Here is a 72,089-nt window from a genome sequence, read left to right on the forward strand (position 1 = left end):
CACTTCCTCTGCAGCTAAAGGGGGTAGTGGTTGAGGGACGGTGACATTTTTGGCTCAACCATAAGGTTTTACCTAACTTATGTGTGAGTGTCATGGTCTTACCTCTCTCCTGTCTCCTTCGTTTGACATGTGCTGGCGGCCATCTTGGTTTCTAGGTCTCTTGTAGCCTCCCACCCTGCGGCTCCTCCTTCCCACTGGGAGGAGCTGGATGCCTGGCTCACATATTAGGAGGTCTGTGGCTCCAGTTCCTTGCTTGGTCCTCCTGTGTTCACATGCTTCTAAGACTGCTGCTGCTGCTTCTGGTTCTGATCCTGGCTTCGTCTGACTTCCCTGCTGGTTCCTGTTCCTGGCTTAGTCTGACTACCCTTCTGGTTCCTGACCTCTGGTTTCACCATCCGTTTGGACTTTTGCTTTACAGCTTGATTTTCAATAAAGCCTTCTTATTTTCACTTATCTCTTGTTGTACGTCTGGTTCATGGTTCCGTAACAGTGAGGCTGGCTAATAGTGCAGCCAGTCACAGTGGGGTTGATTTACTAAAACCTGAGAATGCAAAATCTGGTCCTTTTTTTGTCAAAGCTTAATTGAACAAGCTGGAGTTAGAAGCTGATTGGCTACCATGCACAGCTGCACCAGATTTTTCACTCCCCAGTTTTAATAAATCAACCCTGTTCTGACTCAACTACAAGACCATATTTTATTCGATAATCTAGCGCTTTCTTGCTTATGTCATTGTCCTTGTGCTATAGAAATCTGAGGTAGTCTCTGTTGTCTTCTCTGACAATGAAACAGTGAAACATTTGTTGAATGTCAGCCATTACTGCTACGGACTCTTGTCTGAACTCAATCAAGACTCCTATTAGACTGTTATTCAAGGCCCAACGCTGGATTGGTCTGGTTTGTGTGGGTGAAACATGCCAAAGGATAGAAGGCATCAGCATTCTTCTCCCTCTTTTAGTGGGGTGCAGGCTCTGCATGATCTCTGTCAAATATATTTTGCATAAAGTCCACAAAGTGCCTTTGCATCTCTGGTTTTCTGCTTAAGTTGCGCTTTGAAGGGATTGTAAAGCCAGAAGGTGTTTTATCCTAATGCATTTTATGCATTAAGATAAAACACCTTCTGTGTGCAGCAGCCCCCTTCAGCCTCCCTAACACTTACCTGAGGTCCCTCTCTGTCCAGCGATGTCCACAAGTGCCTCAATCGTCCGAGATTATCCTTCCTGATTGGCTAAGACACAGCAGCAGCGCCATTGGCTCCCACTGCCATCAATCTAAGTCAGCTAGTCAATCAGGTGAGAGAGAGGGCAGGACCTGATCGGGCTCCGTGTCTGAAAAGACACACAGAGCTGTGACTCAGCTCGGGTGCCTCCATAGGAACACCTTTAGGTATTCTGGAGGCATGAATTACACATCTAATTTCCTGACTATGCATCACATTTTTGGAGGCCATGGAGCACCAGGCCAGTGGAAACACCTACAAAATGACATTTTTTTGGAGAGTAAACACCACAGTGTATTTTCTAAGTGGCATGGTGAGTTTTGTTTTGCCAAAAGTTTTTGGAAAATGAGAAAAGAAAAACATACTTCTCTTTTAAGGATGCAGCGGCAGGTTTCCTGGCCCCCTCCTTGTCAACCAGCTATATACAGTGTGTTTGAAGAGGGGAAAAAAAGAAAACATAAAACCAAAATGCATGGAAACTGCATGGATTTTTTTTTATTAAAAACGAGGGTTCGATAGATGTGAACCTAGACTTAAAGCTAAATTGCTTGTTGTGGCTTACTGTACAGCATTCCACTCTTTCACTAAATTAAATGCAATAATTCGCCAAGCAAATTTTCTGCACAGATGACTGTAAGTTGTTTTGTGCAATGTTGGCAAATGTGAATATTCAATAAAAACTAATTTGGCTAAATAAGTAACTCATGTTAGAAATATTTCCAACAATTACATTTAGAAAAATGATTTAATTAGTCGTAGCTTAAAGATGATGGGTAAGAAAACTGTTTTTGTTTGGAAAATATCATAATACTTGAATGTATTTATGTATCTTCTACGAAGCCTTGAATGTAGTAGAAGTAAAATTATTATTATTATTATACACAATTTATATAGTGCCATCAGTTTACGCAGCGCTTTGCAATGTAGAGGGGGGACAGCACAATTACAGTACAATTCAATACAGAAGGTACAGCAGGACCCTGCTCATAGAGCTTACATTCTAAAGGGAGGGGGTGGTGGTACAAAAGGTAATAGCTGCAGAGAATGATTTAATGGGGGTGGCTTGGGGACAGTTGTTAGGTGGGTGTTGGATAGGCTTCCCTGAATAAATGAGTTTTCAGGGGTCTCCTAAAGGTGGACAGGGTAGGGGCTGATCGGACATACCAGGGCAGGGAGTTCCAGAGGATGGGAGAGGCTCTGGAGAAGTCCTGAGGAGGTAACAAGGGAGCTAGAGAGCAGGAGGATGATATGGGCGATATCTGCAGATGAGGTTGGTGATGTAGATGGGGGAGATGTTGTGAATGGCCTTGTATGTTGTGGTTAGCATTTTGAATTTTATACAGTGGGGTAGGGGAAGCAAGTGAAGGGATTGGCAGATGAAGCAATACAAAATTGTGTACCTGAAGGATAAAGTTTTTAATAGTTTACATAAACATTTTAATGTGAGGAGCAGGAATTTAAAAAAAAATCATTCTGTACATATTTCTTACCTACCTTCTGCAGCATCAAGCCAATGATGTAGCTGTCCTCTGTATATCCTCCTACCCATGCATGTAAGTCTTGTATTGCATTACATTTCAGCAGAGACCAGTCTACAGGTCTTGTCAACTTGCCCCCCATTAATGCAGTTCGTGGCATGTGAGGGGCACAGCTATGACTGGCTATATATTGATTTAGGTAACCACTAGATATTTGACAATCATGTCACAATTAATGTGCTTGTTACAGACTGCTATAGTAACAATCTGCTGTATTGTTTGCTGCTGTAAAAGAATGGCATAGTTTTCAGTGGAGGCTTATAGCGCCATCAAAAATCCCTAGGCTTCCTGCACACGGGATGCCCAATATTGTGTAATGTAAATTCTGATGTACCGTATTTATCGGCGTATACCGCGCACTTTTTTCCCCTTAAAATAAGGGGAAAATCGTGGGTGCGCGATATACGCTGATACCCACTTCCCGCACTGTGTTTGAACCTTGCCGCCGACATATACCGAGCGCAGTACACTCGGGTACACTCGGCCAGGCTTGGCTCCCCTCGCGGTCACGCGGTCACGCAGTCACGCCCTGTGCCGCCTCCTATGCGAGAGGAACCGAGCGTGGCCGAGCGTGCCCGAGTGTACTGTGCTCGGTATATGTCGGCGGCGGTGTTCAAACACAGCGCGGGAAGCGGGGATCGGCTCAGAAACAGAGCGGGAGAAGCAGGGAGGACACCGCCGAGGCCGCAGACGGATGACAAGGCCGCCGATGGACGCCGATGGACGCCAGGCAAGACACTGACGAGGGGCATTCAAACTGTAACTATTTTCTGTTTTCCTCAAATTTCCCTTCTAGGTTGGGGGTGCGCGCTATACGGCGGTGTGCGCTTTACCCCGATTAAATGCAGTATTTCCCCCACTCAGGCCCACCCATGGACATGAAAATGCATCCGCCTAAACATTCATGTTCAAAAAAGGGGAAGAAATTAACTTTATCCTGCCCAGACATGTTGTAATGTAGTTTAAATTCTTATTAACAACTATGTCTAATTCATGCTGAGTTTTTTTGTCTTTCACACATTTTTGGTAATATAAACAATTGAATATTTTATCTTTAAAAATTTTAAAAAAGAGGAGGTGTAAATTACTTGCAGTAATTTATCAATTTTAGTATTGTTAATGGACATAATTGTTATTAAAAATATATCCTTTCTTAGGTGATTTGTCATGGTTCAATTGACTGAGTGTCACTAATATATAGCGGTGAAAAATGTGTGACCAAAGGGATATGTTAATCATTAGAGACCTTTCTTCTCAGTTTTAATGAATTGTTGGATAATAAAGTGGTATACGTTTGCACTGAACAGAGTGTGCAGTATTTCCTGGAACTGCCCCCTAAATTCTGGTCACACATATATAGAGAGTGATAAGTAAGAGTAGACGATCAAAGAGACATAATGCACTGTAAAAGAGGATAGGGAGGATAGATAGATAAATAGAAACAATGGGCAAATTAACTGGCACCATGAGTATTCTTTTGTTGTGTGCGATCATCTGCAAAATTCTAATTTACGGTAAGAAATTTCGCTTTTTTTTATTTAAAGTTGTGTGAGTAGGCATGATGCATGAAAACTGAACACATGAGCATATTTTGTATAGACACATTCATGCCTTAGCGAAAACTTATGGTCACCATAATCAACTGATTATTGCACTTCACATCTGAATATTTTATTGCCTGACTATACATACACAGGAATACATCTAAATTGGGTAATTTGACATTCTGGCTAAAATAACAAATTTAGAACACCAAGAATGTGGTAACCTAATATAGTACAACAGCAAATATATTAGGTTTATGAGATTGTCTACAAAACTGCTAATGTCATGGAGGCCAGTACTTGCCAAGTGTGCCAAGTCCTATCTCAGGAGTCCCTTGAGACAGGGAATTTTAGGCCTCGGGGGGACATGGTAGACTTATGTGGGCTAAATTAAAATATGTCATGGTGATTTATTTACTGTATTGTATCGGTGTGTACAATGAAAGGCAAGTGTTCCTAAAGGTCTCGGTTTATTGAATACCTTGCCACATTGGCTGCTTTTGTAGCTCTCCACATTTGGAATCATGATATTTTAGCAACTCAAGGAAGACTTTTGTCTACCAGACACTGTGATTGGAAATCTGAATGAGGTAGCTATGTAATGTTCAGCATGTGTCACTGACTGTGGGTCTCATTTTGATCGATGTTTAAACAGTGATGTATCTTCTTCCAGGGTCGCCCACCCTTTTACTCCCAGCTCAGTCCTCCTCTCGTGCTCATGTAGCATCCTCCGAGGTAGGTGCTAGGATTAGTGTACTGTATTATAGTTTTTGTGTTCTCTGCTTAACAGAGAGACAGCTAGGTAAATGTATTTGCTGTTTGCTTACCAGTGAACAGTGTTCAGCTAGTGTGGTCTGCTCGGTGTGCTCTGGTGCTGTTCATGCTGTCTTGAAGTTTCACACTGTCCTAGCAACTATGGAAAGTGCTTAACGGTAGGCAGAAACCATGTTGATGGGAGCATGCATATTCATACAACCCTGGCCAATTAGAAAAGGAGGTGCCCTTAGGCATGCTGTGTGCCTGTATTTATGTTCCAGGAGCACATTGGCTCTTGATCACTCCTAACAGAGGATTGCACCAGGCTGGAGGAGAGGCTTTGTCTCTCCCAAGACTTGCTGCCATGTGGCTTCAGGTGGGCGACCTGAGGGCCTGAATTGCTGAAATATAGCCTCATGTGGGAGACCCAAAGGCCTGAAGTCTGTGTGGCAACCCTTGTCCTATCATAGCTGACAGAGGCAGAGTCTACCAGTGCATCTGGTCTCGGGTATCGCAGAGAGAGAAGACTACCGGTGCAGGAGCCTTGTGAGTACAGACCCCCTAAGGATCCTTAGATAGTTATACCCTCTTGTGCTCTAATTCAGCAGAGGGCCCTCACAAAGAAGAACGATGGCTAGTGTTCTTAGAGCTTTATTCAGAACTGTCCACTACTTTACTAAGGGACACTACTCTGTTCTGCAATCTGTTTGTAGTTGCTGTGAAGAAGTCTGCATCCACTTGGCAAAGACTTCAGTCAATTTTCAATAGGAAAGGAAGATAGTCCTCAGTGTGAACAGTTCAATTTGGAAGTACCCCACTATATCTCTTACCCTATCCAAGTTCTCCAATAAAATAACAAAAACAAAACCCCTACACTGGTTATTGGAATAACAAGCATAAGTGTGTGTGTGCACCTGGCTGTGGAAATTTACCTTGTGCCTGGCTGTGGAGTAAAAGTGGGAAAGACCCAGGCAAAAACACCAGCGGCTCCCTCGTGGGTAGCGTTACACTCACATTTATACTGTCAGAAGATATTATCAATATTTCCTAACCATACCTATTGTTTTTATAGCTCATGATAGTTTTCTTATATGTTTAAGTGTAACTAAACCCACATTAAAAAAAAACTATCAATAAATGCTGTATTACATACTGCTCATACTCAGTCACAATAAGATTTGTTTTCTGTATACTGTAAAAAGCCTGGTTGATCCTGCTGTTCTCTATCTCCCCCTTCTGTTAAAGTCCCCAATTCAGCTAGGGATTTTGCAGCTATAGTGACAACTCTGCACATACTCAATTTTTAGTGAGTTTATATGCTGAGCACTCACCCTCTATCACATCTGAGCAGCCCAGCCTATAGTGTCACACATGTGGGTGCATACACAGTGGTGGGAGGGATATTACATCTTGATTGATAGAGGCTTCACCTCCCTGTTATTCTAAGACGTAGGCTGGAGGGGAGTAACACAACCTGTGATTGGCAGAAATCCACCTACACCATGTTATTGTCAGGAACGTTACTTACCGAGGCCGAGATGCTGAGGGCGGCTCACCTTTGCGACCCTGTGCAGACCACTCCCTGGAGTTAGAACAGAGGAGGGACGGCACAAGGAGGCACCTGTGCCGGGAACTGGTAGGCAGACTTGGTGCAGCTGACGAAAACAGGGCAGGTGCAGAGGACTGGAGACAGTCGTTGATCAGGCAGGAACAGGCAGGTAAGTCCAGAAGGGATCAACAGGAAACAAGGCAAATCTGGGTCACAGGCCGTGGGTCAGGAGTTGGAGAGATCAGAGGAAGTCCGTGAGAGCAAGCCAAGGTCAAGGGGCAGGAGACAACAGCAAATCCGATAAGCAGGCAGGGGTCAAGTGTAGGAGACGGCAGAGAACAGTCAAGGTCCAATCCGGGTCAAACAGGTCAGGGTATTCAGGTTACAAGGTTCTCTCACAGGGTAAAGCTGACAACGAACCAGCAATTAGCAAAGAGGAAGAGGCTGGCTTAAATAGGCCGCACTGGTCACTGATTGGTCCACAGAAGTACAGGTTTCAGAACCAGGCTCCAATGGACAGCACACAGAATAGAACTGAGCAGTGGCTCAGAGACAAAAGAGCTGGACCTTCAATGGAGAGATCCTGGGTTCGATTCCACCCAGGACCAACTAGGGAAAGAGACCGTAAAAGGTCTGTGCCCTGACAGTGCCCCCCCCCTAGGGGCGGACTCCGGACGCCCAAACTGTCCATTAGTTCCGGATGCTCCTGATGGAAGCTCGGATAGAACAGAGAGCATGTAGATCTTTACTTTTTCTTTTTGGGCTTAGTTGATCCTGAAGTTCTGGTAGGGGGTGCCCTCCTTGCTTGTAAAGCTCGTTCCAATATCTCCAGATCCTGTTTACGGACCATAGTACCATTTGAGGCATATGTGCAGTCTGGAGGGAGAACTTCAACTGGGGACACAGGAACTGGAACTGAGGACATAAGAACTGGAACTGGGGACACAGGAACTGGGGACACAGGAACTGAAGACACAGGAACTGAAGACACAGGAACTGAAGACACAGGAACTGAAGACACAGGAACTGAAGACACTGGAACGGAAGACACTGGAACGGAAGACACTGGAACGGAAGACACTGGAACGGAAGACACTGGAACGGAAGACACTGGAATGGATGACACTGCAACGGAAGACACTGGAACTGAAGACACTGGAACTGGGGACACAGGAACCGAAGACACTGGAACTGGGGACACAGGAACCGAAGACACTGGAACTGGGGACACAGGAACCGAAGACACTGGAAAGGTAGGTACAGATTCTGAGGCATAGAAGAAACTCCCAATAGTACCCACCTGAAGAAGCTTTGGCCGAGGTGGGCGAGTTGGGCAAAGCGATATAAGGTGCCCGCTAGCACCACAATAAAAGCAAAGTCCATGGCCTCTCCTCCGCTCTCTTTCTTCCTCAGATAGGCTGGACCGGATGGCCCCGATCTGCATGGGTTCCTCCTCCTCCAAGGTAGGCGTGTGTGCATCCACAGGAGCGTCAAGGCTTGGTGGTGTGGGAACTTCATGGCTGGGCACATACAGAGTTTCATAATTTGGCACACACTGGGTTGGCTGGATGTCATAACTGTACTGGGGCTTCCTGTCCCTGGGTACCCGTAGGCCCCGTGGAGTAAGAGCAGACCTGGGAGTGCTGGTCCTCTTGGAAGCAGGAATATATGAGTCCAGAGCAGACATGAACGTCTCCCAGCTGTCCAAGACTGGACTTTTTTCCTGCAGCAGCAGGTGAGCCCACGATTTGACCTGCCCTGTAAGCAAGTTGATGGAGGCTCTAACCTTAATATAGTCTGTGGCATAGGTCCTAGGTTTAAGGGTGAACAATAGCTCACAGTCGGTTTTAAAGCACCAGAAGGATGCACGGCTACCATCAAATTTTTCTGGCATGACAACAAATGGTTCATAACATGCTGGTTCCGGGGCTGGGCGTGCTGTCCCTTTAAATATTTGAACTTCTTGTTGAAGTTCCAGAATGGTATGGTTCAGGCTAGAGACTTGCAGAGCCAAGGAAGTGAGCATTTTGAACAAGTCTGCGGACTCCATGTTATCGGTCAGTCCATTATGTAAGGGCTTACTTTCTTGGAGTCTTTGAACGGCATTCGTCAAAACAGACACCTGTTGACACAGGTTTTCAAGGGGTGAGCATGCCCTGTCGGCCTCAGACATAATGGCTGGTTCGTACTGTCAGGAACGTTACTTACCGAGGCCGAGATGCTGAGGGCGGCTCACCTTTGCGACCCTGTGCAGACCACTCCCTGGAGTTAGAACAGAGGAGGGACGGCACAAGGAGGCACCTGTGCCGGGAACTGGTAGGCAGACTTGGTGCAGCTGACGAAAACAGGGCAGGTGCAGAGGACTGGAGACAGTCGTTGATCAGGCAGGAACAGGCAGGTAAGTCCAGAAGGGATCAACAGGAAACAAGGCAAATCTGGGTCACAGGCCGTGGGTCAGGAGTTGGAGAGATCAGAGGAAGTCCGTGAGAGCAAGCCAAGGTCAAGGGGCAGGAGACAACAGCAAATCCGATAAGCAGGCAGGGGTCAAGTGTAGGAGACGGCAGAGAACAGTCAAGGTCCAATCCGGGTCAAACAGGTCAGGGTATTCAGGTTACAAGGTTCTCTCACAGGGTAAAGCTTACAACGAACCAGCAATTAGCAAAGAGGAAGAGGCTGGCTTAAATAGGCCGCACTGGTCACTGATTGGTCCACAGAAGTACAGGTTTCAGAACCAGGCTCCAATGGACAGCACACAGAATAGAACTGAGCAGTGGCTCAGAGACAAAAGAGCTGGACCTTCAATGGAGAGATCCTGGGTTCGATTCCACCCAGGACCAACTAGGGAAAGAGACCGTAAAAGGTCTGTGCCCTGACAGTTATTTCCTCAAAATAATTAAGATCTGAAAAAATATCCAGTGGTTTTTAGACGCTGTAACTTTTGCGCAAACCAATCAGTATACACTTAGAGGGTATATATGCAGGAATCATAAGTACAAAAGAGTTTTTATAAAAATACCACATTTTAATAATACATCGTTAAAAATAGTTTAACATTAAAATTGAAGGTTAACAAATTGTCTCTTTAGCAGATCACAGAAGATATTTTCCAAAAGTCGTGACAATGTGATATTTTATCCTGACATATTTCACCACTAAGGTCTTCCTCAGGGGATATATATTAAATAGTCAGTGTTCAAAAGAGACAAAGTATAAGATGATAGTATAGAATAATAAAAATGTTATTATAAGAAAAGAACAATAGCAAAGATCAGATTAATTATTATATATATATTCGCCATGTCCAACCATTCAGTATTGGGGGCATTCTCTGGCCCAGCATCCTCTTTAAAACAAAATCCTGTACCCTCCCATTGTTAAGTAACAATCCAAATATATGGGCCTTTGTCCAACAAATTACTAAAGAAATTGAAAAGACTGCTTTGTATAATTATAGATCTGGTAATCTCTCCAGTTCCCAAAGAAGGGCCTAGACACCATTACAAATTAATTACCAAATAGTTATCAAACCTGCAGGCAAGGGTGCCAACCTTGTCATTGTGGACATTAAGCAGTATGAAGACATGTGCCTACAGATCTTGAAAAATAGAAACTTGTATAGATCCATTTCCAAAACCGTTATAGATCACTAATTGGCTGAATATTACTATATAATTTTGAAAGCTTAACAACAGGGCACTATTAATAAAAATACTTGGAACTTTCTTCATAAGGAACCTAAAATCCCTACATTCTATGCACTTCCCAAGATACGCAAGGCCATGACCCAACCACCTAATAGACCCATCATATCTGGATGTAACTGCTTGACAGAGAATGCAAGCAGCCTTGTTGATTATCCGTGATCTGCTAAAATGAAAAGTTGCTAACTTTTAATTTCGATGTATCATTAAAATGTGTTATGTTTTTAAAAACTCTTGATTATGGCACTATTAAAATCCCACTAAAAACCTTCCTGTTTATGTATTATATCCAAGGATGTTGGTGCCTATTTGAATTTGTCACCAGCCCACATCACTATCTCTACTTGGTACGTTTATTGGTATTTTTTTTTACCAAAAATATGTAGTATAATACAAATTGATAAAGAAATTAGATTTTTCAATTTTTTTATTGGATGTGTTTTACAGCAGAAAGTAAAACAGTTTTTTTGTCACAATTGTCTTTTTTTGTTTAAAGCAAAAGATAAAAAACACAGAGGTGATCAAATATCACCAAAAGAAAGCTCTATTTGGGGGGGAAGACATACCATTTATATGGGTACAGCATTTTACGACAACTGTCAGTTAAAATAACACGGTACCATCTAACAAAAAATGGCCTGTTCATGGGGGGGGGGGAAATCTTTTGGAGGTCAAGTGGTTAAACAGTGTGTGCTTAGTATCACGTTAATTGCTTTAAGAGTTAAACACCCAACTAATATTTATAATTTATGGAGAATTAAAGGAGAAGCATCAAACCCTCTCAAACTTACGCCCTGATTGAGAACCTACTGTATGCTTTTGGATAATAAGCAGAACACTGACATTTACATTATTTGTGATTTAGCTCTGTAATGCAAAACTGTTTTTGGTCTGGAGTCTTTGGAAAGGCACCCCAAAGGTTTGTAAGTTGGTAGGTACTGAATACACTAGAAATATATTCTATATTTAAAGTGGTTGTAAATCTGAACTAAGCAAATATATTTGTAGTGTTTAGTTGTCTCTCTCCAAAGCTCTCGGTACTGTTTCTCTCTGGTGCTTCGTCCTTCTGTTACAGTGCCTTGAAAATGTACACCCCCTTCGTACACAGCAAAACTGTGTTCTGAATAGACAAGCTATGTGTTGAGCTCTCCTCTCTGATACAAATTGTATCCTGAGTCTGGAAGTGACTATGCTTATACAGTGCCTTGAAAAAGTATCCATACCCCTTGAAATTTTCCACATTTTGTCATGTTACAACCAAAAATGTATCCAATCTGACAGAACCTGAGCTATTTTGCAAAGAAGAATGGGCAAAAATGTCACTGTCTAGAAGTGCAAAGCTGGTAGAGACATCCCCAAAAAAGACTTGCAGCTGTAATTACAGTGAAAGGTGGTTCTACAAAGTATTGATTCAGGGGGGTGGAATACAAATGCACACCACATTTTTCACACATCAATTTGTAAAAATAAATTGAAAACCATTTATCCTTCCACTTCACAATTATGTGCCACTTTGTGTTGGTCTATCACATAAAATACCAATAAAATGTATTTATGTTTTTGGTTGTAACATGACAAAATGTGGGAAATTTCAAGGGGTATGGATACTTTTTCAAGGCACTGTATAATCATTAGTCACTTCTGATAAATGTTATCTTGAGTCTGAAAAACTTATGTCGTAGAGGAGAGCTCAGCACACAGCTTGTCTATTCAGAACACAGTTCTGCTGTGTGTGAAGGGGGTGTGCTCTTTTCCCCCAATCAGCTCTCACACAGTGTCTCAAATCTATAACTGCAGCTCTCCACCCCCTCTTCTGTGATACTGGAAAAGGCAGAAGGATTTCATCTAAAATCAGCACTTTTGAAGGGAAGTACAAAAGAGAAGACTGCAGATAAACAAGTAAAACTTATGTAGGAGTATTTGTTTCAACACTGTGTATCATCTGAGACTCTTCACTTCATTGGGTATATGAGAGGGTTTATAACAACCTTAAGGTAAAATAAGGAAACACTGGGTAAAAAAGGCAAAGTGCTATAGAATATATGCCCATTAGGAGATTTATTTTGTGAAATCATAGAAATGCAATCATTTACTGTATGTTTGATTTTTTTTTATCTTCTGTTGTAGCTATATCAGAAAGTGCTGAGCTGCAATGTACAGGGTCTGAATCTGGGCCTTCTTATGAATCCCTGCAAAGTGTGTTTGATAAGAAGTCATTTCGTCCAACTCTGAATTACAGCCGACCAACTAGTGTGAATATATCATTTACAATCTATGCAGTGCTTGGAGTGGTAAGAGCTTCTTTTGTTTGTTGTAAAATAAGAAAAAATCCTGGAAATGATTTGCAACAAATATTATCTTCCTTTAGAATGAAAAATCGCAGATTCTCACCACTTTCCTGTGGGTCCGTCTGGTGAGTATCATTATTTCTCTGTTCACTCCAATGTATTGAACAAGACCTGAGGTGCTATAATCTTCATAATGTTCCCAAATAACTTCTGCTCAAATTTACCAGCAGTATGAGTTAATTGAAACTGTGAAAATGTACAGTATATCTATAAAAGTATATGATGGAAAAATGTGTAAGCAGGAACAACTACCTTCAGTGAAACCCACACAACAAAATTATTTGTAGACATTTAGATATACACCACTGTTAATTTTTTTTAGACAGATGTGAAAAAAAACATTGGTTTCCGCCAGCTCTGTACTGATGGTACTGATGAGCATCTTCTAATGTCGAAGGGAAGTAAGCATGATGTGTCTTTCACCTGCTGCATTAAGTTTCCTTGGCCAACCACTGTGTCTACGATCCTCAACATTGTCCGTTTCTTGTGCTTCTTCAAAAGTGATTGAATAGCCCATCGTTTAAATCGACTCTAATAGTCCTACAAAATTACTTTTTTACAAAGTGTGCACATGTAGGAAAGGATGCTGGTTTGAAGCAAAAGGGTATTCCCAAAAATATTGATTTTATTTAGATTTTTTTTCTGTTTGCTCACTTTGCATTTTGTAAATAGATAAAAAATAAACACTTATAAAATATATATTTTTGAAAGCATTCTTACTTTACAGCATTTTTTCATACCTGCCTAAAACATTTGCACAGTACTGTAGGTAGTTTAAGCCCATTGCAAACGTTAAGCGGAGCCTTGCCCCCTCTCACCTTCTAAGTCTTCCCATAGATTATTTCAATAATCAATATAAAATTTACAGATACCTTCAGCTGCCTATATCAGTGAATTTGCTTATAAGAATTGCTTAGGTATTAACCTAAAATTCACAGCCCCATTAACCAACTGTCACAAACCAGCCAAGAGGGAGTAGATCTTGATCCAATGTTCCCTTATTTTCTTCAATATTTTTAATATTACAATGCAAGCACAAGTCAGTGCCGGTTCACACAGGGGCAACCCAACTTACAGCGCGACTTTGCAAGGCGACTTCAGCGCGACTTGGAGCAACTTACAATGCGACTTGAAGTTGCCTCCAGGACAGGCGACTTTGCCAGTAGCCAATTAAACAATAATCAGCTCTGTGGGAGGGAGGGGTTTGCCTGAGAAAACTATTTTCTCTTCCTGTAAAGTTGCTTCAGTTAAGACAGTGATCCTACTTTGGAGGCAACTTCCATTGAAATCAATAGGTACAAGTTGCCTACAAGTTGCCTTCAAGTCGCCTTGAAGTAGTACAGGAACCTTTTCTGAAGTCGGAGCGACTGCAGTAGTGTACATTAAGACGGCTCTCATTCACTTTAATGGAATTTCTCATGTCGTGCGACTTGGGGCGACACAAGTCAGATCCCAAGTCGCTGTAGTGTGAACCGGCACTCAGTTTTTTACTTATTTCAGAATATGCATAATATTTAACATTACAGTGTCACAGGAAGGACAAATGTTTATTATGCATACTCTCACAGTGGGGGTTGTTTAGATTCTGTGAGTTCCTCAAAGGACATAGCTGAGGCATCTGCATCCCAAATCAGCACAGACTAGGTGTATTGTCCCCATTTAGAATGTTCTTCAAAATTCTGAAAAGTTTAATAACTCATAAATCTCACCCTGTACAGCGCACAATTATAAAAACTTCTGCAAAAGGCTGACTGTGCAGAGAGACGATGTTATGCCCCGTACACACCATCACTTTATGTGATGAAAAAAAATTACGTTTTTAAAAACGTCACTTTAATTGACCGTGTGTGGGGGAAAACGTAATTTTATGTCTTGTAAAAAACGACCAAAAAAATTGAAGCATGCTTCAATTTTATGTGTCGTTTTTCAAAACGTAATTTTTTACTTCACAGAAATTGACCGTGTGTAGTAAAAAACGTTGTTTAAAACAATGTTTTTTCACCCGCGCATGCCCAGAAGCTACTTATGAAGCAAGCTTCAATGGAAAAAGTGGTGAGAACGTAACCTCGCTTTGCTAGAACATTGTGAGAAAAACTATGGTGTGTAGGCAACTTCGTCTTTGAAAATTGAAGTTTCAAAAACGTCATTTTTTACTTCACAGAAAATGTCGTTTTTTTTCATCACATAAAGTGATGGTGTGTACGGGGCATTAGATTTCAAATGTGCCGGCTTTATTGTAAATTATGGAAGTCTGCTAGGCATAAAGAATCAGTGTTTGGGGTCTACGAATAGCAAAGCAACAGCTGAAACTATAACTCTTCCTTTTCGTATTCATTATTCTAAAAGTAGCATTAAACCCAAAAGCAAACATTTATTGTATATCAGATTACCAATTATTAGATGTGATGGCTGAATTAATTTTTTTAGGCTTTCTTTCTTATACTTTCGTCTGCTGATCCAGACAGCTAGTCTGTTTTTCAAAAGCACAAGCTCTTCAGCAGAATGTATCAGTTTACATGGATGAAACAAGCCATTTAGTAGGGGTGCTTAAATGATCAGTGTGATACATTTGCCTATATGTCTCAGTTTACTGCTCCCTGCTAGCCAGGTTATTGATGTGCTAATGTCCCCTCACTATTTCTAAAGGTTAATTGATCTATTGTGTTGTGTGAAGGAGAGCTGGGTTTAAGTGGCTTGTGTTAATTATTCTGATTGCTTCATTGTGGTAATTATCTCTCTATATGCGGGGTCGAGCGGTCTGGTTGATGTATTCAGTACAGCTAGTGCTCAGCGTCATTGATGTCATTGTCTAAAGAAAATGTGTTTCAGCATCGGCCCCGTCGTGTCTGCCTATAATCTGTATGGAAGCCCCAGTGTGAGGGGGGCGGAGATTTGTCATTGTAACAGTTTTGGAAATGACATATAAGCTGTGTGTTATAACATTAAAGTCTGTGTTGTTCAAGCAGTAAGCTGGTCTCATGTGTGGCTTTCTGGGCGATTCCAGGGATATCCCTCCTCGTGGAATATTGGGGTGATTTTCGTTATGGGAAGAAGGGAACGGTTGGTAGCGGTGGGATTTTTCCCTTCTATTCCCCTTCACACCCGGATTCCAAGCAGACACTGGAAGAACTACTGGAAGTTCGTGGAAGGATTGCTAGCAACAAAACCAAGCGGGTCATCATAGCAGAATCAATGGAGCTAGACCAGGAGGACGGGATTGCAGCAACGCCAGCAGTACAAGAGATGGAGACACCAGTGATTCAGGAGGAGGAATCGCCAGCCAACAAGCTAATGAGAGAGAAGCTAGCGTGGTTCGGCCCGAACCCAACGCCGGATGTGGTACTGAAAGTGATGGACATGTTAGTAAACGCAGAGCTACAGAAGGCTAAAGAAATAAGAGACGCGGAGCTACAGAAGGATAAACAAATAAGAGACGCAGAGCTACAGAAGGATAAACAAATAAGAGACGCAGAGCTACAGGAGGATAAAGAAATAAGGGACGCAGAACTACAGAAGGATAAACAAATAAGAGACGCAGAGCTACAGAAGGATAAACAAATAAGAGACGCAGAACTACAGAAGGCTAAAGAAATAAGGGACGCAGAACTACAGTTAAAACTGGCAGCAGTCCAACAAGCAGCCGCACCTTCTACGAACAGTGAGTACAGCACAGCAGACGCAAGGAAGATTCCGTTTAGCGCTTTTAAAGCTTTTGATGAAAAGGACTGTGAGATTGATAACTTCCTGGCGGATTTTGAGCGACAATGTAACCTGCACCGAATAGCTAGAGGAGACTGGGTTGCAATATTGTCAGGCAAACTGTCAGGCAAAGCTTCTGATGCTTTCCGGACCGTGCCAGATCAGGATATCCATAGCTACGCCCGGGTTAAAGAAGTGCTCCTGGCTCGTTATGCAGTAACCCCAGAGTCCCACCGACAGAAGTTCAGGGACTCACGCAAAACCACGAAAGACTCTTATGCGGAATGGGCATGCCAATTGTCCCGGTCGGCCTCTAACTGGGCTAACAGCAGCCAGGCCACCACCGCAGAGGACATTTTGCAACTAATGCTCCTGGAGCAATTTTACAATCACATCCAGACGGACGTCAAGGATTGGGTGAGAGATCGCAGGCCCATGACTCTACCAGAGGCCGCGAAGTTGGCGGATGAATATGCAGATACTCGCAAGACGAACCAGGTCACACCACAGGAACAACCTCCACCACAAACGGTGCCCTCACACCCACCAACCGCTAGATACCAACCTCCTAACAGACCGGTGACATCTAGCCCTCGCTATCATCGCCAGGAGGGCAACGAACAACGCTGCTTCCGGTGCAAACAGCTGGGTCACTTCAAGCAGAATTGCCCCATGAATGACAACACCAGGTCAAATTGGTCTCAACCTGGGTACCGCCCACCAGCAGCAGCCCATTGTGTAGACTCGGCTTGGGATCCAAAGGAGCTGGGTCAGGAAGAACCATTGGGCACCCCTTATGAAGCCCTCATGGTACAATCTGTTATTACGGACAACAGGGAACACCATTGTCAGCTGGTCATGGGCGACAGCCCTGAGCCGGAGGGGCCCTGGAGGGAGCTGGGCAGAAAGAGGCACCGCCGGCCACCCTTCAAGAAGAAGAGGTCCTGGAAGCCGTATAACAAGCTGACCTGGAAGGAGAAGAAGCGACTGGAGGAGAGGGAGTCGCAGCAGGCGTCCCAGATGCGTGCCGAGATGTTCGCCAAGGGCCCACCGGTGGCCCCTTACACCACCACCCAGTTCCTGATGATGAAGGACCACGTGGAGAGCCTGCAGGACATGAGCAAGCAGGAGCTGATCCGTGAGTACATAGAGCTGGAGGAGTGCATAAGCCGCATGGAGGAGGAGAACAACCACCTGAGGTCACAGCAGCATGAACTGGAGATGGAGCTGGAGAAGCTCCAAGAGGAGAACCGGCGGCTGCGGAGGGAGCAGGGGGTGGCTGACCTTATGGGGCTCTGATTCTCCTCCCCCCCTCCCCGGACTCCCAGTGCTACAGCATTTCAACAAATATAACTTTTTCTTTTTATGAATCTCCTGGGATTGTCACTTCAGAGCCATAACCTGCCCCCTCCCATAGCGGGACACCTAGACGGCGGCGCACAGACCCATTCGCTGTCTTCACACTGACTTCTGGTGACTTTGCAGATCGCACAAAGACTTGGGGACTGACCGGCGTGTGATCTGACGACCCGGTGACATACCTGAGTCTGAAGCAGTTGCCAAGGGAGGTCAGTCATGCCAAACGGAGTTAACCTCTGACTAATAGCTCTGAACCCGTCAACCCTACTGGACCAGGGAAGGTCCAACCGGGTTTGCCGGAGCAGGGAGCAAAAGGGGGGCCATTGTGATACATTTGCCTATATGTCTCAGTTTACTGCTCCCTGCTAGCCAGGTTATTGATGTGCTAATGTCCCCTCACTATTTCTAAAGGTTAATTGATCTATTGTGTTGTGTGAAGGAGAGCTGGGTTTAAGTGGCTTGTGTTAATTATTCTGATTGCTTCATTGTGGTAATTATCTCTCTATATGCGGGGTCGAGCGGTCTGGTTGATGTATTCAGTACAGCTAGTGCTCAGCGTCATTGATGTCATTGTCTAAAGAAAATGTGTTTCAGCATCGGCCCCGTCGTGTCTGCCTATAATCTGTATGGAAGCCCCAGTGTGAGGGGGGCGGAGATTTGTCATTGTAACAGTTTTGGAAATGACATATAAGCTGTGTGTTATAACATTAAAGTCTGTGTTGTTCAAGCAGTAAGCTGGTCTCATGTGTGGCTTTCTGGGCGATTCCAGGGATATCCCTCCTCGTGGAATATTGGGGTGATTTTCGTTATGGGAAGAAGGGAACGTTGACGGGGATATCATACCGATACCGTCACAATCAGCTTTAATTTTTTCATGCAAAACCTTCATCTCAAAAGGAAAAAAACTGTTTGCTGTAACTGATTATAAAGTGTGGGTTGGAGTTTGGCTTCAATTTATCAGTGGGTTTACATCTGCTAATACAAGGTTTCTCAATCAGGGTTCCATAGAACCCTATCATTCATTCAGCATTTGCTAGGGGTTCCTCGAGACATGAGAGATTTCTGCACCTTACATATGTTTCTACTGACACCATTTTAGCTATCTATGAGGGGGTAATTGTTCCCAATGACCAGAAATATAAGGAGCATTCTTCCCACTGACCATCGCACTAATGTATCATAAGTTGTAGTTGTTGTAATTTTTTGCAAGGGTTCCCAGAGCCTGGAAAGTTATTGTAAGGGTTCCCCTGTGTTGAAAATGTTTAGAAAGACTGTGTTAATACTGTACATTACACACTCCCCCAGACTGATAATGCTGCTGTCTGCTGTGCCTCCTGTTCTCATTCATCCAGAGTAGTGTCTTGAGGTGCTATTTCACCAGGTAAAAAAAAAGGAAGAAAAGAAAGATAATGCAGCCATAACATCTAAGGATTGGTAAACTGAAAAATAATACATTTTTGGTTTTGGGTTTTAAACAGCTTTAAAGTGGATGTTAAGCCACTCTAACCTGTATACACCATCAGTGCTGCCTCCTATTGTAGTACCCCCCTCTGTGTGTGATTCATAAAAATAAATGCTGTAAATACCTAATTTCACTGCCTAGATTGCTATCACATGACTGGCCAGCTTTCTGCTTTCCTCCATTGAGAGATCCAATGGGCGGGGCTGAGATTTCTCTGCTGATGTCAGTCTGGATGGGAGGAGGAGAGGAGGAGAGAGCTGGCTGGTCATGTGATCGTGAACTTGGTTCCTAAATTAGGTATTTACAGCATTTATATTTATAAATCATGCACAGAGGGGGACACTGCAATAGGAGGCAGTGCCGATGGTGTATACAGGTTAGTGTTATGGGAGCAGTAGGAGGGGGAGGGGCAACTCACACACAGACAGAGAGGGGAGTGGGAGGAGGATACAGCAGAACAGATAGCAGGCTGATGACAGAGGCACGTAAACTGACCACAGTGTCTGATCCCAGCAGCTATAATACACCGTGGTCAGTTTACAGAGGGGTGGGGAGAAAGTGGCAGGATCAGACAGGTTTTTTAGGTGTTACAGGGGGCCAAATGACACAGGACAAGCACTGTGTCATATAACATGCTTTAAAGGAGCAGGATCCATTTTTTTCGGGGGATTAACCAACGCTTTAACTTGACACAAGATCGAGGTTTGAAGATTGTGGTAATCAAAAATCTACCTGTGCTGACTGGGTAAAATGCGATAGCCAGCGTATTGGCTAGGTTGGGTAGGTGACAACTCACTTTTAACTCTAAAGCATAGAAAAAATTATATTTGCAAACCTTGGGCTAGATTCAGGTAGGGGCGCGCATAGTTACGGCGGCGCAGCGTATTGTATTTACTCTACGCCGACGCAACTTACAGGAGCTAGTGCAGTATTCACAAAGCACTTGCTCCGTAAGTTGCAGTGGCGTAGCGTAAATGGGGCCGGCGTAAGCGCGCGTAATTCAAATGTGGAAGGGGGCGTGTTTTATGTAAATCTATGATGACCTGACGTGATTGACGCTTTGTATGCGCCGTCCGTTTACATATCCCAGTGTGCATTGCTCCAAAGTACGGCGCAACAACGTATTGGTTTCGACGTGAACGTAAATTACATCCAGCCCTATTCGCGAACGACTTACGCAAACAACGTAAAAAATTCAAATTTCAAAGCAGGAACGACGTCCATACTTAACATTGGCTGCGCCTCCTAATAGCAGGAACAACCTTACGCTGAAAAAAGCCTAACGTAAACGATGTAAATAAATTGCGTTGGCCGTACGTACGTTTGTGAATCGGCGTATCTAGGTAATTTGCATATTCTACGCCGAAAACAACGGAAGCGCCCCTAGCGGCCAACGTAATATTGCACACAATTATATGCCGCCGCATTCAAGTTATGTCGGCAGGGGAAGCCTATTTTTAGAGCGTATCTGCCTTTGAGAATCGGCGTAACGATACGCCGGCGCAGATTTGAAATTACGGCGGCGTATCTGGAGATACGCTGCCGTAAATGCTACATGAATCTAGCCCCTTGTTCATAGATTTAGCAAACCTGTAACTGCTGGTGAGAGCAGTGTGTGTGGTATGTGAAATCCTGTGTGCCAGTGTGATTGCGTGCAGTGTGTTGTGTCAAAAGCCAGGTTTCTCAAAGCTTGCAAATTGTGAGTGGTGGAAGCATGTATATTGGTGTGTATGAGTAATTTTTGGATGCATCCTGTGTCTGGATCGGGGACTTTTGGGTACTCCATACAGAGGATGCACTATGCACAGTAATGCATTGCCTGTCTTTCTTCATTCCTGATGTATGACACCAATTAGTAAAATGTGCTTGGGTGGAAAGTAAGAGAACATTATCTAGGTAAAAGGTCTTATTGTAAAGGAAACATGGAGGCTGTCATTTCTGACTCTTTCTTTACAAACATTTACCTTGGTTATAATGTTGATCTTCTGGCTTTGATACTTTTTGAGTAAGTGTTGTGAAACATGTCAGAGATCATGAGCTCCAGCTCTGGCTTTACCGATGACTTGCAACATATTACACCTAAGGCATCAGCATGGCAGCCAGGCAGCTAGCACTTTCATAAGGTGGTTAGCAATCCTGTGAGGAACGGAACTCCGGGCACTGTGTCACAAAAAGAGGCAGAGAGAGGACAAAGGATTAGTCACCACTATTGCCTGTGGTCTCGTTGCAGCTGATCCTCCACTACTGACTTACCATGCCTTGTTCTGTTCTGTATTTCTGTGTGGAGGCAGCAATCTTGGCATAGGCAGAGCTTTGCTTCCTCATGTCAGAGCCTCCAGCATACAGAACAGTGCAGGGTAGTGACATCACCAAATCCCACTCTGATCTCACTCTACTCAAGCAGTCACGGGGAGCAGTGTCTAAGGTTTTACACTGTAGATTTACAGCTATGAGGCCGGGGAAATTCAAGACACAAGGTATATTTTTTAAGGTAATGCTATGGCACAATTAACATGTTTTAAATGTTCCCTATAACATAGATAATCTGAACTTTTTATGTTCAGGTACACATTTTGTGTGTATGGTGTAGTAAGCAATAAAAACATAACCCTATTGTCTTCAACAGTTTTGGCAGCATGAGTTCCTGACCTGGACACCAGCAAAATGTGGAGCTGTTGAGAAAATCTCTCTTCCAGTAGAATACATCTGGACACCTGACATAATAGTCTACGAATTGTATGTAGAAATCGCCTTCTGAACAGTGGCGGCTGGTGCTACAAACTTTGGGGGGGTGCAAACAAACTGAAAAATGCTGAAAAAAAACATCAATTGCAGCTTCACTATGCCCATCAAACGCAGCCACTGTGCCCATCAAGCGCAGCCACTGTGCCATCAAACGCAGCCACTGTGCCATCAAACGCAGCCACTGTGCCCATTAATTGCAGCCACTGTGCCCATCAATTGCTGCCACTGTGCCAAACGCAGCCACTTTGCCCATCAAACGCTGTCATTGTGCCCATCAATTGCTGCCACTGTGCCAAACGCAGCCACTGTGCCCATCAAACGCTGTCACTGTGCCCATCAAAGGCAGCTACTTTGCCCATCAAACGCTGTCACTGTACCCATCAAAGCAGCGGGTGACGGCGGTGAGCGGTGTCCTCCATGCGTCTCCTCCCATCCTCTCCTCCTGATAGGCGTCCGTCCACAGTGCCTGTCATTTCATCAGGTGACGGTAACAGACCCGAGCACCTGATTGGCGGAGAGGCGGTTCAGTGTTAGGAAAGCGAATATTCATTTGCTTTTCTAACACACCTGGGTGGAATGGCGCTTGCAAGTCACCTTTTGATGCTTATGGCTCTAATCAGGTGCTTCAAAAACACCCCCTGTGTAATTTATGCTATGCATGAATCTATCCATTGATCATAGAGGGGGTGGCTGGAGAGAGGGGGCGGCGCCTGTGCGCCCTTATGGACGCATCTCCACTGCTTCTGAATAAATGTTTTGCAGAGGGATGGGCTCCTGATTCAGTCCAAACCCATGCTTAGACTAAATGTTTCTTGTTTGCAGGTTTGACAAACAGTCGCTGCAGCAGAAAGTGATATAATTAGCGGTGGTATTACTACCATTTCTTGATGTGATAGCTTTCCACTCAGGCTGGTTGTGAGGAAGGCGATGAACATCATCATCCTAATATCCAGTGAGTCACCCCAATCTGGCCCATTCAGCTGTCAGTCAGAAACTCCCAGCTGACAGGTGAATGTAAATAAAGGGGTGGGATAGTTAAAAAAAAATGGCTTGGGGTCCTCCAAAAATCTCATATCAAACCTTTATCTGAGCATGCAGCTTGGAGGGCCAAAAAATAAAGGGAGAGTGGGTTGAGCATGCTGCCTGCCCCCACTCTGAACCACACTAGGCCACATGCCCTTAACATGGGGAGGATACATAGCAGGGGGGGTCCCTGGCAAAGCACCTTGTCTCCATGTTCATGTGGACTAGAGCCTCTTCTCCACAAACCTGAGCATAGCATGCTAGCTTATTATGTAATACTCACCTGGGATCGAAGCCCCCGCTGCTGTGCCCGACACAGCACCGTCCGCCGGCGACATGTTATCCTGGAGTTACTTCCAGGTATCGCGGCACTGTGATTGGCCGGAGCCGCGATGACGTCAATCCCACGCATGGGCGCGTGACCCGCCAGTAATGGCACAGTCACGTATGTGCCATTGCTTTAGTGCGCATGTGCCAATTACATCGGCACATGCAAATACAGGGGATATCTCCTAAACCATTCAGGTTTAGGAGATATCCAGGGTAGCTACAGGTAAGCCTTATTATAGGCTTACCTGTAGCAAAAAATGGGTTATAAGAGTTTACAACCACTTTAACCGCTTGCTGCCCGCCGCACGCAGATATACATCTGCAGCATGGCACGGGCAGGCAAAAGGACGTAAATATACGTCCCCTTTAAGAAGCAGGCATTGTGCACGTGCACGCACTGCGAGCTCCATGACTCTGACCGTGGGTCCTGCGGAGTCGATGTCCACGGGCACACCTGCGATCGTGTCACGTTAAGGAAGAAGGGGGAAATGCTTATGTAAACAACCATTTCCCCAGTCTTCCTAGTGACAGGACAGTGACCACAGCTTCCTGTAATCGGAAGTGGTGATCACTGTCCTGGCACACACAGCCCACCCCCCCTACAGTTAGAAGCACTCCCTAGGGCACACTGAACCCCTAAAGCGCCACCTAGTGGTTAACCCCTTTACTGCCAGTGTCATTTGCACAGTAATTATTGCATTTTTATAGCACCGATCACTGTAAAAATGACAATGGTCCCAAAAATATGTCAAAAGTGTCCGATGTGTCCGCCATAATGTTGCCGTCACAATAAGAATCGCTGATTGCCGCCATTACTAGTAAAAAAATGTCAGTTAAAGCGACGCAGTGCAGAAACGCAAAAAGTGGCCTGGTCTTGGACCAGCAAAAGTGGTTAAGCATAATTAAATTCACTATACCAATCCCCTCATTGAATTTTTTTTTTTTTTATTGCCTTACTGCATGTCCCCCATGTGAATGTAGTAGAAAGAAAGATTACTGCTCTCCAAGCCTCTGATCCCTCATGTTGCTCCCGCCCTACTCAAACCGACAGGTGCTGGCTCTGCACAGGTCCATGAAAAAAGAACAAATCCTGGACTGCCGCACTCCGTTGAATGGCCTTTTTATTGTGTAAAATCAATAATCCAATACAATGCAGTCAAATAAAAAGTGGAAAAAACAAGAAAAAATTGCTGACGCTTTTCACATCTTGAGATGCTTAATTATAGTACATGGTGTGAAACACGTTAGCCATTTTTTTTCTTGTTTTGTCCACTTTTTTTTTGACTGCATTGTATTAGATTATTGATTTTACATAATAAAAACGCCATTCAATGGAGTCCAGTCCAGGATTTGTTCTTTTTACATGTCCCCCATGCCATATTTTTTTACAATCCTAAACCTATTAGCCTAGGATTAGAAAATTATTGATTTTTAAGGCTCAGCTACCATTGATTCAATAGAGTTTGGATTCTGCTTCCAAAGTTCAGTATTGTTCATTGAACCAAACCCAAACTGAGCCAGGATACATTTATATTTAACTGTCTAAGTATTAGATGTTGCTGTAAGTATTTAAAAAAAATGAACATACATTTGTCTTTTACAGCATTGATGAGGATAAATCACAGCGCACACCATTTGTTTATGTAAATCACACAGGACGTGTCAGATATGACAAAATGCTTCGCGTAGTCAGCTCATGCAATCTTTGGATCTTCAATTTCCCATTTGATGTTCAAAACTGCTCACTAACCTTTGGCTCTTACATGCACACAGGTAATTACAAAGAGAAGAAAAATATACCTACAGAAAAGTTAAATTCACAATGTTGACTTGAATCACTAGTAGATTATCCTCTTGTATCTTATAAGACAAATAGACAATTCCAAGAACATCTCTAATATATAAAATACGGTAATCCAGATGAGGATAATGAGGTCTGACGAAACCCCAAACTAAGTGGGGAGAACTGGGATTTATACAAAACATCGTGCCACCTTCATTTCTCCTAAATTAATCAAATCAATCAAGACTAATCAAAACTATAATATTTAGATCTTGTGTGTGGGGACAGGCAGAATCATGAGAAACATTTTTGATATAATTCCAACTAGAGCACAGCCCACTACAACACAGACCATCATAAATCCTATTAACACCATAAACAGAATGGGGGTTATTTACTAAAGGCAAATCCACTTTGCACTAAAAGTGCAAACTACAAATGCAAAGTGCACTTGAAATTGCACTGAAAGTGCACTTGGAAGTGCAGTCGCTGTAGATCCGAGGGGGACATGCAAAGAAAATAAAAAACAGCATTTTAGCTTGCACGTGATTGGATGAATTCAGTGCAATTTCAAGGGCAAGTTGCACTTGTAGTTTGCACTTGTAGTGCAAAGTGGATTTTCCTTTCGTAAATAACCCCCAATGTCTCCTAATCCAGAACCTGCGGGTAACAGTCATAAAACCTTCAGTAAGCCAAATCCTCTATTGAAATCAAGTTGTAAAATACCCTTTTATGTGACCCCAAAGTGCATACCCACAGTCTTGATTGTAAACGACACAGAGCTAAGGTTTATACAACATCCGTAATTAGTGCTATGATAACATTTATAGCAAGCATTTCAAATATATAAAGGAATAACAACCAGTTTGATGCCAAACATGTATGTGCTATAAAATACAGCAGGCAAAATAGTCACATGAAATCTTTTAGACGATATACATATCTAATTTGTATCATGCTTGGACTTTTTCAAATTTGGAATTTCATTCTCTTCAAAAATATGTTGGTTGTCAGGATGTAAAACAGTGTCATTTGGAAACATGCTGAAGTTTAAATAATTGAAATTAAGGAATTTACCCTAAATTATAAGGCTGGGTTCACACTATTGCCTATCCAATTTGCAATAGCACGAGATTTTGACCAACTCTCTATAGAGCCGGTTCACATATCCCCGCTGTGACTCTGGTGCGAATTTGCACAGGAGCCCTGTGAGTCTTTTGGTCCGTTTCAGGTCCTAATTCAGCCAAACATCCAGGCTGAAATTGGACCTGAAACAGTAAACGAGGATGCATCGGATCAGTGTTGTGAGCCGCATGCGAAGATAGTGTGAACCGAGCCTGACTGTGCTGTCACGCAGCTTTTACTGCCTAGCAGTTATTACATGTTATGTTATTATGTTATTTGGTATGATCCTTACCCACCTGCTGTTCTGGCAAGTTTGGTAGCTCCCACCCACCATTTCCTGCTCTAAACCCCATCTTTGCTTAGTTGCTTGAAAAGTCTGCAGAGTGCGGGAGCTGTGTATCTTCATTGGAAATTTACCTATGGAAAAGCCTCTATGTTTATATCCTTGTTATCTTGAAGCATAAAGAAGCATTGGAAAACACCTCTGGAGTCTTTATTCATTGAGTAAGCTGTCTGTTAAAGTCATCATTCAACCTGCTGCATACATCCTTACAGACTGGGTCTACAAGAAGCTTGTCACAGGTACAACCGATGCTTGAAACAGAACAGTAAATTTCCAGAAGAATCCATCACACAGCTATCTCTGCAGCTTCAGAAACGTGAGTAACCACATGTGTGTGTGAAGAACAAACATCCTAACACAGGAAACCATCTGCAGGCTGTGCACTGAGAGTTAGGCCTGTGTGTGACTCCTGCAGCCACCTTTACTCTGTGTATGAAGCCAGCCTTCTACTGAATGCTCCATAACTGTTCACTGCCAGGGACTTTTGCCTTTATTGGAGAGCAATAAGTACCTTTTGAACTGCTCAAAGACTGTATCATAGCTTCATCAAGTCCCTAGGATTTATCACTGTCAAGCTGTTTTTGGTTGTGAATCCAATACCTGTATCTACTGAAATAACTGTGTATTCCTGCCTGTATAAAGTGATAGTGAGCTAAGCCATCCAGTCTGAAACAGTTGCAGCACTAGATGTCACAAATATCCAGCTCCTCAGTTCAATCTGCCTAATATCAGAAGTCACTACAGAGCTCAGCTCTGGCAGATTTGTAACAAGACACCAAAACTACAGCACTTGTCATTATGTCTGATAGAGATCCCACAGAGTCACCTGCATTTAACCAAGATAAAGCAGACTCCTTACTTCATTCTGCTCGTCCCGCTAGAGGCCCTCATCCATCCTTGAAGGCAAGAGAGGTTTATGAAGCAAGTAAGGAAGAAACATATAGTAACCTGACTGCATTATGGCATAAGACTTTAAGTTGTATAAAAACCGCTAATGAAACTAGCAACAATCCTGAGCAATTGAACACTGCTCTCTCAAGGGTTAAGAAGGCATTTGAGAATTATAAAAGACTTTCTGAAAAGTTCTATTCCCTATTGTCACATTCCAGCATGGAGGAAGCCGCAGTGGAATTAAAGGACTTTACTTCTACTGACCAGCAGAGGCATAGCACATATCTTGAAGCAAAGGCACAGATAGAAGGTAGATTAGCACAGCTACATGAAACTACATCCTGTAAATCTGCTTCTTCCAGACACTCAGGAAAATCTTCTAGATCTGCCCGCTCCTATCATAAATCCTCTTCTAAGTCACTGCGGTCCTGCTCTGTAAGGTCAACACTGAGCGACCAAATAGTCAAAGCTCGCCAGAAGGTCGCAGCAGCCCAGGTTCAAGCCGCCTGCTCTGAAAGAGAAGCAGCCATCAAAGCAGAAGCTAAACGCATTCAAGCAGAAACAGAGGCTCAGCTAGAGGCTCAGCTAGAAATCCTTCAGAAGAGTAAAGAAAAGGAAGTAGCATTGGCGGAATTATTCGTCTTGGAACAAGCCCTATTGGAAGAAGAAGGAGCAGCTTGTCCCAGCTTGGCTGCTTGTCAAGACCCCATTGAAAGGACCCTACAGTTCGTCTTAAGCCAGAACCACGACATCACAGTCCCACCTACAGTTGGAGATTTTTCTCATAATCATCCAGCATGTGGACCAGAAGGCAACGTGTCACAAAATCAAGCTGGTCAACTAGACACACCTGCTAACAGAGAGACTCCGCAACTACCGCATGTCACAAAATCAAGTGAGTCAACCTACGCGGCTCACGTGCCACCGCAACCCTATGCGAATAGAGATTACAAGGGTACAGCAAAAGACTACAGGATGAACTCTATGACCCCTGTGATACAGTTCTCTTCAACTTCAAATGCTCAGAGACCTTCAGACATCAGACCCTTACCTAGATTGAACCCATCTGCAACACTTTTCGCTCCACCAACCAGCCAACTTCAGATACCAACCATGGCTCAAGTCGGCGCACCATCAGTATCCCCGGTGGCTATAAAAACTGAAAGCATCAACGCCACGGAGCTCAGCAAGAGTATAGCTTTACAAGAATTGATCACAACTGGACTGTATAAATTTGATGACCGCCCAGAGAACTACAGGAGTTGGAGATCTACATTTAAGGCGGTAATCAAGAGCTTGCCCGTTGAACCTCAAGCAGAACTCGATTTACTAATAAGGTATTCGGGGCGACAATCTTCAGAACAAGTAAAGAGACTTAAATCTGTTTACATCTATAACTTTAACGCAGGCCTTGATGCTGCCTGGGAACGTCTAGATCAAGACTATGGGAGTCCCGAAGTCATTGAATCTGCCTTATTCCAGAGACTAAACGACTTTCCTAAGATCTCTGTTAAGGACAATCATAAGCTTAGAGATTTAGGTGACCTCCTTCATGAACTTGAAATTGCTAAGCTAGATCCTAGTTTACCAGGTCTTAGCTATTTAGACACTGCTCAGGGCGTGAATCCTATTGTAGCAAGGTTGCCTAGTTATCTTCAGGGAAAGTGGACTAGTGTAGGATCAAAATATAAGTATGAACATCATGTTTCCTTCCCTCCCTTTTCTTATTTTGCAGAGTTTGTGCGGAAGGTTGCAAAATCCAAGAGTGACCCAAGCTTCTTCTATCCAGATACAACCACCACTCCTTTAACCACTTCAAGGGGTATTGCCACCAACAGTAAATTCAAGGATTTAAAGTATCCTATTGCCGTGAGGAAGACAGAGGTAGCATCCAACGTCTTGGCTACAGGCATAAAGGCAAGCAATCTTAATCAACAGTGTCCTATCCATAATGCGCCACATTCTCTCTCCAAATGCCGTGCATTTAAGGACAAGCCTATTGAAGAACGCAAGTCATTTCTCAAAGAGCATAATATCTGTTTCAAGTGTTGTGCATCCTCCGATCATTTAGCAAGAGACTGTAAGATCACCATCAGATGTTCTCTGTGCAACAGTGCCAAACATGTGGACGGTCTTCATTCAGACCTGTTCAAAAGGAAACCTTCACCCGGGAGCAACCCCAAGCCTACATCAGATGATGGCGGGGAGAGAACTGAGCAACACGCCAACCCCGTAACCACAAGGTGTACAGAGGTATGTGGAGAAGGGCTTCATAGCAAGTCTTGTAGCAAGATATGTCTTGTAAGGGTTTTTCCTGAAGGATGCCCACAAAATTCCATAAAAATGTATGCCATACTCGATGATCAGAGCAATCGCTCATTGGCCAGTCCAGAATTCTTTGACCTATTCAACATTCATGGAGAGGCCTGGTCCTATACCTTGCAGACATGTGCAGGAAAGATCAATACTTCTGGAAGAAGAGCCCATGGCTTCATAGTGGCATCAGAATATGAGGACATAGAGTTTCCTCTTCCAACTCTAATCGAATGTGATCAGCTACCGAACAACAGAGAAGAAATCCCCACACCAGAGGCTGCACATCATTACCCCCATTTAAGCCACATTGCTGACTACATTCCACCACTTAACAAGGATGTTAAGATCTTGATTCTACTAGGGAGAGACGTTCCTAGAGTCCATAAAATAAGAGAGTTATGCAACGGTCCAGACGATGCTCCTCAGGCCCAGAAACTTGATCTTGGATGGGTGATAATAGGAGAAGTCTGTTTAAACCAATCTCACAAGCTCTTGGATGTAGCTTCCTACAAAACCAATGTTTCCTATCGGTCGATGAAATGTCTATTGCATTATTATGCGAAGGAAAGACTTCATTTTAAAAACGAAGTTCCATATCAAGCACTCCAAGGTATAAACTGCAAGCTCACTTCTCAGAAGGACCTTGGCGATTCAGTGTACCAAACTACTTGCGATGACAACAAGATTGCCCCTTCAGTAGAAGATAAGGAGTTCATCAAGATTATGGATGAAGAGTTCTTCAAGGACAATTCCAACAGTTGGGTAGCTCCATTACCCTTCCGAGTACCAAGGCTTACCCTCCCTAACAATCGAGGACAAGCTTTAACCAGATTTGCTGCACTTAAGAAGACTCTCTGTAACAAACCTGAGATGCAAGAGCACTTTCTAGCATTTATGCAGAAGATTTTAGATAATCTTCACGCTGAACCAGCACCAGACCTGTTGCCTAAATGGGAGAAATGGAGAAACTCCATGAAAGTACTGAAAGAACTTAATATCCCGCGCTGCTATTCACCCACTTCAACTTCAAGAAGTCTGAGGAAAGAGATTCACTTCTTTTGCGATGCATCTACCGAGGCTTTAGCGGCTGTGGCTTATCTTAAGATCATAGATCCCTCCGGGAGATCCAATGTCGGTTTTCTACTAGGAAGAGCCAAGTTGGCTCCAAAACCTGCTCACACTATTCCAAGATTAGAATTGTGTGGCGCAACCCTAGCTGTCGAAGTCGCAGAATTCCTGCAAAATGAAATGGACGCTGAAATTGATCAGGTTAAGTACTACACCGACAGCAAGGTCGTACTTGGCTACATATGCAACAGCGTAAGGAGGTTCTATGTGTACGTGGCTAACAGGGTAGAACGAATAAGAAAAGTCAGTAGACCTGAACAATGGAACTATGTCCCAACTGGTTTGAATCCCGCAGACATTGCAACGAGGTCAGTGTCAGCAGTTGTCCTCACGCAAACCAATTGGTTTTCAGGACCCAAGTTTTTATCGGACCAGTCTTCTACAAACTCAAAGGAAGATATCAATTTCCACCTGGTGGATCCAGATACTGATCCAGAAATCCGCCCTGAAGTGATAACATTGAGTTCCAACATCTGCTCAAGAAGAAACTTGGAAGCAAGACGCTTTAAACGTTTCTCTTCTTGGAAAAGATTGGTCAAGATTATAGCAAGATTGAGACATATTGCTCAGACTTTCCGCAAGCCCAATCAGACATCGTCTTGTCATGGATGGCACACTTGCAAGGAGTCACCCAATGCGTTAGAGTACGAGAACGCAGAATTGTTCGTCATATGTCTTGTGCAAGAATAAGTCTTTGCAGAAGAGATTAAATGCTTGAGAGGAAATAGACCAGTCTCAAAGAGTAGCCCACTATTCAAACTGAATCAATAATCGACGATGAAGGCATGCTTCGAGTCGGTGGACGACTAAATAAGTCAAACCTGCTTAAAGACCAGCAAGCTCACCAAATTCAGTGGCCAGTTGGACTTATTACAAAGGCCATCACCAGTGATGATGGAAGAGTCCGAAGTGTGGAAGTCAGGATCGTTAAGGATGGGGCTTCAAAAACCTTCCTGAGACCAGTCACAGAGACAGTCCTAATAATGCCTGCCTCCAAAAATTCTGATTCAGTGTTATGTGAAGGAGTCACTTAAGACCTTTAATATAGCTAGCTTATAGACTTGAGAAGGCTAGATAGCATGTTACTGTATGCAATGTTAATAATATGTAAAAGAAAACAGAGTATAGTGGTATCTCACGATACCAGGCGGGGAGTGTGCTGTCACGCAGCTTTTACTGCCTAGCAGTTATTACATGTTATGTTATTATGTTATTTGGTATGATCCTTACCCACCTGCTGTTCTGGCAAGTTTGGTAGCTCCCACCCACCATTTCCTGCTCTAAACCCCATCTTTGCTTAGTTGCTTGAAAAGTCTGCAGAGTGCGGGAGCTGTGTATCTTCATTGGAAATTTACCTATGGAAAAGCCTCTATGTTTATATCCTTGTTATCTTGAAGCATAAAGAAGCATTGGAAAACACCTCTGGAGTCTTTATTCATTGAGTAAGCTGTCTGTTAAAGTCATCATTCAACCTGCTGCATACATCCTTACAGACTGGGTCTACAAGAAGCTTGTCACAGGTACAACCGATGCTTGAAACAGAACACTGACACAAAACTTCTGGACTTGTACGTCATAATCCTAAATTGTTTTGAAAGGGCGGTGGAACCTCTAGTGGGCCGCCAAAAATACCTGCAGCTGGCAGTTTTTGTCTTCCATTGGATCACTGCCAGAATGTAAGATTAATTTGTGAGGCCCAGTGAGTCCATCAAAAGTGGACTTTAAAGTGACTTGGACTCTGCATAGAAAACCAAAAACCAAAGTCAAGCTTTGCTAAGCACCTTTCATTTTAATCCCATTTATTTTACTGTTGTCTATTTTCTAATACTCTTTTTAGGAAATATTTTCTTGCACTGTTTTTTTTAGTTTTCTGTCATTAAAATTATATTTAAAAATCGTTAAGTGGAATCTCTAAATGCTCTCACCAGAAATTAAATAATCCTCGCCTCTTTGAGGATTACCATATTGTAAACTCTGTACTTTAACATTCAAAATTGCTACAGCGGAAACTATAAACGGTACATTTTTTTTTATTTATTTACTGTACTTATCAGTAAGAATTTATCTTTCTTCAGAATACCACAGCCAGTGTGAAGAAAAGACAGCAAAGCATTAAGAGTACTCAAAGGCTAAAGTACTAATTCTAGACAATTGAAAGGACAATAAGGAGTAGATCAGAATGTGTATTTTATAGAGTACTGATTGGAAACTATGAATACCATCCAATTTGTATTTTGTTTCCTTAAAATAAGCCACTAAAACGTTCTGCATTTTTTGGAATACACATCACTTTGCATTGATTATTGCTGTAAAACAAATATTTAAAGCGATGTAACCATTTTCTTTTCCCTATGCAAACAATTGACGTCCACAATAAATTATATATTTATCTATAATATGGATTGTTTTCTGAGCCATCCATTCATTGAGCAGGTTGCTGGTATCTATACAATTTGTAGCTATAGATTTAGTGTCGCTAAGGTTTTCCTATCTCTCCAACAACACCCTATAGTTATTGATCCTATGTCCTTTTTGGCATTGTAACTGGATAATGAAAAAATGTGTAAACAACTCAATTGTTTTAATCAGCAATTACAACAAAACACAGTGTTAAAGGGGTTGTAAAGGTAACATTTTTTCCCCTAAATAGCTTCCTTTACCTCAGTGCAGTTATCCTTCACTTACCTCATCCTTCCATTTTTCTTTTAAATGTCCTTATTTCTTCTGAGAAATCCTCATTTCCTGTTCTTCTGTCTGTAACTACACACAGTAATGCAAGGCTTTCTCCCTGGTGTGTAGTGTCGTGCTCGCCCCCTCCCTTGGACTACAGGAGAGGCAGGACGCTCTCTACGTTGCAGATAGAGAAAGGAGCTGTGCGTTAGTGGGCGTCCTAACTCTCCTGTTGTCCAAGGGAGGGGTCGAGCACGACAAGCCACACCAGGGATAAAGCCTTGCATTACTGTGTGGAGTTACAGACAGAAGAACAAGAAGTGAGGATTTCTCAGAAGAAATAAGGACATTTAAAAGCAAAAATGGAAGGATGAGGTAAGTGAAGGAGGACTGCACTAAGGTAAAGGAAGCTATTTAGGAAAAAAATGGTACCTTTACAACCCCTTTAATGCTTGAATTGTATGTGTTGTCAGAACGTTACTCAGTATAAAAGTCCCTAAACTATCCTAGCTATGCTCAGAAATGCCTAGACTCTGTTATATTTTATGGAAGGATGATGCCCTTCAAACACAGAAACTTAGAGCTGCTGGCAAAAGCCTAAGCACCCTTCATGAGACTCAGTTAAAAAAAATCGTAGTTGTGACAGGCCAACATCCAAAGTTCTGTAATCGCGTATTTTCTTTCCTACTCAGTGAGAGATGTGCGGCTTGGACTGGCTCTTCCAGTAGAGCAAATTCTTCAAAACTCACTTCAGTACCTTGAGACCAGTGGAGAGTGGGAACTCCTCAGAATTGAAGGAAACCCTGATATTCTGAAATTTGGCGTTGATGAATGGGATGTAATCACATTCAGGGTGAGAAATAACTTTAACTGAGCTAACCAATTATTATTTGCTTTTATAGCTTTCTTGGTCTTAATGTAAAAGTTCAAATAAAGCTTATCCTATTTTTTTTATGCATCCAGTTAAAATGTCATTGAAACATCTATGTATGCAAACAAAATCAAAGTCAGGAAATTCACCCACACATAAAGTGGTATGATTTCTTTGTAAGTTATATGCCTGTCTTGCCTACTTCAATTTAGGTGGTGATCAGACGCCGTCCTATCCTGTATGTGGTGAATCTGCTCGTCCCCAGTGCCTTTCTGATGTTGATTGACATCCTGAGCTTCTTCCTTCCACCACACAGCACTGACAGAGCCTCCTTTAAGATGACGTTGCTCTTGGGATACACTGTGTTTCTGCTCATTATGAATGACCTGTTACCGAGTACAGCCAATGGTACTCCATTGATTGGTAAGAATCCTCTTAGTGGATGAAACAGATGATTGTTCTGGTGCTACACAGCCCATTTTAATGGTTTTACTTAATGTGGGTTGCTAAAACATATATACACACACACACACACACGCACACACACACACGCACACACACACACACACACACACTGACTACCCACAGGTTTTACACAACCCAGGATTATCTACATCAGCCACCCTCCTACTCACATTTAATTTACCAAATACTCATTCTAATTTTAAATGTCAGCGGGAGTTGAAAATTTAATTAATAGAATCATTTGCATGCCAACTGGTATATGGTTATTTAACATGTTTGCATGAAGGTGGGTTGCAGCGTGGTGCAGAGGCAATCATTTTCACAGTCCGGTGCAATATAAAATCTGTATTGAAGTAATGCAGCAACAGTTCACAATAGACCCAGTGGGATAGCTACCCAGCTGGGTACACTCACAGTTTCCAAAGATGTGAATAAGTAGATTCCAGCCAAACTGACAGCATCTGTTAAGAGGGGTAACCCTAAGCTTTCCCTTCTCGTCAGGAACCTTTTTCTATTGTTAGTACTGTCCCTAACAGACGGGGTACCTTTACCTACATTGCCCACTCACAAAAAGTGCGCCAAACCCAGGGGCCAGGGTCTTAAATAGACTCTGCCACACCTAAGATGGCCACCATAGTCACATGGGTAGCCAGTATCCAATCGGATCCCTGCTTTAGTGACTCAGGAACCCATTGAGGAACCCTGTTCCCCATGACTTCCTCTCCCTCTGCTTTGCCTCGGCGGTTGAGCACCACCTGCAGTGCAGACAGCAATATGCACCTGCCTACATACATTATGGTTTTCATTTATTTAGGTTTGGTTAGGAATGAGCTTAAGGTTTGTTCTAAACACAAGTTCTCTGAATGATGCCATTGCCGAGTGAGCCTGTGAACCTGTGTTCAACTGTTCATTAATCAGCAGGGCAGCCGCTTGGCACAGAACCGAGGAAGCTGTAGAAGCTGTGCCAATACATTGATTTCCAGTTTCCAGGGGGATCTTCCAGATAATACACATGCATACTTACATTGGTCCAAGATGTAACTACAAAAATATGAATACAGTACCTAACTTTCAGCTTTTAACCCAACCTATTATCATTTGTTATGTTTGGATTGGTTGCATCACTAAAATACATTGTACAGTTGGATGGTTAAAGCTGAGGAGACCATAATATCATTATGTATAAGATCAGACGATCATGTATAATTTTTGTATTTCACAGGTATTTACTTCTCAGTTTGCCTGGCTTTGCTTGTGCTCAGTTTGCTGGAGACAGTGATTATCACTCATGTACTGCATCGTGGAACGCTGAGTGGCTCGGTGCCAAGCTGGGTGAAACGCTTTGTCTTAGGTTTTCTAGCTCAGCTAGTCTGTTACTCTGATGCACCTATCAGTGATGAAAACCCTATCACTAATAATAACATACTCCATCCTACCAATGAAAATGATGCACCAAGAATGGCGCCACCCAGTCCTTGCCATGACAAAGTTATTAACACAGGTAACGTCATCACATAATTTTAATCAAACTATCCAGCTTGTTTAATAATGCAAAGAGCAATTTTTTTTCATAGTAGAAAGTAAAAATTCATTTTTCAGGAGTAATTTCAAATGTTGATTTATTTTACTTAAACTGCCTCATTAAAGTGGAACTAAGCCCTCCTATTCTTTATGTAGCGCCAAGCTACTTTTAGAGCTGGTGCTATGTTAAATTTAGGGGGGAATTCAGAGAAATAGTTGGCTCTGAATTCATTTGATTGTTTAAATTTGGGTCTCTGCTCTAGCTTGGCTGTACTGTGGGCTAACATTTCGTCCAGGGACTCAGGCCACCCTCCGGACGGCAGGTGGCAGCAGTGGGGTCAAGTGCTTCTGAGTGCCACTCCTTAGCGGCCAGTGAGAAGTTGGCCGCCTCGCTGTGCATGCTGGGGAGGGGTATAAAGGGGGCAGATGCCATTGCCTCGAGGTTCGTTCATTCTTCCTCGTGTGGCGCCCATCATTGGGGTAGCCATTCCACGACACCCCCGCATATGGCCCTCCTGGCCGGGGTGTGCGTGGGTAGCAGTGTTTCTGGCTCCGGGACCACGTTGGCAAGGAGCAACTGATCTGCTGTGCGGGCCCAGTGTTTGCTTGGGTCCCCAACTTGAAGGGGTCCTGAGCTGTCCGTCCAATTTGAGGAGGCTAGACGATGAGGAGCCTGGCCGAAGGATACCAAGCACGAGGCTGGTGTTCCAGGAGGGGTCTGTCCATTTATCGGGGACTACCTGGGATCTGACAGGCTGGATGTTGGTTGCCTGTCAGTCGCTAACTTGCAAAAGAACTACCTGAAGGAGATCCGGGTTCTGAATCTACAGAGAGAGGATTCTGGACCATAATTGTCTCCATTCTTTTGGGAGGGTCTGTGGCAGAAACTTGATCCTAAGTTCGAGTGACACTCTAGCTGCCAGGCTGGTGAGAGAGGCCTGTCCAGGTGCGCTACACCCACTCCAGCTGGAGTGGCAAAGTAAAGTATTGTTGGAAGCAGGACTGTTTACCCGTATGCAGTTACACCTGGTCTGCTGTCTTCTATTTGCTATCCCTTCACCTTTCCACTGTTTGATCGTTTTTACCCGGCTGGGTAATAGAAGCACAGAAAGACACCTGGTGTGTGGACATTTCCTTTATTATAACTCTCATTAAGTACCCTAGATGGTGGAGATACAGAGGTAACAAGCCACCCAAAACAAACCAGTAGCTCCTTCGGGGGTAGTGCTACATTTACATCCAAGGAAGCTGCCATCTTAGCCTATGTTTAATATCATAGTGATACACACGATCACATTTTAGGAGTTGAAAGTACGGTTGAGAGAATAGCAGCTGTGACAGTTATCATTTAGAATATGCCTTGAATGTAACTGATTTAGGAAATGTTTAAATTGATAAGTTTAGTTCCGCTTTAAATTTGCAACCTGTCTGGCTCTTACAATGCACTGTGAATGCTCACATACAGTATCTCACACATTTAAAGCGGAACTAAACCCCTCAATTTAAACATTTCCTAAATCAGTTAAGTTCAAGGCATATTCTAAATGATAACGGTCACAGCTGCTATTCTCTCAACCATACTTTCAACCCCTAAAATGTAATTGTGTTTATCACTAGTCAAGAGTCCAGGTGGGGTTGGTAACAAAAATTTGTAGCAGACATAACAGACAAGGGTAATCTGAAGAAAAGTGTCAAATGTAGTAGGGTCAGTAGTAAGATCAGCAGGTTTTCATGAGTATAGAACACAGGAATGAGAGCTGAATACAATGTAGCATTGAGACTAGGCAGACCATATGAATATTCATAGATCCGCTCATGTACCTGTATACCCCTGTAATGCTGGTTGGGATGGATCCCTTGTTCTCTGCCTCAACTCCCTCAAGAACTTCACCCCCTCTGACACACTAGGTTGAAAGTATAAACATGCAATATCACAGAAAAATCACCAAAAGTGATGCTTGGTTCTCAGTAGTAGCACTAGAAACAGACACTAAACAATTTAGTAAAGACAAACATAATATATTGTCATCTGATATTGTTGGTAAGGGAGCAAGCATGGTTTAACACTGACAGTAACACAATTTGGCATACAGAGTGATCAACAGTAAAGACTAGGCATAAAATTACACTTGGCATCCAGATCAACATAAAGAGTAGCAAGGCCACCTAAAATGCAACAGTGGGCAGCAATAACGCTGATTTACCAAACATAGGAACTATAGTGCCAAAGTTCATTAATGTCCCAAGCTTTGAACATCTCACAGGGCACTGTTCAATCACTTATCCGAAAATGGAAAGTGTATGGCACAACTGCAAACTTACCAAGACATGGCCGCCCACCTAAACTGACAGGCCGGGCAAGAAGAGCATTAATCAGAGAAGCAGCCAAGAGGCCCATGGTAACTCTGGAGGAGCTGCAGAGATCCACAGCTCAGGTGGGAGAATCTGTCCACAGGACAACTATTAGTCGTACACTTCACAAATCTGGCCTTTATGGAAGAGTGGCAAGAAGAAAGCCATTGTTTAAAGAAAGCCATAAAAAGTCCTGTTGTGGGGATGCATTTCTTCAGCAGGGACATGGAAGTTGGTCATAGTTGACTGGAAGAGGGAGGAACACAAGAAGCCCCACCTGAGTGTAAGTTAATATACACGATTTATTCAGCAATGGTAAGTATTGCACTTACAAGAGATAAATTAAAAACAGGCTCATCCCCCGTATGCCCCATACCCGTTACTTCGTCCTTCAAGTACCTAGGAGTACAGATCACTGCTAGGCCACGGTATTTCATTCATCTAAATATCTCTCCCCTACTACTGAAATTTAGAGACAAAGTTAAGACTTGGAAGGCCCTACTCCTGTCAGTTGCCGGCCGGGTGAATCTTATCAAGATGATACTCATGCCGCAACTGTTGTACTTTCTACACAACACCCCCATGGTTATACCCCTGAAGGTTTTTCATACAGTGAATAGTATTTTCCGGGGCCTCATATGGAAAGATAGGACTCCTAGGATTAAACTGGAACACCTACAGAGACCTAAAGATGGCGGGGGATTGGCGCTACCAAACCCCCGGCTGTACTATTTGGTGGCTCAGATGCAGCAGCTGGTTGGTATGTTTCGGCCGGCGGTGAGATCCTCGGCTCAGAAGCTTATGGAGCACACCGTGGGTGGAAGTCCGATCCCTGAGGCATTGGAGGCGCAGGCCTTTGCTAAACCGCACAAGAAGCTCCCCACTTTTAGTTTAATCCAGAAGGTATGGAATAAGGTCAAGTACGTTCAAAACGGGAGGGTTACACGAAATACAGCCCTATATGGCAGAACGGCACATACACTGAATTGGCCAAGTTGCAGTCCGGGGCCAGGTGGAAACAGTATGGGATCACACACCTTACACACATATTCCGTAACGGGGTGCTCCGCACGTTCTCTGCACTGCAGGGGGCGTTTGGCTTGCCCCAGTCTATGCACTTCTCCTATCTGCAGTTGAGGCACGCAGTGGCGGCACAGAGTCGCTCTTCTGAGTGGTGCCTGTCGCCGACCCCTGCTTTTGATCTTCTGGGGGATGCTGGGACATCAAAAGGCTTTATCTCCCAGTGTTACGCCATTCTGCTACAGTACGTGATGAAGCAGCATCCCCTGAAGATACGGGAAAGGTGGGAGGCGGATGCGGGGGAGCTGGATGGTGAACAATGGGAAGAAATCTTTCAGGCAGTAGGCAAATGTTCGCTGAATGTCTCACAGAGGCTTACACAGCTGTATATTTTGTTGCGCACTTATTATACCCCACACAGGCTCCATAAGATGAATCCACAGCTTGACCCAACCTGTACCAGGTGTAAAAGAGACCATGGTGATCTGATCCATATGCTGTGGAGATGCCCAAAGCTCCACACGTATTGGGCGGGAGTTGTGAGTACCGTAAATTCAGCATTTGGCGTGGCTCTTCCACAGGACCCGAGGGCTTGTCTCTTGGGGGCTCTGGAGGAGTACGAGTGGGAGGAAGCGGACAGAGAGGCGATACACAGGGTTCTGTTCCAAGCAAGGAAACTTATTATGGTTCGCTGGAGGGCTGAGGCTCCTCCGACTCTGGCTGAATGGATTAATAATATCGGGCTGGTGCTGAGGATGGAGAAAGTAATGTATCAACACAGGGGTAATACCCACAAATTTGAGAAATTATGGGCAAAGTGGTTGGATGTGCCGGGTCTGGCCCCGGTAGACCTGGTGATGGATAGACTTTTGGGCATCAATGTGGGGTGAGATGGGGACGGTGCTACTTGTCGGGATGGTGATGTTTGAAACGGTTTTGGGGGAGGGGGGTCTACCTCCTGTCTATGGATACTCTATGAGTATTGGTTATCTTAACCTTTGTTATTATTTTGTCCCCGCAATGTCAAGGGGACCTTGCATACTTTGTACCTCTGCAAACTAAATAAAATTTTGTTGGATCCAAAAAAAAAAAACAGGCTCATCTGTGTGGGGGTAAGGTATAGATGTAGTCCGGCATCCGAACGTCCACAAGCATCCACGGGTATGGCTGGTGATGGCTGAGGTCTGTCATGTGGCCATCAGGAAGTCTGCCTGGGTTGTCATGGAACGCAAGGAGATGACGTCAGCAGAAGCAGAGAGACATCTAGGGAGGAGAGGCTGGGAAACCAAGGCTACGCGCTCGGAGCATCAGCCCCTTCTACTGGCCAGTTTGCCCAGGCCAACTTCCTGATGGGTACGTCCATCGGTTAAAATCCACGCATGCTCAGAATCAAGTCGACGCATGCTTGGAATCATTGAACTTAATTTTTCTCAGCACGTCGTTGTGTTTTACGTCACTACATTCTGATACGATCGTTTTTTTAACTGATGTTGTGTAGGCACGACTGATCATCAGTCAGCTTCATCGGATAACTGATGGAAAAATCCATCAGACCGTTTTAATCTGATGGACCTATCGTGTGTACAGGGCATTACAGCTAAAAGGGTCCTACAAAGTAATGACTCGGGGGGGGGGGGGGCATGAATACAAATGCACGCCACACTTTTCACATATTTATTTGTATATAATGTTGAAAAACATTTATCATTTTCCTTCAACTTCACAATTATATGCCACTTTGTTTTGTGCTATTACATAAAATCCCAATAAAATTCCTTTTTTTATTTTTGGTTGTAATATGACAAAATGTGGAAAATTTCAAGGGGTGTGAATACTTTTTCAAGGCACTGTACATACTGACATTATATTGTCTGTTTCTTTCCATAGAGCACAAGGATTTCTCACTACCAGTGCTGGAACTGCTCCCACCAGAAGCTCTGTACCCTGGTGCAGAAAGGCAACTGGGAGTTATCAGCCAGAATCTTCGTATGGTGAGACAAATGTTAGAAAATAGGCATCAGCTGAAGTCACATGAAGAACAGTGGGTGCTAATTGGCTATGTGTTGGACTCGCTGTTATATCGTCTTTATTTGATCTTCATTGGGTCATATGCCATTATCATCATCAGTGTGTGGTGTGTCTGGTATAACATATAAAGTCATAAAAGACCTGTGATGCAATGGACTTCCCCCTTCCTACATTTTTGCACTCTCACCTTTCTGCCTTGTTTTCTCCTTTGGATTCTCCCTTGATTTCCACCTTCTTTTCTTTGTTATATTTTACAACATACGATATTACTTTTCTCTATAACTTGTTCTGATTCAAAGGGGTTAGTGGGCACATGGTTACTTAAATTATATATATAAAACGCAATCTTATGCCTCCAATGCCTCAATCTATCTACCACATTTGCCTTCTTACAACTCTTGTTATACTTTATGTAAATATCTAACCCGTGTGCATTGTACTTTCCTTCTCCCATGTATTTCTGCCTTTTTATACAGTATATTGTACTGCTATATTAAAACTAATAAAAATGTATCAAAACAGAAAAAGCATTTAATTCCAGACAACAAGTAAAAACAGTCAGTCAGACAGTGGTAGATCAGCAGGTATTTTTCTTTACATGCAGTCTCATTAAATAGATAACCAAGAGGAAAATGTGCATAAATTGCAGAGATGAATTGTATTTGTTTATTTTACGTTATTTTTTTAAGTTTTGCCCTGACATACACTTTAAAGTATTTATCTATATTTAACAAACAGTAAATGAGCTTGAGCCCAGGGTACGATTTCACATGTGAAATCGCATCTCAAATCAGAGGCATTTGCCGGCAATTTTTGGCAATTACACCGTCCTAATCGGTGCGACGCCGCATCTGCGGCGCTGCACCGATTTCAAAAAGTAGTTCCTGTACTACTTTTTGCGATTTCTGGCCGCGATTTACATTGACATCTGTGCAGAAACCTGCACAGATGTCTCTTAAATCGCGGCCGAAATCGGGACTGCCGGTGGGAGTGAAATCGTGCAAGTTCAGCTCCCGCAGCCCAGTGTGAACCAGGGCTCAAAAACAAGCCCTCATTGACCTCTACAACTGCATGCCCAGTGGAGCAATTTATGCACAAATTTTACAGCAGAAGCGCTCAAGTCATTTTGTCAGGCAGTTCAGATAACCCTGACACCCTTCACCCCCACATAGCACTCGCTCCATTTTTACATTGGAGATTAAGATTGTTGGATGACTGAGCTTGAGGGAGCAGGGTGTGCTGAACTGCAATGGACTTCAACTGATTTGAAGCTTTTACTTTAAACTTTACAAGTGAATTTCTCCACAGTGCCTGCAGCTACAGAGGTCAATAATCGCTTGTTTTTAGGTAATTTATTGCTTGCTAAGAATATATACAATTTTCACTGTCCATAGCCTAATCATGGGATTAAAAGAGTTGTAAAGGAAAACATTTTTTTACCTAAAATTTATGTCTGCAAGGTAGACAGACAGAATAGAGTAATGATTCTGTTAAAAGTAAATACCTATTAAATTCCTTCATCTATATCACCTCCGGCATTCTAGTTTCTGTTCTCTCTTTCACTTCCTGGTTTGCGGCGCTCGTTCATGTAAGAACTACATTTCCCAGTAATTCACACTTTCTTGAAGTCTCTAACACGTAGAGAGCGTCCTGCCACACAGATGTAGTTCCAAGGAGGGGGGTGAGCACATCACTGACCACCGCATTAAAGCCTCCCTTCACGGTGGTGAGTTACAATCAGACAAGCAGGAAGTGAACAGAACAGAGAAGAAATAGAGCAACTTCTGAGCAAAAACGAACAATGAGGAAGTGAAAAGAGGAATGTCTGCAGGTAAAGGATGCTTATTATGAAAAAAAAATGTTTTCCTTTACAACCCCTTTAAGTAACATTTTTAAAGAATTACAGGAATTATTTTTTTCCATGCAGTGGGGCTGTGCCACTGCTCTTTTTTGTCTAGGGGTGAGGTGAGCGGAGATATACTTACCTAATCTGCCAATCCTCTGAATGCCAGACCGGTCCCTGCAGCTTCTGTCCCCCTGCACCCTATTGGTCTTGTGAGGTGGACTGTCCCTGACGTCATCATGTCAATGCTTTGGATGTGAGGATGGCAGGAACAGTCCACCGATGGACATGAGGGAACACTGCTTTCCAGAGGATTAAAGGATCAGGGGAATATATCCTTTCTGTGCGGCCCTGCACAAAACGAGCAGCTAATCCACACAGCCCTACTGCATGGGAAAAAAATTCACTAATGCCACGTACACACAGTCGGAATTTTCAACAACAAATGTTCGATGTGAGCTTGTTGTCAGAAAATCCAACTGTGTGTATGCTCCATCGGACATTTGCTGTCGGAATTTCTGCCAACAAAATTTTGGTTCTCAAATTTTCCGACAACAAAAGTTGTACACAATTCAATGCACAAAAATTCTACGCATGCTCAAAATCAATTTGACGCATGCTCGGAATCATTGAACTTCATTTTTCTTGGCTCGTCATATTGTACGTCACCGCGTTCTTGATGTTTGGAATTTCCGACAACAATTGTGTGAACGTGTGTATGCAAGACAAGTTTGAGCCAACATCCGTCGGAAATGTATCCACGGTTTTGTTGTCGGAATATCCAATCATCTGTACGTGGCATAAGAGTTCTGCTTAAGACTTTAACTTTAAAAATTAAGTTGATAGCTTTAATTGCTTGCTGCAGATTCGAATGCCAGGTCTTACTTAACAGGCAAAGCCCCAACATTTCTGGCCAGTGTTGGAGATTGCCCATTACCTTCCACCTCCCTACAATCTTACTTGCCTATTATGATGGGTTGTCTCTCTATCTAGTGGGAATGCATGGTAGGTACAAGGATTTAAACAGTCTCCACCATAATAAGGAAATGCCACAGGTTTACTAGTTTAGAACAGTATGGCATTTCGATTTGCAGAAGAAATTTAAAGTTGAACTTTACCAGGGGTTATGGTTATCCCCTGCTTGTGTTTGGCTCCACCATCTTTCAATACCTGGTGTATGCGCATCTCCACAATGGTGTGACGGGTTTTGGCAGCAAACCTTATAGGGCATTGTGGCTTGTTTGCACATGCGCATAACTACCCTGTGTGTGCACAAATGTGCTGCAAGTCTCTGTCATTTCAAAACCACCTGTGGTACATCTGCACATGTGTGAAATCTTGCTGTATGCTTGCGCTCTGAATTGAATTCTGAAAAATGCCAGAGATCAGTGGGGCACGACATCATCCTGGCCCAGACCAGAAAGCAGAAAGTACTGCAGCACAAAAAGGTAGTAAACCTTTATTGGTTTCAATCAATTTTTTATTGAATGACATTTTTATTTATAAGGGAACAACACCCAATTCTTTAAGAGGGAGGAGGGAGAAATTAGAAAACATAAAGATGGTTTTATGGGTGCAGCTCCACTTTAACCTGCTGCTGGTAATTCTAGGTGCGTGTAATTGTAACCTGCATATTTAAGCTAATTAACCTTTAATTATACATCAGACAGGAGGCTCATATCTTATGCATTAATCCTTCTTTATTAATGCTCACAGCAGAAGTGTAAAAACAACTAACGTATGTAATAAAAGAAAAAACTGGTAGAACCACACCTCCCAGCAGTCCCATGGCCTAAACCACTCCCATATTGGTCTCTATAAATGGACTGCTCTCATCTAGGATCTTCCTCTTTCTTTCTGCTCACGGCGGAGCAAGTTAAGTATACATCAAATATCTGGATATATATTAATATTGATTTTATATTGATAATATTTATTGTCATTAGACATATAACTGTTTTAGTACGGTCTACAGATACCTTGTCTCACCACACAAGGCTTCATTCACCAAATAATCTCCTTTGCATCCTCTTTTATCCCTTTTTTCCTCACTACCTCTGCGCTGTACCTTTACCCCCTTTTCCGCTGGGACCGCGATCTCCAGCGGTCACCAGCGGTCATACGCGTTTTTTCCCTTCACCTGCTTTTCTTCTCCCATGCGGCGCGCCATCTTGGGCAAACTTCCTCCCCCCTCCTTCCCATAGAACGAGCGCGCGTCGCAAAGGAGGCGGACCCACCGCCTCGCTCTATCTTCACAGAGCCGCCCCCGCCGTCCTATCGCTCCACGTGCTGGACTCGGGAGGCGGGTCCCATCGTTCCTTCCAACCAATGGACGCCTGGGAGCCGTAGTCTCGCGAGACTTCGGCCCCAGAGCGCAATCGATCCCAGGCTCTCCTCCTGTCGCATGCCAGTCAGCGCTGGTGACCGGAGGGAGAGCCTGGTATAGTTTCTCAGCAATATCTTTCTGCCACTATTTGTTCTGGGAATTTTATTCCCACCCCTGTGCCACAGTCCCCTACTCCCTATTAGAACCCCTTACAGAGCCATCGCTCTCTATTTACATACAGTTAACTACTGCTGTCTCATTATAACATGGCTGAGGAAAGTTCCCCCTCCCCATTAGAGCAGGACCTGGTTCTAGAACCAACTCATCTCCTCAGTACAACCCAATTACAGGACATCATTAATCAATCTGTCCAAGCAGCACTGACATTAGCTGCCGCTTCCGGATCATCCCAATCCACCCATCCTCCTGTGACCGTACCCCTCGACACAGAACCTACCACAAAGAAGGGAAAATCTTCCTATAAAAGGAAGAATGTGGTGACGGTCTATGACTCCCCGGCAGGGGAAGCTAATAATATGCAACGAGCAGATCCTTCCACGGACTGCCACCCCACGCATCCTACAGATCCCTTTCAACCTCTGAGCCTCAGAGAGTCAACAAAAAGGCACGGTTTAGCTAAAAGAGCCAAACCAGACTCATACGTTTTAGAGTCGGACGATGATTCATCCGCCGAGTCGGATAAATCAGATGTCTCAGGATCTGATTACTATGAGGAAGAGGATGCGGGGGCTTCGGCAATCCTCCCGGATGCCAACCCTGACGAACAGGGCAAAGACGTGCTAGACGCCATGGGGGAACCCCTATTTAACCCAGACACTATTTCCCATCCTCGCTCTGGGGACTGGTCCCCTCTGCCCCACGTGTCCCAATATGTAGAACTCTGGGCACGCAAAACTTTAGATAAATCTAATCGCAATAAGCTTAGAGCGGAGTGCCCCCGCCCGCATATCCCCATGAAGGCGGTTGTCACACCTACAGTGGACCCCATTTTAATGAAATACCTGCTGAAATCAGGCAAAATGCCTAAGAAAGGAATAGACCGATCCTTTACAGGTATCCAGGACCGCATCCTGGACCTGTTCGGGCCTTTGACCAAAATCCTGAACTTAGCGGAACATTCCGCGACAACAGGCCAAGGGGTTGACCTAGCACAACTGCGCGGTTGGGCCCAAAGAGCCATTTGCCTCACGGGCAATGCCAACACCGCCTGTTCAGTTGAACGCAGGCGCTCTATACTCATGCGCCTCGACCCACAGCTAGCCCATCTAGCGGAGTCCGAGCCGGGCCCCTCAGCAGGGGGCATGCTTTTTGGCGAGTCCTTAATAAAGGACATTAATAAATTTGTCGGTATGTTCAACAGTCTGGACAAAGCACAAACATCCCTGAAAAAACCCAACAATGCCAGAGTTTTTCCTCGGGCCGGCAGATACAGGGGCCGCTCTGCCGGCCGATACAATTCGGGCAGACCTTTCCAGAGGTCTTCCGCTCAACCACACTATACCCAGGCTCCCACCCACTATACCACCACCGCGCAACCGGCACCATTCTTCCCTCCCCGTGGGAGACCCTGGAGGGGACGCGGCCAGAGAGGATACCCTCGTTCACGTCCGTATTCCGGTGAGTACCACACCCATTCCCTTTCCCCTCATACCGGTGGGAGGTCGCCTAATGTTTTTTACGCTCGCCTGGTCTGCGATTACGGCAGACTCCTGGGTGCTGAATACAGTAGCAGGTTTCCAAATAGACCTTGTGTCCCCACCGACTCTGGGGGTATCGCCACCCCCTATCCATTTTTCAGAAGAAAATGTGACCCTCATAGACTCCGAACTTCGGGAATTGATAGCCAAGCATGCAGTCACCGAAGTCACCACCCCATCCCCGGGTTTCTTCAGCAACCTCTTCCTAGTCAAGAAGAAGGGGGGGGGGTTACCGCCCGGTCATAAATCTCCGGGACTTGAACCAACATGTCGCCTATCGACATTTCAAAATGGAAGGCATCCACTGCCTCCGAGACCTACTCACCCCCGGAGACTGGTTAGTGAAGGTGGACCTAAAGGACGCCTACCTCACAGTCCCCATGCACCCGGACTCCCAACATCTCCTCCGTTTCAGATGGTGGGGTCGCATCTGGCAATTTACGTGCCTACCGTTCGGCCTGTCCTCAGCCCCATGGTGTTTCACCAAGCTGCTGAAACCGGTCGTGGCAGCGTTGAGGAGCAGGGGAGTGCGTCTGATCATTTATCTAGACGACCTCCTCATACTTACTCACTCCAAGACTATGGCCTATCGCCATATGAATTGGACCATCGACCTGTTACAAACCCTCGGCTTTATTATCAACCGAGAGAAATCGGTTCTCGTCCCGGCTCAGGAGATGGAATTTCTGGGTTTCTCGATAGACACCCACCTCGCCATCCTTCGACTGCCCAGCGCAAAGCTGGCCCTAATCCGGAAAGAGATCAGGGCGGTTTTACGCAAAGGCTTCCTATCCCTACGCATCCTGGCACGCATAGTGGGCCTTTTGGCTGCGTCCATTCAAGCCATCTTTCCAGCTCCCTTACATTACCGAGCCCTTCAGAGGTTAAAAATCCTACACCTGCGCCAGGGCCTTCGTTACGCAGACGAAGTGTCCCTATCCCCAGAAGCCCGGGCCGAACTGCGCTGGTGGCTCCGTCACGCCACCGACTGGAACGGCCGGACGATTTTCAACACACGGCCGGATGTAGTCATAGAATCGGACGCGAGCCTACGGGGCTGGGGCGCCCGCTTGGGGTTGAGATCCACGGGGGGGATCTGGTCCAGGGAGGAATCCCTGTTGCATATCAACGCTTTGGAACTCTCAGCGGCTCTCTTCGCCATTCAGAGTTTCTTAGCAACACGGACCAATTGTTGCGTACTATTGCGCATGGACAATATCGCGGCGGTTCAATACATCAACCGCCTGGGAGGTACCAGATCCAAGATTCTAGCGGACATCTCCGCCGAGATTTGGCACTTCTGTCTGTCTCGAGACATCTCTCTTGTAGCAGAATACATTCCGGGGGTCTCCAATACAATAGCAGACTGGAACTCTCGATATCTGGTAGATTCCAGCGACTGGGGTTTAGACTGTTCGGTCTTCACCCGAATAGAATTGCTCTGGGGCCCCTTGGGCATAGACCTCTTCGCCTCTCGCCTCAACCACCAACTGCCCCGCTTCTTCAGTTGGAGACCGGACCCAGGGTCCTCAGCTGTGGACGCTTTCCGCCACTCTTGGACAGGAGGTACGCATTATGCGTTCCCCCCATTCTCCATGATCCCCAGGGTCCTTCTACAGATTACCAATCAGGGAGCTACGGTGGTTCTGATCACACCGTGGTGGCCAGCTCAACCTTGGTTTCCCCTGCTTTTGGACTCGATCATCGACCTTCCCAGACTTCTTCCCCGATTCCCTCGTATCCTGTCCCACCCAACCAAGGGCATTCATCCCCTGGTGGAGGAAGGTACTCTGACGCTCCTAGCATGGCTGGTATCCGGGTGTCGGACCCGAGTGACGACCTTTCAAGCTCAGCTAGGGACCTCCTCACCATGGCCTGGGCCCCCGGGACTCGGTCGGCATACCGATCAGCCTGGCAATTTTGGGTACGTTGGTGCGACCAACGGCAAGTTGATCCCTTACGTGCCCCTGTAAACGTCATCGCAAACTACTTGGCAGACTCTTTCTCCTCGGGCAAGGCCTATAGTTCCATCAATGTCTACAGGTCAGCCATATCGGCCTACCACTATCCAGTAGATTCCATGCCCGTAGGCAAACATCCCCTGATTTGCAAACTTCTGCGGGGTATTAGGTTCAAACGTCCCCCGCGACCTAGGTATCAGTCCACCTGGGACGTTTCTAGGGTTCTTACCATGCTTTCGGACTGGGGAGACAACGATTCGCTGTCCCTTAAAATGCTGTCTTTCAAGATCACTATCCTGCTTTGCCTGGTTTCTATAAAACGCGTTTCCGACGTCAGAGCCCTGGACATTTCAAGACGCCAATTTTCACCCCAGGGTGTCAAGTTCACGATAGTCCGCAGGACGAAGACCGGTCTACATTCAGTCTTCTATCCCTTCTTCCCTTCACACCCACGACTCTGTGTGGTAAAATGTCTGCAGGTATACGAAGCGTACACTGCGGACCTCCGTAGTCCAAATTCCTCGCAATTATTGGTTTCTTACGTCAGACCCCATCACCCAGTCACAACTGCCACCTTGGCACGTTGGGTTAGATCCACCATGGCTCTGGCTGGTATAGACATCACCCTGTTTGGAGCACACTCCTCCAGAGGGGCCATGGCTACCAAGGTGATGGCGACCGGAGGCTCTCTTTCTGATCTGTTAATGGCGGCCGATTGGTCCTCTGAATCAGTCTTCCGCCTTTTTTATTTCAGACCAGAAGATCATGTTGCCATGTCTGTTTTATGATGTTGATTGTTATGTACTGTTTTTGTTTTCTTTTGGAACATACATATGTTTATGCTGTGTTAGCTTTGAACTTGCATAAGATATGAGCCTCCTGTCTGATGTATAATTCGAGATTTTCCTAGCTTGTGACGGAAAATATTGATTATATGAAGACAGGAGGCGAGTATCTTCCCTCCCTTCCCAACCCTTTCACGTTTTGTGTTTTGTTTCAGGTTATTGACTTATCTATTTCCTGGAATTTTCGCTTAAAAATATGGTTAGGGTGATGTTCCCCTGTTCGGTTTAATCAGCAAGTCTACACGACACCACGGCCCAACGCAGTCGGGACCTACAGCCTACTCTTCTTTGGAGGTCTTCGGTTACGGATAAAGGGGGGCCGACTGGTCGTAGAGCCGATAATCAGAAGTTAGAACCGACACCTCGCATTCACACAAGAAAGAGGAAGATCCTAGATGAGAGCAGTCCATTTATAGAGACCAATATGGGAGTGGTTTAGGCCATGGGACTGCTGGGAGGTGTGGTTCTACCAGTTTTTTCTTTTATTACATACGTTAGTTGTTTTTACACTTCTGCTGTGAGCATTAATAAAGAAGGATTAATGCATAAGATACTCGCCTCCTGTCTTCATATAATCAATATTTTCCGTCACAAGCTAGGAAAATCTCGAATTATATGGCTAGTGATGGCTCCAAGGCTATATTTAGAATATGTCTTTGAGGTCAGATCTGTATTTAGTAAAACTAAGATATTAAAATTGAGGAACACATTTTTGCAGGTTGCTAACCAATTCCTTTGTCCTTTGTGTCCTATTTACTTGATGTGGTTATTCCATGCAAATACAGTGATTCATGAACATAAAAAGTAATTCTGAGTCTTTGTGTATGGCTATCCTTTGCAAAAATATAGGTATATTCCATTTCTGTAAGTGCCTAACGGCTTGTGAATTAACTATTTATGACACTTTTATATGAAAGAAAAAAATGTGTAGTGGAAAAAGAATTGCACAATATTTTTAAGACAACAACCCCCGAATGGTTTATAATAACGGATCCAATAGGAAGTAAATGAACAGCTGTGACTTAGCTTGGTGTTAGCATGGGGACTACACTAGAGACCTCAGTGTTGGCTTTGTAGTACAATGGGACTACGCACTCATTATCACTTTTCTACTAGTTACTCTTGAGAGTTATAGGTGTATATAGGTGCAAATGTTATTATTACTGACTTAAGAAATCAACAGCTCTTGTTGTAAATTATGCATAAAATATAATATAGTGGCAGCACAATTTAAAATAGTAATATTTGAATGTAACTGACAATAAAAAAAGAATGGCAACATAAAATTATTCTACGTGTTCAGTCAGTGATTTACTACTACCATGTACATGTGTATAACACTCTCCAATTGATTTTTCTATTTTAAAACAGTAATTGGTGACTATAGTGTATAATATTCTGCAATTGCTTATTTGAAAGGTGTCATAATAAAAGCTTCCCTTTAAACTCATATGTAGACTTCATCAGTTTTCTTTATAAACGTTAAAGTTGATTACTAAATATGTTTTAATAATATACTCATATATATTGGGAAATATGTGTAGCAAAGTCCCAGGGCCCCTGAAGCCCAATGGTGACCTCCAGAGTTAAGGACAGCTGACATTCTTCAGTGTAGAGTGGGTTACAAGGCATGGTGGGTGTAATGCAAGATGAACAGGTGGGCGCCAGACACTTTTTGAATGCAAAGAGATTTATTGTCTCTTAAACACAACTGTGGGAGAGTGGATTAGGGCCAGGATACCCTTAGGTAGGTGCAATGTAAATTGGCAGACTCAGAGACTTCTATAGGTAGACAGCTATATATACACGTGAAGGCCTCCTCCCGAACACCACTTCTGTATAGGTAGGACCACTGTCTCCTTTGGTAGCAATCTTGTAGCTGTTACTAACTGTAAATGTATTCAACTTTCTGCAACATAAACAGTTCTCTTTTCCCCACACTCACTCACTGTGGGCCTTCACTCAATGAGCTCCCAGTCTCTCTCACTAGACTTCAGATCCACTAGCCACTGGATCCCCTGAGCTCTCTCATTGTAGCACTGGGCATCTTCCTCAAGCATCACCCCTGCTTCACTGCTGGGTCCCTGACTTGGCACTCACAGATACTCCTCAAGCTTCACCCCTACTGTCCCACTGGGTCCCTGACGTGGCACTTGCTGATGCTTTCCCACTTCTTCACCGTCCCCGGTTGGCCAGAAGTCTACTCTGGTACTGGCCTCAGCTTACTTACAGTGGTCTCCGGTAGCAAGGTGGTTGGATCACTTTGTGTCGACAGCTTCCCCTCTACCTCCGACCACTACTGGTTCCCCGGCCGGCAGAACTGTTATTTCTGGTTTGACCACAAGCCCGCAGTCCCAACACTGCACTACTTCTGGATAGGCTCTCAGATAGCCTAGCAGCCAGGGATAGGCCTTAGGTTTCTGGCCTAGCAGCCCGGTCAATACGACACACGTCCACCCAGAAAGACGTCCGGGTGGCACAGAACACTGATCACCTGACTCCACTCAAATAGGTTCTCCCAGCTGGCCAAGGAACCCAAGAAAATCCCTGCCCATAGGCTGAGACACCCCATTCATTCCTAATCTGTACTTGCAATGCCCTTGTATTATCTAATGTCACCAGATACCCGGCCACCTAGTGACAGAGGAGTGAAGTGCAGCAATTCCAGAATTAGGGTGAACTCAATTGACTTCTTATCAATTGGTCAAGGCAACTATCACTGGGCAAATACATTTAATAGCAACCCTGTCTAAACATCAGGGTGCTACAGATGGCAAAATTATTATAAAAAATATGTATTTTTTTTTATTTTTTACAGGTCCAACAAATGTGAAAAAAATAATTTTAAGATAAACTCCTGGCAGGTATAAAATATACAAATTAAAACCCAACTCTAAGGCCGCGTACACACGATCAGTCCATCCGATGAAGCTTTTTAACCGATGAAGCTTTTTAACCGATGCTTTTGCATACTAACCGCCGGTTTGGACCTATCGGTTAGGCATCCATCGGTTTAATTTTAAAGCAAGTTCTAACATTTTTGACCGAAGGATAACTGACCGATGGGGCCCACACACCATCGGTTTGGACCGATGAAACGTGTAAGGTGAGGGGTCACCTGTGGTTACACTTCTGTTTTGCTATCTTTGCTCTGGGTGCGAGGAGTCCTACGATCGATCGGGTAATCAGCAAGACACTAACACGAGTATCATGTAACAAGATTACAATTTTTTTCCTGGATTCAGCTGGTTTTATTAAAAAGGTATACCTTCTGGGACGTATCTCTCCGTGGACCAGCCAATCAAGTTACAATTTCTTACAGTATATATTTTATACCAAAATTGTTCACATAAAATTGTAATACCATGTTAGTAAGATTTCTTAAAATACACAATTTGCTCAGAGATATTACTCATCACCAAGAAATAAAATATCTTCTGACCATTGTCTCACACTATTTCTATAATTGTATAAAACTTGTTAATAAGCTTTGTTAATAAAACCTATATGTCTAAAAAAATTTGGCCAGTATTTCACACTTTGAAAAGAATGTTTCACACATTCTGCAAATTGCAAGCCTTTAAGTTTCCTGTAATATAAGCCTTTTTGCCTTTGTTTCACAAGCTGAGAACAGAATTTGTAATATAACAGTTTAAAAAGAATTTCAAGTTTGATAGGAAAATAAAGGCTATTATGATCCAACCACCTTGCTACCGGAGACCACTGTAAGAAACGGTCCTTCAGTCTGTTTCCATCGGTTTTGACACGACAATTTTCCTCAACAGAATCCATCAAGAAACTTGGTGGCAGAGCTTTTTTTCCAAGGAAAACAGACGTGTGTATGTTTTTCATTGAGGAAACTGTCGAGGAACTCGACTAGAAAAAAAAGAGAACAAGTTATTTTTTTCCTCAACGGGAGTCTCAATTTCCTCGTTGTGTTCCTCGTCGGGCTGGTTTTCGACGAGAAACACGTTTGTGTGTATGCTAAGAAACCCACGCATGCTCAGAATAAAGTATGAGACGGGAGCGCACCTTCGGTAAAAGTAGCGTTTGTAATGGAGATAGCACATTTGTCACACTGTAACAGTCTGAAAAGTGCAAATTGTCTCTTACCAAACTTTTACTTAACACGCAGTAACATGAGATTAGCAAAAGCAGCCCCAAGGGTTGTGCCAGTGGAATCGAACTTCCCCTGCCGTTGTATGTGTTGTACGTCACCGCGTTTGAGAACAAGGAGATTTGGTCTTGACAGTGTGTACGCAAAGAAAGCTTGTCAAGTTTCTCCACAAGCCTAACGAGGACCTCTTCGAGGAAAACGATGTTTCATTTACAACGAGTTCCTCGGTCGTGTGTACGAGGCCTGAGGTCTAACTTTCTGCTCCCCCTGCAGTACCCCTGTATTTCATGATTTATTTGATATGCTTATCTATTCCAGATGTCTTTACGCTGGTCATCCAATGTGCAGGGTCCTCGTCTTCTTAAAGTGGTTCTAAATGTGGAAGTTTTTTTACTTTAATGCATTCTCGGCATTAAGGTAAAAAAAACTCTCAATAGTGGCTCCTTCAAGACCTTCCCTTAAACAATTACCTGAGTCCTTTCTTGATCCAATTCTGTGTCTGTCTGCTGCAGCTTTTCCCTCTTCTTTCTGCTCTCATTAGAGGCTCTGACAGCAGTAGTTGGGCCCATTGGCTCCTGTTTTTGTCAGTCAAAACCAGTGAGCAGAGAGCTGGGGGTGGTGTGAAGCCATGCTATCTGTTTCAATCAACACACACAGCCCGGCTCAGGAGCATGCCCACACAAGTGGCCTCCTCTTCTCCTCCAAAAGAGGAGGAGTGGACTGCACAGACAATTAAGTACAATAATTAAGTACGCGCTGTGTGTACGTTCCCCTATCGAACCACAGCACATGCACGGAAACGCGTCGCACATTGCTGTCTCCGGTCGATGACGTCATCATTCCCCCCGCAACCATAGCGTCCACAAGCGTGCGCTTCAACGTGCGCTCCGGCGGCTCCTCTGGCACATCTGTGCGCTCACATCCTCACAACCAAGCGCATGAACCCAGCTAGACAACACCAGCAACACAGCCAAATACCAGCGCTGTGACAGAGACCCAAGGACACTCAAATCTATTGGTTGGGCCCTGACGGAATCACAGGACAACAAACCACATGCCTGAAACTTTACAAATACAGTGAGTACTTTTATTTCTATCTCCAATACAAATAAATAGCTGTACAGTTTAACCAATGGCGCCTGCTCCTCTTTGATTGTTTCTTTCATCATATGCACAGACAGCAGACCTCTGAAGAGAAGGTTCGGGGCCGCTCTGTGCAAAACCATCACACAGAGCAGGTAAGTATAAACCATTTTTTTATGTAAGAAAAAAAAATTGTTTACAACTGCTTTAAAAAGGAGTTCCACCCAAAAGAGGAAGCTCTGCTTGTTTGCACCCTCCACTGCCACATTTGGCTCTTTTTTGGGGGAGCGGGTACCTGGTATTGACAGGTACTCGCTCCAAATTCCGACTCAGAATGGCGCGGCGATCTGAGAGAGAAGTTCAGCCCCCCTTTTTTTTACACACATCGCAGGTTCCAGAAGACTACGGGGCCATTCACAAGGTGCAGCATGACTTTGCCTTACTAGTGGTGCTGGCGTCTGCACCCAAAGCTGGTTGAAGAATCGTCTAGGGTGAGGACATCGCTGGATCCCTAAACAGGTAAGTGTCATTATATTAAAAAAATTCTGAAGGAGCCTGGAGCTCGTCTTTAAGATGGCAGTCTGGCAGCAGGCTAACCTCAATAAGGCCCCTGCCCCTATATTTTCACATTCAACAATAAACAAAATACAGTAGGTGAAGCAGGCAACTCTAATGGGACCTGGAGGGGGGTCTCTCTATAACAGAGGCCATCTCTGAGGCCCCGTACACACGACAGAGGAACTCGACGTGCTTGGCACGTCGAGTTCCTCGTCGAGTTTTGGGATGAAGCCGCCGAGGAGCTCGGCGGGCCGCCTTCTCCCATAGAACAACGAGAAAATAGAGAACATGTTCTCTATTTTCTCGTCGAGTTCCTCGGCGGCTCCATCGAGCCAAAACTGTACACACGACAGAGTTTCTCGGCAGAATCCGGGTTTTGACCGAGTTTCTCGGTGAATTCTGCCGAGAAACTCTGTCGTGTGTACGGGGCCTGAGTCAATTAGAAAGTCTGTTAAAAAGTGTCCCCTCCAGGCCAAATTAGAGACTACAACAGAGTCTAATGGGACCTGAATGGGTGGGGGAGGGGTCTCTCTCTAACAGTGTCCATGTCATGGACATGCAATAATGTCTGGCAGCTTACCTTCTCCTCCATGTGTCCATTAGAGGCCTGACTCTCTTTCTGGCTGCCTTTTATCATCTCCTCCCTGTATGGCTCCACCCCAGGCCATCCCAGGAAGTCTATATTAACTGTTGCACTGCAGGTCTGCTTTGCTGTTCAACTTTGTTTGTTAGCTTGTGTTCCTGTCTGCAGTGTCCTACGTTTACCTTTCTGTGTACCGATTTTGGCTCGTCTCTGACTACTCCTGTTTGCCTGTGACCCTGACCTTTGGCCTGTCCCTTGGTTACCCTCGTCTGCCTGTTGCCCCGTCCCCAGCTTACCCATCACTATCCCTTGTGTCCTCAGTGGCTGCTTCTCCTCACTCCATTCGGAGCGTGACCAGGGGGACCCCAGGGGCCACGACCTGGGTTCAGTTGCAGCGAAGGCCATCCTCACCACCAGAGGCTCTGTTGAACACCTTTTGGACCTTAAACCCTGTGCCCTAGGGAATCTTGGGCTCATGTTTCCTGTCCATCCGCAGCAGTCAGCTATTGGGTTCACTATCTTGCGGTGCACCCCTGTCTCCAACAGGGTGCACTTGTCACCTGGCTACAGGTGACCTGGCAGTCCATTAGAGACGTAATGAATTTCAACTGATTATTTATTCAGTGAAGCTCTCACATTTCATGATTATATGATATCCGTTTTATGTTGTTGATTATATATCACTCTATGACATCTTAGTGCTCGTAATAGCGTTATGAGGTCACTATTATGTACAAATTACATGTTCACCTCCGTGGCTGTCTATCACTTATATTTCCGGTGTCATTATTTATTATGGCTCCTGTGTGTGGCAGTGCATGACGGATGTTGTAGTTTTGTGATATCTCTTATTTGCCCCTGTACGCCGTGGGTCTATGAGTTAGGGGGCGGGTTCAGCACCTTTGCCCGCCCTCAGCTCTGCGGCGATAGGTGTGCCTGTGAGAGCAATATGTATTTAACTTGGTGGATTGCGTCGTGAGGCCACACCCTCTGTCGAAGTCCTATGACGAAACGCGTCAGGGCGTGGCTACTCACGACGCTCAGGAAGTGATGCTTGCGCTCCACCAGGGCCTCGGCTGGAACCAACGTTTGCTAGGCTCTCTGAGACTGTAATAGGACCAGCACGACGCTCTACCTTGCTTACAGGAGTTGGTGACTATGCGCTTGTTTATCTTTTATATTGTACGTGTAATGTTTGAAGGGTTTATCTTATCTGTGGGCTATCTTTATTTTTAACCCATTAAAAACGGAATTATGCTATGGCACTGTTTTTGTCTTTTTTTGGATTAATTGGGAGCCTCCATACAGATTCATTTGATTACCCTGTTTGAAGGATTTATACCAGTCTGGAGCTTTATATACAACGCCAGTTTTAACTTACTTTTTGGTAAGTGTGTACCCCAGAGGGGGCTCGTTTTGTCCCACGCGGTGTCTTTTAAGGAGTTCGGGTGGAAGGTGCTACGCTGTCTGTCCTTTCTTAAAGTGAACCACACCTTTATATGGGACTTTACTTTTACTGACTGTTTTCCTTCATACAATATTGTTTTATAGTGTAATAGTGGTGCCTTGAGCATTTACACCAGAATTATCACTTTTAGCGCTGTTTGTGATTGTTTTAATTGTGCATTTATGTTCTTTTAATTGTGATCATTTTTTATCATGTCTTTATTGTTTTAAACGGCTGCTCCCATTATCGTAGTATACAGATTTTCTGTCATCTACGTTCTTTTAGTTATCAGCTTATTGCAATCAGCATATATCCGGTTTTGGCGCTGGGAGGTGTTCTGTAGGCCTTCAGTACACTTATTTTGTTTTCTATTGTTATTGTTATCCTAGCAGCCATGGATGCCTTGCAATTTCTTGATAACAGAAATATAGATTTAGATAATATTTTTACCGTAACTGAGCAGACATCTACACAAGTTAATTTCAATGCTATGCTGACCACCTTAGGCCATGTGCTGGAAAAGCAGGTCCGTACGTGGTGGGACATATGCACTTTTGAAAAATATACAAAAGAAAAGATCATTACCAGAAGTTTACGTTGGGATGTCGCACCACAAGATGGTCTTGATGACATTGATTCTGTAAACGAATGGTATAACTTCTTTGATGGTATGGGTGCTAAATTACAGGAATTAGTTCTCAAACGGAAGAGAAGGAAAATGGCTATTTTGGTAGCAAAAATCAATGAATTAAAAACACAACTTGAACCAATTAATGACACTCAACAACTTATAGATTTTAATACCCGTATTGTGAAGAAACTTGAAAAAGTTGACAAGGAAACACAAAAGAAAAAAACTAAAAAGTTCCATAGGGATTTGGGTGACTTTCAGTCTAGTAAAGTTTATACTTGGCAACAAGTGGGACAGAATGAAATTGAAGATGCAGCTCTTATGGAAGTTTCTACAGAAAATACGGTTGGGGTCACACCCATCCGCAACTCCACTCAAAGAGCTGCCCTTGCACCTAAACCATCTAGAAATCAATCTATCCCTATTCAGCCTAATGGGAATCAGGCAAAAAATAATACTACAAGGGTGTCACAGAACCCTGTATACCCAAGTACATCTAGTGATAGACAATATCACATCCCAGTTCAGAATCGATTTGAACCCTTATGGGATGAAAGAAGCCGTCCTCAATCCCCGAAACCTTTTTTAGGGAGAGGGAGGGGAGGACATGGACGAGGCCGGGGTGCCCCTTATTGGAGGGGGCGTCCCCCGGCATACCAGCAACAAGCAATGGGCTATGCAGAACAGCAATGGAGGGAACCGCCCCCGCATCGGGAACAGGATTATGTGTATTACCCCAATACAAGGTCAGAAGAACAAGAGGGTGTAGATCGGGACAGAAAGTCCAAAAAAAGAAGGAGGGTTTAAGTAGAGGTGGTATTTTCAATTTAAGTAATACCGAATTAACCTCCAAAGAGACAAATATTTTGCATTTAGGCCTAAAGTGTGGACTTAAAAGACCTATCAATAAATTCGACGTATTTATAGATTTGCATAAATACGTACGCAGAATAAATATGAAAAAGTATTTTATTAATAAAAACTCTAATTCTTTATCCGGGACTTCCTCAATAGCACTTGATAGTGGCTTACGGAATAAGTCCCTCTTTAACCCTTTAAATAAAGGTAACCATCAGATAGAAGTTTTTAAAGGATTAGTTTTGAGGGACTTGCGTCAACTGGTACCCCAAAAAAATGTCAATCCTCAGTATATTCTAGATGGTATCAAATCATTGGAAGAAAAAAAGGATTTGATAATACGTCCTGCAGACAAAGGAGGTGGAGTTGTCATCTTAGATAAAGCCTTTTATGATAACCAGCTGGCTGAAATGCTGAGCGACACAGGTACTTATGTTTTACTTGATAAAGATCCATCATCTCAATATGAGATTGATTTGAATAAACTCATTAATATGGGTTTTAAATCTGGAGTGTTGAATAATCGTGAGAAAAAATATCTGTTACCAAGTTCTAACAGAATTCCCACGATCTATACTCTCCCAAAGATTCATAAAAGTACCCAATGCCCCCCAGGTCGACCTATCGTCAATGGGATAGGTTCGCTTACATCCCGGTTAGGGCAATACCTGGACCTCTATCTGCAGACAAGTGTTATACATACGAGAGCTTATCTGAAGGATACTAAAAGTCTTCTACAATTACTCCAGGGAATTAATTTGACCAACAGGGAGGAAGTATACCTTGTTACATCAGATGTCACATCACTTTATACCGTGATTCAGCACGATGATGCCCTCCTGGCACTTAATTGGAGCTTGAGCCAACGTGAAGACATCTCCCACAATAAAAAGGTGTTTTTGAGAAATGCACTGGACTTTTGTTTAGGACATAACTTTTTTTGGTTTGGAGGCAAGTTTTATTCCCAATGCCGGGGAGTAGCTATGGGGGCTCGATTTGCCCCGAGCATAGCTAATATGTTCATGAGTGAATGGGAGGATAAAGTTATCTTTTCAGTTGTACGTCCCTCTCTCCTATTCTACAGGAGATATATTGACGATCTTCTGCTTATCTGGGATGGCCCTCTTATTACGCTGCATGCTTTTTTGGATGAGCTAAACTCTAACACCAATAATATTGTGCTTACTAGCACTATCAGTAAGGATAGAGTGAATTTTTTGGATTTGGAAATTACTAGGACCGGCTCAGGATTATCTACAAAGGCCTATTTTAAAGCTACAGATTCAAATAGCTACCTCCCTATGTGCAGTGGACACCACCCGATGTGGCTCAAAAATATTCCAAAAGGACAACTAACCCGAATAAGGAGGAACTGCACTGACACCACAGATTTTTTAGATCAGGCAGAAATTATAAAGGGAAAGTTCCTAGAGAAGGGGTATAAGAAAAATGGGCTTGATACTACTATATGTGAATTAGCCGCACAACCTAGAGAGGTGTTCCTCGCAGATAGAACTTTGAGTAGGCCACTGAATAACCATGAGTGGAATTTTATATCGGGGTTTCATGCCCAATATAGAGAAGTCGAGGCAATTTTCTCTAAACATTGGCATGTATTGCTTATGGATAAGGTTTTAATGGCTGTCCTACCAGAGAAACCCGGCTTCATTTACAGAAAAGCTCAGAGTTTTGCTGATAAGCTGGTTCGTAAGGTACTCGATCCCCCTATCAGGCCATCGAGTTTTTGGGATTGCGATGGTTTTTTTGCATGTCGCAAATGCAGAGCCTGCCGGGAGGCCAATCGGCCTAAGGAAGCAGTAAAGAAATTTACCTCAAGTGCCAATAACAAAGAATTCATTATTGGCGAATTTATTACATGCAACACCACACATGTGGTGTACGCTCTCCAGTGCCCCTGTGGGCTCCTCTATATAGGGCGGACTAAACGCCAACTTAAGGTGCGCATTGGAGAGCATATCGCCAATATTTTATTGGGTTTTAAAGACCATAATGTTTCGCTTCATTTTAAGTTGTTCCATAATCAAGATCCGAGTGGTCTAAAGTTCTGGGGTGTGGACCATTTGAAACCGACATGGAGAGGAAGCAATCTGGTCAGGGATCTATCAAAGAGAGAAACCCAATGGATCTTTTCGGCCGACACTCTTGCCCCTAGGGGCTTGAATGTCGAGCTAGACATTAATTGTTTTATTAGTAATTTCTGATAGTATGTCTTAATTGGGCAATTTTGAGTTGAGGCTGTTGACCTATTTTATTTCCTTTTATGTTCTTATATTAAGTGGCTAAGTGTCATTTTTGTTTTATCATTTGCCTGGTCTTTCTCAGTTCGGCTCTCTCTTTCTTGTTTTAGTTGTGTTTTTCTTGAAAGAACACCGAATTCTTTAGACACAGGTTAAATAGCAAATGATGGTTACATTTCCCTGAGCTTTGAGTGTAAGGTTGATATTTTGGCCATATATCTTCTTACCACAAGATGGTGCTACACTTTGTAGTCTATCTATCATTGCACAGTATGCTCTATATTATATGAAATGGGATCACTCTTTATTATTGAGATTTTTCTTTACCAATGAGGTATTTTTAAATTTTAAATATATTTATTAAATGTTTACAGTTATTAATGTATTTTTTAATGGTATTAATGCACATTTTTAATATGTAATATATATAGATATTGTTATAGCTAAAACGTAATGAATTTCAACTGATTATTTATTCAGTGAAGCTCTCACATTTCATGATTATATGATATCCGTTTTATGTTGTTGATTATATATCACTCTATGACATCTTAGTGCTCGTAATAGCGTTATGAGGTCACTATTATGTACAAATTACATGTTCACCTCCGTGGCTGTCTATCACTTATATTTCCGGTGTCATTATTTATTATGGCTCCTGTGTGTGGCAGTGCATGACGGATGTTGTAGTTTTGTGATATCTCTTATTTGCCCCTGTACGCCGTGGGTCTATGAGTTAGGGGGCGGGTTCAGCACCTTTGCCCGCCCTCAGCTCTGCGGCGATAGGTGTGCCTGTGAGAGCAATATGTATTTAACTTGGTGGATTGCGTCGTGAGGCCACGCCCTCTGTCGAAGTCCTATGACGAAACGCGTCAGGGCGTGGCTACTCACGACGCTCAGGAAGTGATGCTTGCGCTCCACCAGGGCCTCGGCTGGAACCAACGTTTGCTAGGCTCTCTGAGACTGTAATAGGACCAGCACGACGCTCTACCTTGCTTACAGGAGTTGGTGACTATGCGCTTGTTTATCTTTTATATTGTACGTGTAATGTTTGAAGGGTTTATCTTATCTGTGGGCTATCTTTATTTTTAACCCATTAAAAACGGAATTATGCTATGGCACTGTTTTTGTCTTTTTTTGGATTAATTGGGAGCCTCCATACAGATTCATTTGATTACCCTGTTTGAAGGATTTATACCAGTCTGGAGCTTTATATACAACGCCAGTTTTAACTTACTTTTTGGTAAGTGTGTACCCCAGAGGGGGCTCGTTTTGTCCCACGCGGTGTCTTTTAAGGAGTTCGGGTGGAAGGTGCTACGCTGTCTGTCCTTTCTTAAAGTGAACCACACCTTTATATGGGACTTTACTTTTACTGACTGTTTTCCTTCATACAATATTGTTTTATAGTGTAATAGTGGTGCCTTGAGCATTTACACCAGAATTATCACTTTTAGCGCTGTTTGTGATTGTTTTAATTGTGCATTTATGTTCTTTTAATTGTGATCATTTTTTATCAAGTCCATTAGAGAGCCTATGTTAGAGAGAAACTCCCCTCTGGGTCCCATTAGAGACTACATAGGAGTATAATGGTACCTGGAGGGGGGTCTCTCTCTAACAGAGGCCCTCTCTGGGTCCATTAGAGAGTCTGTTAGAAAGCATCCCCTCCAGGCCCCATTAGATACTACAAAGGACTCTAATGTGACTTGGAGGGGGTCACTCTCTAACAGAAGTGCCCCTTTCAGTGCCCAGTAAAAAAACAGTAAAAACACAGCGAAATGCCAGAGGTGGCAGAGGGTGACATCTGCAAGATAGCTCCTCCCCCCGTATGCGTTATGACCTACAGGACTTTGCCAGCGAGAGCGGGGCTATCACGTAACCTGGATGCTTAAATACACACCTGATCACCCTGGAGAGCGCATTTAGCTGTGTTTTTACTGGTCATCGATCGCTATTTGTAGCGTCATTTTATGTTACTGCAATAAGAGCTTTTATATTGTGGATTATTCGAATAAATGAACTTGATAGAGAGCACTTCGATCGTGTTTATTTTATCTACAAATTCCGTCCCGGATGATATTACTCTACTGCTGCACTGACCAACCATTTTCATCCCACTGTGGATACAAGCACTTTTGACCTTCTGTTAGCTCAGAGGTCCACCTTATCTGGTAAGACTATTGACTTGCTGGTGGAGGTTCTGTGACTCAGAACATTCAGTGGATCGAAATCTTTTCCCATGAGGTGTCTTTGTCTTCTATTACTGGGAATCCATTTGGCCCTTTAAATTAAGTCATAACTGATACAAAACAAATCTCTCCAAAGTCTTCATGATGTGGGAGGTCAAAGCCACTGGCCTATATTCCTTGTAACCACAAGGACGTGGTATCTTTGGCACAGGGACAAGACAACGTAGTTGGATTCCTGGAATTCTGCTTTAATAACTTGTCTCCAAAGACTCATGCCGCGTACACACGATCATTTTTCAGCATGAAAAAAACAATGTTTTTAGCATGTCGAAAAAACAAAGTTTTCCCAACTTCATCATTAAAACAATGTTGCCTTACACACCATCGTTTTTAAAAAATTATCTAGCAAAGCGCGGTGATGTACAACACGTACAACGGCACTATAAAGGGGAAGTTCCATTGGCCTTTGGGCTGCTTTAGCTGATTCCGTGTTAGTAAAAGACGATTCGCACTTTTTTGTCTGTTACAGAGTGATGAATGTGCTTACTCCATTATGAACGGTAGTTTTACCAGAACGAGCGCTCCCGTCTCATAACTTGCTTCTGAGCATGCGCTTGTTTGTTTTAGCCAACACATGATCATTTTTTACAACCCGAAAAACGACATCGTTAAAGCGACTTTAAAAAAGGCAGCATGTTCGAATTTTTTTTGTCGTTTTTCAGAACCTGAAAAATGATGTGAAGCCCACACATGATCATTTTAAATGACATTTTTGAAAAACTACGTTTTTTTCATGCTGAAAAATGATCATGTGTACGCGGCATTAGTTCCTGCTAGTGTAAATACTGGTCACAGAGCCTCCCTTGGCTGTAGAATGGGGCACCCCACTCTCATACCCCTGGGTGTCCAGCTGTGGGAAGTAGAGGGTGAGCGCACACCCTGCAGCAAAGGTGCTGTGCAATCACTGTGGGTTGTGTTGTGCGCAAGGACATCTCTTTTCTCCTGGGCCTTCCGCTAGTTCCTCCTCTGGACCGGCCTTACAACAGTCAGTCAGTGAACAAACTGAAAAATATAATTAACCACACTCAAATTAAGTGCATGTGCATCCATAGCGACATACTATACCATGAGAGGCTTGTTTTTTACCTCTACATAAGCTGGTACGAGTACCAGGGGAGCAATGTCAGTGTTACTTATTCTGGGTGGTCCCTCCTTCTAGAGGATATATTTAAACATGCTGTCTTTGACTACATGTAATGGGGGTCAACACGGGTGTTTCTGATCACAGAAGTGTTTTTGGACTACAGTGTTTTATGGGACTTTTTTTACTTTTATTGAGTTTTTTGGACTTTATAGCACCTTATTCATGTTATAAACATTATTGATGTTTCTATGGATGCACATGCACTTTATTTGAGCACGGTTAGTTAATTTTTTCAGTTTGTTCATGGTTAAGCTTTTTGCTTTATACCGTAAAGCTCTTATAGATATTGTATAATTTGCACACTGTTTATCTTTGCGCAGGTGTTGGGTTAATTTACTCATTTACATTGCTAGGGTTGCCAACACATTCCTTTAAACCTGAACACCTGCGTAATTAATATGTGTTCGGGTTTGAAGGGATGAGGTGGCAACCCTAGTGGCTGCAGGGGTGGACTCCCTGATTCAGTGGAGCCAGGAGAGCAAAGTTTTCCCTGACAGTTCAGTAAAAGCCACCTTTCCACTCCCCCTGCTCCTCGGTGTATCCTAAGAACTGTAGTGAAAAGAGCCCAATGGCCCCATTGTATAGCTGCCATCTCAAACTATAACTTCCATGGTTATCAGTGCTCTGCATAGGAATCTATGGGCTGGCTTAAAGGGGTTGTAAAGGAAAAATGTTTTTTTCATAGTAAGCATCCTTTACCTGATGACATTCCTCTTTTCACTTCCTCATTGTTCATTTTTGCTCAGAAGTTGCTCTATTTCTTCTCTGTTCTGTTCACTTCCTGCTTGTCTGATTTTACTGACCACCGTGATGGGAGGCTTTACTGCGGTCGTCAGTAACATGCTCACCCCCTCCTGGGAACTACATCTGTGCGGCAGGACGCTCTCTACGTGTTAGAGACTTCAAGGAGGTGTGAATTACTGGGCGTGCCGCAATTCATACTGGGAAATGTAATTCTTACATGAACGAACGATGCAAACCAGGAAGTGAATAAGAGAACAGAAACTAGAATGCCAGAGGTGATATAGATGAAGGAATTTAATAGGTATTTACTCGTTTTTTAACAGAATCATTACACTATTCTGTCTGTCTACCTTGCAGACATTAATTTTAGGCAAAAAATGTTTTTCCTTTAGTGACCCTTTATTAACTATGGTTTTCCCCCCGCTGGCTGCAGAAGATAATGCAGCATAACATGAACAAATAGTAGAGCAACAAAGTACATTGGGGGTTATTTACTGAAGTGAAATCCACTTTGCACTACAAGTGCAAAGTGCGCTTGAAATTGCATTTGGGATTTCAGTTGCTGTAGATCCGAGGGGGAAATGCAAGGAAAATAAAAAACTGCATTTTAGCTTGCACATGATTGGATAATAAAATAAGCAGAGCTTCCCCTCATTTCATATTTACCCTTCAGATTTACAGCGACTGCACTTCCAAGTGCACTTTCAGTGCAATATCAAGTCTACTTTGCACTTGTGCAAAGTGGATTTGACTTTCGTAAATAACGCCCATTGTCTCATTCTCCATGTTGCTTTAGCCCAGCACCTGGCTACAAAACAGTTAAAAAGAGAAGTATAGGAGTTTTTTACCTCTCACACTTACTTACCACGGGCACGTTGAAAACATTTCGATGCACTGAAACTAGAATTTTCTCTCCCAAATCGTATGTTCTTCCGCTTCTTACAAATCCCACCCGCAATCCCATAATGGATGTAGTCAAGAGGGACGACCCCCAGAAACTTATATCAATATTTTATAACATGTTACATACTCCATCAACAAAAATAGCTTTTAATGTAAAACCACAGTGGGAGAGAGACATAGGGAACCTCAAGGACGAAGACTGGAATGAGGCACTAGACACATGCAAAGCTGTCTCACCCAAATTATCTGACAGACTAACCCAAATGTACATTCTGCACCGCACATACCTCACACCTGTGAGAATAGCTAAATTTAACCAGGGACAACCTTCCACGTGTCTTCTTTGCAATGGAGAAACAGGCACATTCTACCACCTCCTGTGGTCTTGCCATCACATACAGGGATTCTGGAAACAGGTGGTGGATTTCCTTCATGACAAAATGGGATCTCCGCTGACCCTAGACCCCAAACCATGCCTATTGGGTATTTTTCTAGATGCTGACACTGATAAATACACAACAACTTTTATGCATGAGACTTTATTCTCTGCTCAAAAAACAATTGCTAAACTCTGGATGAGGCAGACTCCCCCTAGATTATCTGACTGGAAGACTGACGTTAATACCACATTGTGGATGGTAATGTAGCGCTACGTGTGAGCCAAAAAGCAATGGCTGTATACACCTAATGGGGTGTGACCATATATTGTGACACAAAGGATGTAATAGCAAAAATTGCACCACAACAAAATGTGAAATTCAAATCAATAAAGTGAACAATATAAGACCATATGTTCATCGGCCACCGACTACTCAAATACTGAAGACCCTAGTAAACCTTGGGTATGGCAATCATAAAAAGATCCTCCAAGCATCCAAACACGATCTGGTTCAGGTAAGTGAGAACCCTGGCATGGGTATTGGAAACCAACTGGAGAGGGCTCAAAAAAACCTTATCTTCCACAAATTGATGTGAAGAGAAGAAAAAAATGGGGGCTCCAATGGTGTAGGTCATAAAGAGGTTTTAATGAAAAAAACAATATACATAATAAAATATAAAAAAAGGTGATCACAATTCATAAGTATTAAAAGCAATATGGGGAGCAAAATGCATGGCCCGACGTGTTTCGATCCAATAGGACGTCTACAGGGGCATTAACCTGCTCCCCCATATTGCCATATATTTATACTAAAACATAAAAGGCCATACTCAATGACCAGCCAATCAACAGGATGTGGTAAGTGGAACCGTGTGGTTGGACAGAATTCAGTCAGATCTATAGATGGGTATAAAATGAACTTTTTATTTATGAAAAAGTGTTTCCCAATGCTAAACCTTTCATCTGATTTCTAAATTGCTGCATTTGTAATTTCAAAAAGTCAATATAAAGGATTAGTAGTGTTAAAATAAGCACTTATGGGTTTAACCAATCATATTTTTTTGTACAATTCTCCTTTAAGGGGGCGTGGCAAAAGGTGTGTCCTATGCCTGCATACTTTTGCTGATAGGTGTCCCTCATTCCCATCTCAGAAAGTTGGGAGGTATAAACCCTCAATAAACCACAAAAAACAAATTCACAGACTGTTCTCCGTCTCTGGAGTGCCTGTGAAGATTTAGCGTGCCTGGCTGTGATGGGTGGGGGATACCAGTTTATCTGCAGCTCCTTAGGGGGTGCGCTACACAGTTATGCCAAAATACAGTGTTTTAAAGACCACTTAGATTGGAAGTAGATTGGATATATGACAGGATAATCAGCGTTAATAGAGTTCTCCAGAGCATACAGGAGAATGATGGGTTCTACATGTGTAGCGGTACCCCTGTAGGGGCTGCTAAGTGATGTGGCCCACCTGTCACCTCTTCACTATCTGTTTAATTGTTCCCGGATTAGCTAGCATATGGAGGTTAGGCCTGACACTGGCTCAGCCAGGCCTAAGTAACTTGCCCTTTGCAGGTAGGGACCACGGGCCCGTTTGTGTAGCAGAAAATATGGAAAGTCTTTTAGCGCTGGCTGTCCTTCTGATGGACTACTGCTCCCAGTCAGTCCTCTTAAGGTCCTGTCAGCCCTCCTGGCTGCAGCTGCCTGACTGCACTGCCCATGACATTGCAATCCTCACTACTGGCTCTACATCCATCTCTGACTGTTTTCTCTCAGTCCTCTCTGGCATGCCTCTCTAGTCCTGAATGCACAAATCACTCGCTAGCCCTCTTGGCTGCAAATGGTGTTTCCTTCCTGAAGACTTGCCCAGCAGTACTAGCTCCTACTTTTCTCTCTAACTCCTCATGTGCCTCCTGTTTAGATCCTTCAAGAGGGCTCCCCGTCCTGCACCCGAGTCCTGGGCCCAAGGTCACCCATTCCTAGGCCTGCCTAAATTTGCCTGTACTGCAAACATCATAACTTCTAGCACCTACCTAAGTAGAGGGTGCTACACACGTGCCAAGAAAAGGGAGGTGTGTACTTGGGTACAGGGGCTGAATTCTTATTTTTTTTATATTTTCTGCAGGGTAGGGTAGTGATGGGGGGGTGGGGGTGGAATAAAATAAAAAAAGGTAGGGAGGGAGTGGGAACGGACAAATAAAAGTGAAGGAAGTGGAAGAGGAATGTTACTGTTGGGATTACGATAGGCAAGTCCCCTAGATAGGGTCCAATCAGAGCTTTTCCCTTTCAGAATATTTGAAAGCATTCCAATGAAGTCACATTTTGGTGTAGGCCTCATAGTTTTTTGTGGGAAGAGAGGATGAGATCTTCCATGTTGTTTATTTTTTCGATTTTAGGAACCCATTGTGATATGGAGGGGGGGGGGGGGGGGGTAAGGGTCCCTCCACTTTAATGAGATGCAGGATTCAAAATTGTTTTTATTTTTAGAACATACTCTGCAAAACAGGGCCTTTGGGCATTCCTCGGCTCAAAAAACATACAACATAAAAAGGAAATACGAAACAAAAACACAACAATCCCAACTGTAGTCACAACGTTGGTACCCCTCGATCAACGAGAGTAACAGCATCCACATGACGAAGATAAGTAATTAGGGGGTGGAAGTTAGGCACTATCATAGTGATTAGGCACATATCAAAAATAAAATAAAAAATCAAGAGTCTAACACTATGTAGCACTACCCCCGAAGGAGCTGCTGGTTTGTTTTGGGTGGCATATTACCTCTAAATCCCAGGCGACTAGGGTACTTGATGAGAGCTGCAGTAAAGTCAATGTCCACAATGTCTTTTCTGTGCTTTTATTACCCAGCCGGGTTAAAAACGATAAGTAGTAGAAAAGTGAAGGGATAGCAAAATAGGAAACATCAGATTTAGGTGTAACTGTATATGGTAAACAGTCCTGCTTCCAACTACAACTTTACTTTGCTACTGCAGTCGAAATGTGGGTATAGTGCATCTGGACAGGCCTCTCTCACCAGCCTGGCAGCCAGAGTGTCACTCAGATGGATAGGATTAAGTCTCTGCCACAGACCCTCCTGAAAATTGGAGACAATTGCGGTCCAAAATCCTTCTTGACTGGATTTAGCACCCAGTTCTCCTTCACATAGCTTTTGGTTTAACCTCTTGACCACCGCCCCATGTCAAAAAGACGTCCTCTTTTTAAAGTTGAATATCTCGATAACGGCAGCAGCTGCTGCCACAACCGAGATATTCATCTTTTCAGGGGGCGGTGGTGTACACGATAACGGCGGTCTCCGCGGCGGATTCGCCGCGAGATCGCCGTTATCGGTGGCGGGAGAGGGCCCCCCCCCCTCCCGCCGCTCTCCCGCGCCCTCCGCCGCTTACCGGAGCCGTCGGTAGCGGCGGAGGGGATCGGATGTGTCCGGCAGCTGAGCGGGGACGGGACTGAAGGAGAAATCTCCTTCACCCGTCCTCATAGCTCTGCTGGGCGGAAGTGACGTCAAAACGTCAGTCCCGCCCAGCCTCTTAAAGAAACATTTTTTTTTTTGTCATTTGAAAAAATGACATTTTTATTTTTTTATTTATTTTTTTGCATTTAAGTCTAATTATGAGATCTGAGGTCTTTTTGACCCCAGATCTCATATTTAAGAGGACCTGTCATGCTTTTTTCTATTACAAGGGATGTTTACATTCCTTGTAATAGGAATAAAAGTGATCAATTTTTTTTTTTTTTTTTCAGTGTAAAAAATTATAAAACTAAATAAAAATAAATAAGAAAACCCAAAACATTTTTTTTAAAGCGCCCCGTCCCGACGAGCTCGCGCGCAGAAGCAAACGCATACGCGAGTAGCGCCCGCATATGAAAACGGTATTCAAACCACACAAGTGAGGTATCGCCGCGATCGTTAGAGTGAGAGCAATGCAACCTGTAGAATTTTTTAAACGTCGCCTATCGAGATTTTTAAGGGTAAAAGTTTGACGCCATGCCACGAGCGGGCGCAATTTTTAAGCGTGACATGTTGGGTATCATTTTACTCGGCGTAACATTATCTTTCACAATATATAAAAAAATTGGGCAAAATGTATTGTTGTCTTATTTTTTAATTCAAAAAAGTGATTTTTATCCAAAAAAAGTGCGCTTGTAAGACCGCTGCGCAAATACGGTGTGACAAAAAGTATTGCAATGACTGCCATTTTATTCCCTAGGATGTCTGCTAAAAAAAAATATATAATGTTTGGGGGTTCTGATTAATTTTCTAGCAAAAAAATTGTGATTTTCACATGAAGGAGAGAAGTGCCAGAATTTACCTGGTGGGCAAGTGGTTAATCAGAAACTGATAGGCGACCCACATCCAGCCTCTCAGAACCAAAGTGTCCTCTGATGAATAGACAGGCCTCTCCTGAAACACCAGCCTCGTGCTCGGTATCTCCCGGACAGGTTCCTCATTAGTCAGCTTCCTCCAATTCGACGGACAGCCCAGGGCCACTTGGCGAAATAGGAACCCAGCCGACTCAATGGATCCACAATCTAGGTGAATGCGCTCTGGACCAACGTGGTCCCGGGGCCAGGAACACTGCGCCCCCCCCCCCCGGCCAGGAAGGCCACACACGGGGGTGGTGGGACCACTGCCCAGCTCAAGGGCG

General features: G+C 43.7%; 2 protein-coding genes across 2 annotated transcripts; both read left to right on the forward strand.

The window, feature by feature from the left end:
- The first annotated feature begins 4,199 nt into the window (after positions 1–4,199).
- Positions 4,200–41,751, forward strand: LOC120935692 (5-hydroxytryptamine receptor 3C-like). Its single transcript, XM_040347745.1, has 11 exons — positions 4,200–4,269; positions 12,433–12,718; positions 18,922–18,946; positions 21,800–21,909; positions 24,875–25,044; positions 34,220–34,380; positions 34,611–34,821; positions 36,086–36,364; positions 39,350–39,639; positions 40,338–40,520; positions 41,644–41,751. Exons 1-11 carry the CDS (start codon positions 4,200–4,202, stop codon positions 41,749–41,751), a joined length of 1,893 nt encoding a protein of 630 aa, XP_040203679.1.
- On the forward strand, positions 27,138–31,814 carry LOC120936929. The gene is made up of 2 exons (XM_040349741.1): positions 27,138–27,947; positions 27,993–31,814. Exons 1-2 carry the CDS (start codon positions 27,321–27,323, stop codon positions 31,545–31,547), a joined length of 4,182 nt encoding a protein of 1,393 aa, XP_040205675.1. The 5' UTR covers positions 27,138–27,320; the 3' UTR covers positions 31,548–31,814.
- Positions 41,752–72,089: the final 30,338 nt, after the last annotated feature.

Source organism: Rana temporaria, chromosome 4 (genome assembly GCF_905171775.1).
Source record: "Rana temporaria chromosome 4, aRanTem1.1, whole genome shotgun sequence".
Lineage (NCBI taxonomy): Eukaryota > Metazoa > Chordata > Amphibia > Anura > Ranidae > Rana > Rana temporaria.

What these genes read in the sequence shown, in the direction of transcription:
- LOC120935692 (XM_040347745.1), top strand. Translation starts at nt 4,200, where the DNA reads ATGGGCAAATTAACTGGCACCATGAGTATTCTTTTGTTGTGTGCGATC. An exon ending in CTGCAAAATTCTAATTTACG is followed by an intron (nt 4,270 to 12,432) that starts GTAAGAAATTTC and finishes CTTCTGTTGTAG; the next exon opens with CTATATCAGAAAGTGCTGAG. An exon ending in TGACAAAGTTATTAACACAG is followed by an intron (nt 36,365 to 39,349) that starts GTAACGTCATCA and finishes TTTTTCATACAG; the next exon opens with TGAATAGTATTTTCCGGGGC.
- LOC120936929 (XM_040349741.1), top strand. Translation starts at nt 27,321, where the DNA reads ATGTCTGATAGAGATCCCACAGAGTCACCTGCATTTAACCAAGATAAA. An exon ending in AAAGAGAAGCAGCCATCAAA is followed by an intron (nt 27,948 to 27,992) that starts GCAGAAGCTAAA and finishes GCTCAGCTAGAG; the next exon opens with GCTCAGCTAGAAATCCTTCA.